Source organism: Trachypithecus francoisi, unplaced genomic scaffold, assembly GCF_009764315.1.
Source record: "Trachypithecus francoisi isolate TF-2019V2 unplaced genomic scaffold, Tfra_2.0 Lachesis_group1, whole genome shotgun sequence".
Lineage (NCBI taxonomy): Eukaryota > Metazoa > Chordata > Mammalia > Primates > Cercopithecidae > Trachypithecus > Trachypithecus francoisi.
The window spans coordinates 31059599-31131687 of NW_022681454.1; the positions used below are offsets into that span (position 1 = coordinate 31059599).

General features: G+C 35.0%; 2 long non-coding RNA genes across 2 annotated transcripts; one reads left to right on the forward strand and one right to left on the reverse strand.

The window, feature by feature from the left end:
• Positions 1–26310: 26310 nt before the first annotated feature.
• Positions 26311–31560, reverse strand: LOC117086317. The gene is made up of 4 exons (XR_004438279.1): positions 31368–31560; positions 29985–30182; positions 28197–28238; positions 26311–26588 (listed from the first exon to the last, which is right to left on the reverse strand). It is a non-coding gene; the product is annotated as an uncharacterized LOC117086317 (long non-coding RNA).
• A 10734-nt stretch (positions 31561–42294) lies between these two features.
• LOC117086318 lies at positions 42295–43604 on the forward strand. The gene is made up of 2 exons (XR_004438280.1): positions 42295–42390; positions 43438–43604. It is a non-coding gene; the product is annotated as an uncharacterized LOC117086318 (long non-coding RNA).
• Positions 43605–72089: the final 28485 nt, after the last annotated feature.

Consider the following 72089-nt stretch of genomic DNA (forward strand, 5'->3'; position numbering starts at 1 on the left):
CGCTCTGTCGCCCAGGCTGGAGTGCAGTGGCCGGATCTCAGCTCACTGCAAGCTCCTCCTCCCGGGTTTACACCATTCTCCTGCCTCAGCCTCCCGAGTAGCTGGGAGTACAGGCGCCCAATTATTTACTTTAAAAATAATATTTTAGCCTGTAACCCCAGGGTTTGGTAGGCCAATGCAGGCAGATCACCTGAGATCAGGAGTTCAAGACCAGCCTTGGCAACATGGTGAAACCCCGTCTCTACTAAAAATACAAAAAAATTAGCCAGGCGTGGTGGTGGGAACCTGTAATCCCAGCTCCTCAGGAGACTGAGGCAGGAGAATTGTTTGAATCCGGGAGGCGGAGGTTTCAGTGAGCCAAGATGGTGCCATTACACTCCAGTCTGGGCAATAGAGCAAGATTCCATCTCAAAAAAAAATAAAAAAAATAACAAATAATAATATTTAAATGTGAAAACAATTTTAAAGTTAGAGCTTATTTGATTACCTTAAAAGCTGCATCACCTTGACAATAGCCCATCCAAACTATTGTACAAAAATTGGCTAAACGTAGAGTTTATAATACTAAGGTGACTATCCTGTAGCCAATCTGGTAGCCATATAACTCTGGAAAATTATTGTGAAACAGCACAAAGGTTATATTATATAACCTATAAAGGAAATATATAACAATGGTAAGTGACACAGAGGTTATATTGGCAATATATATGCATTGGAAATATGAATGGATGATATATTATATATTGTTATGTATTTGTCTCAGGATGGTGCTGAGACAATTTAGTAATATAATAGGTAGAACAATTTTTTTTTCTACCAAAATTGACCTAAAGAACTTTATGGGGTTACTTTGCAAACATGACCATAAATTCTAGTAGACTGTCTTATTAACTTTATTTGAAACTAAGTCTGTTTTTTAAATTGTATAAATATGAATGCATTAAAAATATACGCCAAATCATTTGAATGACTATTCTGTCATCACTTTTTGTGACCTTAGGATAAGTTAGAATTTTTTCATGCTCCACATTTTCATTTGCATACAAACAGATTATTTTAATTTTTAATAGAATAAAATGCCTAAATGTTTTAATCAATAAAGACTGCCATAAGATATTATAACGTATTTATTCTATCTAACTGTATGCTTGTTCAAGAGTACAGCGACTATTGTTAACAATGTACTATATATTTCAAAATAGCTAGAAGTGAGGACTTAAAATATTCTCAACACCTAGAAATGATAAATGCTCACAGTCATGGATATCCTATTTATCCTGACTTGATCATTAGACATTCTATGCATGTAACAAAATATTACAGGTACCCTATAAATATGTATAAACATCATGTATCAACTAAAAATAAAAAAATACTGGCAATGTGGATGTGCAGAAGATGTGGAAACTATGAGTAAAAAAGAGTTTGGGAATGCAGAACTGCATAATTCATCAAACAGAAATTCAACAGTTATTTTGCCTAATTCTATGATGACTCTTTGGGGACGCCAAAGAGATTAACAACATGCCACTGAGATATACCAACTATATTTATACTGTGTTTATTTAAAAATAAGAAAAATTTAAAATAAGGAAAATGTCAGTTTTGTGAAATTTAAGCAGACAAAAGTGAAGCAGAGAAATGAAAAGGGAGGAAAGGATCAGGAATTGAGGAATGTGGTTTAAAAAATGTAGGCAGAGTTGGAAAAAAAAAAGGAGTATAGCACATTTTTAAAAAACAGAACAAAACCCAGAGTTTGTTGGAATGGCACTGATTGTTCTATCAGATGTCTCTCAGAGTACCCAGTTTCCTGGGTTTCCTAATACATTTCACATCAATGTTTTCAAACTCAACCGAACATTGAAATATTAAATTAATATGTTCAAGAGATAGAATAGTACGGTAATTAAGAGCCTAGCTCCTAGAGACAGACCAACTGGACTTGAGTTTTGGTTTTGCGATTTAATTGCTGTAACCTTGGTCAAGGTATTTAACTTATCTGAGCCCCAGTTTCCTTATCCATAAAATTGAATTATTAAGATCTCCTTCATGGGTTAGTTATGGTAATTATATGTATTATGGTATTGCTTATATGTGCTAGGCACATAATAAGTCTTATTGCTTATTATTATCATTACCAACATAGCACATAATTACTAGAATAACTTTTTAAAATTTAGTTTTATTTTATAACAGCTTAAGATTACAGAAAATTTGAAGATAGTACAGATAATTGTCATACATACACACCTAGCTTCCCCTATCATTAACATCTTACAAATGTATAGCATATTTTTTACAACTTATAAACCAATATTGATGTATTATTATTAAGCAATGTCAATACATTTTTCAGATTTTCTTAGTATTTACCTAATGTCTGTGTGTTCCAAATTCCCATCTGTGATATCGTATTGCATTTAGCTTTTGTGTTTCCTTAGGCTCCTCTTTACCATGGGATTGTTTCACATTTTTCTTGTTTTTGACAACCTACACAGTTTTAAAGACTATGAGTCAGATGATTTATAATGTGTTCCTCAATTAGGATTTGTCTGATGTTTTTCTCATGATTAGGCTTGGATTATGGGTTTTAAGAGGAAAATCACAGAGGTTAAGTACCATTTTCATCACATCATACAAAGAGTACATATTACCAACATGTCTTAACACTATTGATTATGGCCTTGAGCAACTGGCTGGAGACAGTGTTTTTCAGTTTTCTTCACTATAAAGTTACTTTCCTCCTGCCCTGCCCATCCTATAAATTTTGGAAGGATATCGCTATTCACCACTCACACTTAGAGTGTGGGAATTACCTTTGACCTTCTCAAGGGAGAAATATCCACATAAATTACTTAAATTTTGTACAAGAGATTTGTGTATTTTTATTCATTCATATTTTTATTGATACATAATAATTGTACATATTTATGGAACACATATGATATTTTGATACACATATACAATGAGTAATGACCAATCAGGATCATTGGAATATCCATCACCTCAAGCATTTATCATTTCTTTGTGTTGGAAACATTCCACATCTTCTTTTCAAACTCTTTTGTAATACTCAGTAAATTTTTGTTAGCTTTTGTCACTCTACTTTGCTACTGAACACTAGAATTTGTTTATTCTATATATTTTTGCACCCAGTAGCCAACCTCTCTGTATCACCCCTCTCTGGACTACCCCTCTTAGGCTCTTGTAATAATGATTCTACTCTCTGCCACTGAGATCAACTTTTTTACTTCTCATAAATGAGTGAGAGACTCTAATATTTATCTTTCTATGCCTGCCATTTCACTTAACATAATGTCCTGCAGTTCCATCCATGTTGCTACAAATGTCAGAATTTTATTCTTTTCCATGGGTGAATAATATTCCACTGGGTACATATGCCATATTTCTTTATCCATTGATCTGTTTATAGCCATTTATGTGGCCTCCAAACTTGGTTACTATGATGAGTGCTTCAGTAAACATGGGAGTGCACGTGTCTCTTCCATATACTGATTTCATTTAATTTGGATATATACCCAGCAATAGGATTGGTAGATCATGTGATAGATCTATTTTTATTTTTCTGACGAAACTTCACACTGTTTTTTTTTATAGTGGTTGTACTAATTTACCTTCCTACCAACAGTGTACTGGAGTTATCGTTTCTCCACATTCTTGCCAGCATTTGATAATTTTGGGGCTTTTTGATAATAGTCGTGTTAATCAGAGTGAAATTGTATCTCAGTGGGGTTTTGATTTGCATTTCCCTAATAATTAGTGATGTTGGGCATTTTTTCATATACCTGTCGGCCCTTTGCATATCTTTTTCTGGAAATGTCTATTCAGATCATTGATCCATTTAAAAAATCCAATTATTTGTTTTTTTGCTGCTGAGTTGTTTGAAAATTGCTTACATATGATGATTATTATTCCCTCATCAAACTGATAATTTGCATATTTTTTTTCCCATTCTTTAGGTGCCTTTCACTAGGCTGATGGTTTCTTTTGCTGTGAAGAAGCTATTTAACTTGATGTAATTCTATTAGTCTGTATTTGATTTTGTTGCAGTGCTTTGTAATTCTAATTGTCCAGATCTTTCACCTCCCTGGTTAGCTGTATTCCTAGGTGTTTTATTCCTTTTGTGACTATTGTGGATAGGATTACATTCTCAATTTGGCTGCCAGCTTTGACATTATTAATGTACATAAATATTACTGAATTTTGTATAATACATTGATTTTGTATCCTGAAACTTTGCTGAAGTTGTTTATCAGATCTAGTAGTTTTGGGGCAGAGACTACTATTGGCTTTTCTCAGTACAGAATCATATCATCTGTGAACAGAAATAGTTTGACTACCTCTCTTCCTATTGGGATGCCTTTTATTTCTTTCTCCTGTTTGATTGCTCTGGGTAGAACATCCAGTAGTATGCTGAATAGTAGTGGTGAGAAAGGGCATCCTTGTCTTGTTCCGGTTCTCAAGGAGAATGCTTCCAGCGCCATTTTCATGTTCAGTATGAGGTTGGCTGTGAGTTTGTCATAGATAGCTGTTATTATTTTGAGGTGTTTCTTCGATGCCTAGTTTGTCAAGAGTTTTTTAACATGAAGGGATGTTGAATTTTACTGAAAGCCTTTTCTGCATTTATTAAGAAGATCATGTGATTTTGTTTTTAGTTCTGTTTTTGTAATGATTCACATTATTGATTTATGTATGTCAAACCAGCCTTGTATCCCAGGAATAAGGCCTATGGGATCATGGTGGATTCGTTATTTGATGTACTGTTGGATTCTCTTGACTAATACTTTGCTAAGAATTTTTTTTTTTTTTTAATCTATGTTCATCAGGGATATTGGCCTAAAGTTCTGTTTTCTTATTGTGTCTCTGCCAGGTTTTATGTATCCCAATAATACGGGCCTCATAGAATGAGTTAGAGAGGAACTCTTCCTTGATTTTTTTGAATAGGTACAGTAGGACTGGTACCAGCTCTTCCTTATATGTCTGTCGAAATTTATCTCTGAATCCATCTGGTCCATGGCTTTTTCTTGTTAATAAGTTTTTTTAAAGTATCTATTCTTTTTTGGAACACATTATTGGCCTGTTCAGCACTTCATTTTCTTGATTCAATCTTGAGAGGATGTATGTTTTAAGGAATGTATCAATTTCTTCTAGGTTTTACGGTTTGTATGCAAATAGGTGGTTATAACAATCTCTGTGGGGTTTTTTTGTTTGTTTGTTTTCTTTGTATTTCTGTGGGATTGGTGGTAATGTCCCCCTTAGTATTATGTATATTTGGATCTTCTCTCTTTTTTCCCTTCATTATTCTAGCTAGTGCTGTATAAATCTTAAATGTTCTATCAGAGAACCAACTTCTGGTTTATTTGATTTTTTGCATGATTTTTTTCTCATCTCTATTTTGTTCAGGTCAGCTCAGATTTTGGTTATTTCATTTATTTCAGTAGCTTTGGAATTTGTTCTCTCTTGTTTTTCGAATTCCTCTAGGTGTGATTTTAGGTTGTTAATTTGAGATATAACTTTTTGGTGTGTGTGTTTAATGCCGTAAACATTCCTTGTAACACTGCTTTAGTTGTATCCTAGAGATTCTGGTATGTGGTATCTGTATTTTCATTTATTTCAAAGAATTTCTTGATTTCTGCCTTAATTTCATTGCTTACCCAAAAGTCATTCAGGAGCAGATTGTTAAATTTCCGTATAATTATGTTATTTTGAGATATCTTCTTGGTATTGATTTGCATTTTTATTGAAACTATGGTCTAAAACTGTGGTTGGCATGCTTTTTTGTTTGTTTGTTTCTTGAGAATTATTTTATGGTGCAGTGTGTGATTGATTTTAGAGCATATGCCATGTGCAGTTAAGAATGTATTGTGTAGATGTCTGTTAGGGCCCTTTGGTCAAGTATTAAGTTTAGGTCCTGAATATTTGTACTAGTTTTCTGCCTGAATAATCTGTCCAATATTGTTAGTGAGCTGTTGAAAATATCTGCTATTTGTGTGTGTTTATCCGAGTCTCTTTATAGGTCTCTAAGAATTTATTTTATAAATCTGAGTTCTCTAGTGTTGGGTGCATATATATTTAGGATAGTTAAGTCATCTGGTTAAACTGAATGTTTTATCATTATATAATGCCCTTCTTTTTCTTTTTTGATCATTATTGGTTTAAAGTTTGTTTTTTCTAAAGTAAGAATGGCACCCCTGCTCTGTTTTTGCTTTCCATTTTCTTGGTAGATCTTTATCCCTTTACTTTGAGCCTATGGGTGTCATTGCACGTTAATGGGTCTCCTGAAGACACCATACAGTTGGGTCTTACATCTTAATCCATCTTGCTACTCTGTGCCTTTTAATTGAGGCATTCACTCCATTTACATTCAAGGTTAATATTAATATGTGCAGATTTGATTCTGTCATCATGTTTTTAGGTGGTTATTATGCAGATGTCATTGTGTAGTTGCTTTATGCTAATTGTTCACGTACTTAAGTGTGTTTATGTGGTGGCCAGTAAAAGTCTTATTTCCATGTTTACACTCCCTCAAAGACCTTTTATAAGACAAGTCTGGTAGTGAAAATTTCCTTAGCATTTTCTTACCTGAAACGGATTTTATTTAGCCTTCGCTTATGAAGCTTAGTATGACTGGATATGAAATTTTTATGTAGAATTTCTTCTCTTTAAGAATTGCTGAATATAGGCTCCCAGTCTTATCTGGCTTATAGGATTTCTGCTGAAAGGTCTGATATTAGCCTGATGGAGTTTCCTTTGTCAGAGACCTGCCACTTCTCTCTAGCTGCCTTTAATATTTGTTCTTTCATATTGACCGTAGTCAATTTAATGAATATATGTCTTGGTTGTGGTTGTCTTGCATAGTACCTCACAGGGGTTTTCTGAATTTCCTGGATTTGAATGTTGACCTTTCTAGCAAGTTTGGGAAATTTTTCACGGATAATATACTCAAATATGTTTTGTATGTTTCTTGCTCTTTCTTCCTCTCTTTCAGGAACACCAATAAGTCAAAGGTTTGGTCTCCAAATAATCTCACATTTCTCAGAGGTTTTATTCAGTTTTAAAAATTTGTTTTTACTTTTTTCTGACTGAGTTAATTTGAACAATGGATCTTTCACCTCTGAGCTTCTTTCCTCAGCTTGGTCTATACTTCTATTAATACTTCTGATTGTATTATGAAGTCTTGTAGTGAATTTTTTACTTCTATAAGATCAATTTGGCTCTTTCTTAAAATGGATATTTTATTTTGCTGATAATGAATTAGTAAAAGGAAATCACTTTACTGTATCCCTTAAATTCCTTGTGTTGGGATTCAACTTTGTATTGAATCTTGATAATGTGTATTGACATCTAGAATCTGAATTCTATGTCTCTTATTTCAACCATTTCACTCTGGTTAAGAACCATTTCTGGGGAGCTAGCGCAGTCATTTGGAGGTAAGAAGACACTCTGGCTTTTAGGGTTGTTAGGGTTCTTGCACTGGTTCTTTCTCATCTGTGTGGGCAGATGTTCCTTTAAGCGTGGTATAATTTGGGTATACTCTGTTGGCTTCATTTCTGGATGTTTTCAGAAGACTGAGACTTTGTGCCGAGACTTTTTTATTTGTAGCTGAATTCTTACCCTTATTTTCATTAGCAAGGTATATTTGGTGTTGTAGTTTGGGCTGCAATCTAGTAGATGGTGCTTAAGCATAATGGCCAGTAAGTAGGGTCTTACTCAGATGCCTGGCTCCTTTGTATTTCTTCATGTTTGCAGCTGTGCTCTCTCAGTGCTCTGAGAATGTGAGCTCCTCTTTTAATCAAATGCTAGCCAAAGATCTTAGCTTGTCACTCCAGCCTGTGCACCACAGCTGTTGCGTAAGTTCAGGCATTTTGTTCTCTTCTCAGCTTGGGGGTAGCAGGGGTGGGGACACTGAGAGTAGCAATGGCTGAAGGCTTGTCATTTATCTCTGGGAGCTCCATCCCATAGTAATGCAGAGCCACTGCAGTCAGAATGATCAGTTTGGGCTGGGGCAGCTGCCTTAAGGGCCCAAGCCAGGGGTAACTGCCTGATGAATAGTGGGGAGAGGGGCTTGCAGGGAAGACAGTGTGGCCTCTTCTCCATAGGGCAGCTGTGGCATGCTGGAGGTACAAGTAAAGCACTCAGGGTCTTCATTCCTTCTCCAGTCTGGTGGCAAAAAGCCAGACACCACTGCAGTGGCAATGATAGAGGAGCTGTCAGTTGCCTATGGAAATTCCACCTAGGAGCAAAACAGAGCTGCTGCCAATGGAAATGTTCACCTAGGGGTGGGATGACTTTGCTGTAAGCCCAAGGTGGAGACCCTCCCTGGTCAAGAGCAGGGGTTGGGGGATCAAAGGGAGGAGACATTGGGCTTCTCTTTGTATGGCAGCTGTGGTATGCTGGAGGTGCAAGTAAAATGAGCAGGGTCTTTATTCTTTCCTCAGGCCAAGAGTAACAAGGACAGTACTGCTGGAGCAGAAATGACAGAGGGTCTGTTGACTGTCTCTGGGAACTCTGCCCCAGAGAAATGCAGAGCCACCATCAACCAAAGTGTTCAGGTGTTGGTAGGGTGGCTGTACCAGGGGCCCAGGTCAGGAGGCCCTTCCCAGTGAGAAGTAGCAGGGGCAGAGATTCATATGGGAAATTGTCTGGCTTTTTTTCTATAAGGCAACTGTGGAATGCTGGAGGTCTGCAACAGTCCTTGAGCTCTTTGCTCCCTCCCCAGCCTGAGCGCAGTACGGGCAAGGGTTATGGCAGCAGCAGAAGCTGTGGGCATGTCAGTTACCTCTGGGAGCTCCATCCTAGAGAAATGCAGCTTGAGTGCTAAAAAGGGACGGGGAAACTGTGCTGGAGTCCCAGACCAGTGTTTTTTTTCTAACAAGGTGCAATGGAGGCAAAGACTATAGTCCATTCACTCTTCAGCACTGTGGATGAGATCCTTATTCTGGGGGCACACAACATAGCCTGTCCTTCTTTTTGGCAGAGCTATAGCAGCTGGTGCTGAGGTGCTCAGGAATCCAAGGCCTTTGGGGCTCTGTGTGGCCCTGAGTGGTGACTCTGCCCATACTGCATGCAACTCTACCTGTCGGTGTGAAGGCGCCAGTGAAGGGGGTGGTTAGGGGAGATCTTCTGTCGCCAGGACTGCAAAGATCCATGGCAGAAGTTTGGGTCCTTGGGAACTCTCATTTACTCAAACTTTCCCAGCAGTGGGGAGCCTCCCTTGACTCTGTGCCAGTCCAAGGGGGTGACTGTCCTGCCTTGCTCCTCTCTGCTCTCTATGGGTTGTCATTACTTGCTTGATGAATCCCATCGTGGCCCCCTGAACAATCCATTTGAAGAGCTAGTGTTTATTCAATACTCTATCTCCTCTCCACAAGAACAGTGCAAACTAGCTGCTTCTAGTCATCCATCTGGTGGCAGTGTCTGGATATTTTAACAATATTAATAATTTCAATCCATGAGCATGGGATATCTTCCCATTTTTGTGTCTCCTTCAATGTCTCTGATCAACATTTTATAGTTTACATTGTAGAGATGTTTTACTTCTTCTGTCAAGTTTATTCCTAGGTATTTATTTTGTAGTTATTGTAAGTTGGATTGCTTCTTGATTTTTTTCGGATAGTTTGCTATTGGTGTATAGAAAAGATATTGACTTTTGTATATTGATTTTGTATCTCATAATGTCACTGAATTTATCAATTCTAATAGTTTTTTTAGTTGAGTCTTCAGGTATTTCTAAATATAGAATCATGTCATCTGTAACAATAATAATTTAACTTTTTCTTTCCAGATTGGATAACATTTATTCCTTTATCTTTTCAAATTGCTCTGGCTAGGACTTCCAGTACTATGTTAAATAACATAGGTAAAGTAAGCATCCTTGTCTTGTTCCAGATATTAGAGGAAAGGCCTTCTATTTTTCCTCATTCAGTATTATATTAATTGTGAGTTTGTCATATATGGTCTATATTGCTTTGAACTATATGCCTTCTATATCCAGAGTTTTGAGAACTTTTATCATGATGGATGCTAAATTTTATTAAATGCTTTAAAAAATATATTTAAATAAGCATAAGACTTATTTTCTTGATTTTGTTAATATCATATATCATGTTTATTTGTGTATGTTGAACCACCTTTCTTTGTATCCTTGAGATACATCCTACTTGATCATGATTGATCAACTTTTTAATGTAACATTGAATTCAATTTGCTAGTATTTTCTTGAGGATTTTTGCCGCTATGTTTTTAAGGGATATTGGCCTGATGTTTTCTCCTTTTGTTGTGTGCTTGCCTGATTTTGTTATAATGGTAATTCTGGGTTCATAAAATGAGTTTGGAAATAACCTTTTCTTTGCAATCTTTTGAAACCATTTGAGTAGAATCTAGTATTAGTTCTTCTTTAAATGTTTGGTAGAATTCAGTAGTAAGCCAGTCATGTTCTGAGCTTTTCTTTGATAGCATACGTTTTGTCACTGCTTTGATCTCATTACTTGTTGTTGCTCTATACAGGCTTATTTTTTATGTGAATTTTATATATAGAAAACTCAGCAGTGCACATTTAACCCAGTTTAATGGCAAATTATTTATCCTTTACCTTTTCCAGCTTGGCAATGTGAGCCACAGATTTTGGACCCAGAACATTCCCTCCCCAGTGACAGCAGATCTTATCATATCTGCCATTGTAATTGTTCATATTCTGTCTTCAAGCTCATTTATTTCCTCTGTCTAATCAATTCTGCTATTGAAATTTTCTAATGAGTTTTTCAATTTATCTATTGTATTATTTATTTCTTGGATTTTTAAAAATTGTTTCTACTTGGCAAATATATTATTTTATTCTTGAATTGTGTTTCAAATTTTCTTTTGTTTTCTGTTCTTACATTTTTATTTGCAATTTGCTAAAATTCATTAAGGGGATTATTCTGCCTTATCTCTCTGACATTTTACAGATTTTCAATTCTTTTGGGTCCACTGCTGGAGCTTCATTGGTTTATTTTGGTGGTGTCATATGGCCCTGGATTTTTTCCATGTGTGCATTTTTGCACTGATTCTTGTGCATTTGAGGAGACAGACATCTTCTCCAGATTTTTTAGGGGTTCTTTTGTGATGTTAGAACTTTAATAATTAATTTTGAGATTTAAATGCTGACTTGTTGTTCCTTTTAATTCTAGGAAGACTTACTCTGAACAGTGGAACTAAACTATTGCACTGGAACTTACTGCCCTGCCATTGTTTTCTGATCCTGGGTGACTTAAGTAGGCACTGTATTTTAATATTGACCTTTCAGCTTATTCTTAGTCAGTAGTAGGCTTACCACAAACATATGGGCTTTGTGGAAAATCTGTCCAAGGATTTGGGTCTTGCCATGGATTGTGCTTCCTGACACACTACAGAACTGGCCAGTCTCTTCAGTGTGGTATCCCCATTGATCAGAGGGCAGAGTAGCTGCCGAGATTCACATGCCTATTGCTATGATTAGTGTCTGCTCTTTGTCTTGCATTCACTCCAGTTGGTTCAGTCCTCCTGACACTCTCAGTGATTCCTGTAGGATAGGACCAGAGTGGGCTTCCCACAAAGATTCTAAGACCAATGGGAAGATTAAACATCCACTTCCAATTCCCTCCTGCCATCTCAAAAACATAGGTCTAGTTAAATTATGTGTAAATGGCATTAGGCTGGCCTGGGGAAAGGGTGGCACAGTTTGAAATGAACATTCGTGTGACAAGTCATGGCTCGTTTTAATTCTGTGGGCACAGATGTGTCTTTGCTTCTCCCTTGAGCTCTAGTGAATGCTAGGTGGTATTCTTGTCTTGATATAATTCCAGTTGTATCTTTTTTGGGGGTGATGCTTAGAGACCTTCTTTTGCACCATTTTGTTGACATCACTCCACAAACCTACATTTGTCTATTTGTTCTTTTATATCAGTATGAAATAATGAATATGTTCTATATTTTTGGTTATAATCTAATACTTAATTTTGTTGTTCTGTTTTCTAACTTTCTTCAATGGAAATTTTTGCAATTAGCCTCAGTGTCCCTTTGACAAAGTACTATGAGTATGTATGTGTGTAGCAAATCATTACTTTCTGGCACTACAGAATGCACCATGCTCTCTTGTATATTTCTCGACCCAGTCTTAGAATCAACCATTTATCCAGAAAGTCACAGTTCCTTTTAGTATACAATGATATTAAGAGACAAGATCTGACTGCCATCTGTGTTTACAGCTACTGGGATATCCTTGCTTCTAACCTTTGTCAGCTGACAGAAAAAGGAATATTATGTGTGACAGAGAAAGGAATACTAAACTCAGTATATACAAAAAATTATACATATTTTATATGTATCTGTATTTATATTACACATAAGTTTATATTGATGATCTAAATTCTAATGTATTACCACAAGGAACATTCTATCTTTCTCCTCCTGTTTATTTGCAATCTTAAACTTCAAAAGAGGAAAACCTGGCTCTCTCCATTTACCATCCATTTACTGAATTGTTCAATATATACAGTGGTGTTATGACTGTTCATGTACACTGTCATAGAAAAAATATCAACTAGAATACAGAGGTCATATCTAATTTATTTTTTGCTAAGTGTCGTAGTCTTCACTCATTTCCCAAGTTACTCAGGCCAACACCCTGCCCCATACCACTTCATTAAGGTTATTTCATGAAATTTTAATACAATTAGTTTTTTTCACATTCTTTATTTTATCCTGGATCCTCTTATTGCAAATGTTTTTCCTTTTTAAAATATTATACATATTAAAATTCAAACCTGAGTTTCACTCTTTATGATCCAATTCTATGAATTTTAATAAATGCATTGTGTCATATATCCACACTTACAGTATCATAGATAATAATTCACAACTCCCCACATTTTCCTTTCTTTCAACTGTTTTTCTTTTCTTCCAACTGAAAACCTGGTATACATTGAGCTGTCTGGTCATTTAACTATATTAAGTCTTCTGATCCATGAGCATGGGATGTTTTTCCATTTCTTTGAGTTAATCAAAATTTATTTTGTCAGTATTCTACAGATTTTTCTTATACATATCTTTCACTTCCTTGTTAGGCTTTTTTTTTTTTTTTGTAGCTATTGTAAATGGAATTGATTTCTTGATTTAATTCTCGCCTTGATCATTATTAATGTATGGAAATGCTACTGATTTGTGGACATTGTTTTTTGTATCCAGGAATTGAATGCCTTTCACAAATTTAAAAATTTTCTGGAGGAGTCTTTAGGGCTTTGTAAGTATAAGATTATTTTATTAGCAAACATCATTTGACTTCCTCTTTTCCAGTATGGATGTCTTTTATTGCCTTTTCTTGAGTGATTACTCTGGCTAGCACTTCCATTACTATTTTGAATAGGAATGGTGAAAGTGGACATCCTTGTCTTGTACCGATTCTTATAAGGAATGCTTTTATTTTTCCCCTTCCAGTATGTCAGCTGTGGGTTTGTTGTGTATAGCCTTCATTATTTTGAGGTATATTCTTTCTATACCTAGTTTTGGGGGTTTTCATTATGAAAGAATCTCAGTTTTATCAAATGCTATTTCTGTATCTATTGAAATAATCATATGTTTTTTAACCTTAATTATGTTAATATGATTAATCACATTTTTAATTTGTATATGTTAAACCATCCTTGCATTCCTGGGAAAAGAATTCCAATTTGATCATGGTGTATTATCTTTTTATTGTGCTGTTGGATTTAGTTTGTTAGCACTTGTACAAAAATTTTGCAACTATTTTCAATAGGGATATTGTTCTATAGTTTCCTTTTTTTGTTATTTCCTTGACTGACTTTGTTATCCAGACAATTTATTCTATGAGGTCTTCACAGAATGAATTATGGAGGTATCCTTCCTCCTCAACTTTTTGCAAAAGTTTCAGGAGGATTGCTACCCATTCCTTTTCATACATTTGATAGAATTTGGCTTTGGATCTCTGTGGTCCTGGTGTTTTATTTTTTAAGAAAATTTTGTAGTATTGATTTATTCTCACTATTCATTAATGCTTTACTCAGAATTTCTCTTTCTTCCTGGTTCAATTTTCAGAGGTTGTTTTCCAGCAACTTACTCATTTCCTCTTGATTTTATAGTTTGTGAGCATAGAGTTCACAGTATTTCATAGTGGCCTCTGATAATCTTTTGTATTTCTTTGGTATCAGTTGTACTGTCTTCTTTTTCATTTCTGGTTGTGTTTATTTGGATCTTTTTACTTCTTCATTAGTCCACCTGGAAATTAATCAATTTTCTTTATCTTTCTAAAAACCAACTTATTATTTTCTCTATCCATTGTATTGTGTGTGTGCGTGTGTGCTTGTGTGTGTTTCTCAATTTCATTCAGTTCTGCCCTGATCTTTGTTATATCTTTCTGTAGCCAGCTTTGGGTTTATTTTTTCCTTGTTCTTTGAGTCGTGATATGAAGTTGTTAATTTGTAATATTTCTTTTTTTATGTGGGCATTTAACAATGTAAACTTTTCCCCTAGCATTGTTTTTGCTGTATCAAAAAAGTTTCCGTATGTTGTGCTATGATTTTCATTCATTTCAAAATTTAAAATTTTCATCTTACTTTTGTTGCTCTAAAGATTGTTCCACATCATGTTGTTTAACTTTCAGGTTTTTGTACAGCTTCAGTAGTTCCTTTTGGTGTTAATATCTAGTTTTAATCTGTGGTCTGAGAAGATACTTGATATAATTTTATTTAAAAAAATTATTGAGACTTGTTTTATGACCTAACATAAGCTGTATCTTGGAGAATATTCCATGTACTGATGAGAAAATGTATATTCTGTGGTTGTTGGATAGAATGTTCTGTCTGTTGGGTCTATTTATTCTAAAGTCTGGTTTAAGTCCAGTTTTTCTTTGTTCATTTTCTGTCTCAATATTCTATCTAGTGCTATGAGATGGGTATCAAAGCCCCCATTATTATTTTATGATTATTCATATTTTCCTTTAGCTCTAGTAATATTTGCTTTATGAGTCTTGGTGCTCTGATGTTGGGCGCATATATTAGAATATTTAGAATTGTTATATTCTCTTGTGATATTGATCCATTTATCATTACAAAATGATCTTCTTTGTCTTTTTTACTGTCTTTGATTTGATATCTTTATCCAATATAAGTACATACTCCAGCTTGCTTCTGTTTTTCATTTATGTGAAATATCTTTTCTCACCTCTTTACCTGCAATAAGCATTGCAGGTAAAAATGCATTCAATAAGCATTTTTACCAGATAAGTGAGTTTCTTGTAAGCAGCATATAATGACTTCATGTTTTAAAAATTCATTCCGCCAAATTGTATATTTTATGTGAAACATCCAATACATTTATATCCAAGCTTAATATTAGCATATGAGGTTTTGTTTCTGTTATAATGTTGATTTTTGTCTGGTTATTTTGTGAAATTTTTTGTCTTTTTTCCTCTGTTTATCTTTGTTGTTTGGTGAAATTCTGTCATATTGCCATTGAGTTTTTTCTCTTCCTTCTTTGTGTAATTATTTCATGAGATCTGTGTGTTTCTTACCTTCATGTGTTATTATGATAGTGAATACCAATTTTCATTTCCGTGTTTAGAATTATTTTGCCCATTTTTTTTTCAATGTCATGATCTTGGTTCACTGCAACCTCCTCCTTCCAAGTTCAAGTGATTCTCCTGCCTCAGTCTCCGGAGTAGCTAGGAGTACAGTCATATGCCACTATGCCCAGCTAATTTTTTGTATTTTTAGTATGGATGGGGTTTCACCATGTTAGCCACGATAGTCTAGATCTCCTGACCTTGTGATCCATCTGCCTTAGCCTCCCAAAGAGCTGGGATTACAGGCATGAGCCAAAAATTTTATTTCTTTTATTATGAAGCTTATTTAGGCAGGATATAAAATTTATGAGTGGCAGTTTTTTTTTGTTTTGTTTTGTTGTTGTTTTTTTAATAGGACCCCAATTGCTTCTAGCTTGTAAGATTTCTGTTAAGAAGTGTACTCTTGGTCTGATGAGGTTTCTTCAGTAGGTGACTTGACACTTTTGCCAAGTTTGGATTTTTTTTTCCTTCATATTGACTTCAGACAGTGTTATGACAATATGCCATGGTGTAGTCTGTCCTGCAATGTATTGACTGGATGTCTAAAGGTTTTGCTAGACTAGGACATTTTTCTATTGTTTTCTTAGATAGATTTTCTGGAATTTTACTTTTCTCTTTCTTTAAAAAAACTTATGATTTGTGAGTTCAGACAATTTATTTGATACTTTATTTCTTGAAAGCTTTGTTCATTCTTTATTATTATCATTTTCTTTATTTTTATATGACTTGATTAAATCAAAAGACCTGTCTTAAGGTTCTGAGATTCATTCTTTTGTGTGGTGTAGTCTCTTTTTGAAGCTTACAAATTTTTGTTGTAATTCCCTCAATGCATTTATTTCCAGAAGTTCTGTTTTGTTTTTGTTTTTAAATATATTTATCTTCCTGGTGAATTTCTTATTCATATCTTTAATAATTTTCTGATTTATTTGTATAGGTTTTAGATTTGTCTCACATCTCACTGAGCTTCTTTAAAATCAATATTTCGAATACTTTATGTGAAATATTGGAAATTTTTTTCAGTTTATGTTTTGGTAAGGATTCATTGCTAGAGAATTACTTTGTTTTTCGAGGGGGAGGAGGTCATAACACCTTGCTTTTTCACACTTCCAGTATTTTTACACTGATTTATTCCCATATGAAGAAACTTGATTTTTTTTTACTTTTGAATTTACTTTCCTTGGGACAGGAATTTTTTTTTTTTTGGTGGGGGGGGCTTTAGAATGTCATTATGATGTATGTTGAGTAGGACCATTTGGCTTTGCTTCTGGGTGCATTCAGTGGCAAAGACTGTATGATTCCCTCAGTCATAAATAGCCTTAGTGTGGTGGCTTTCTCAGATGCCAATTGTAGTGGTATGCTGGGTCAGTAAGCATTCTCATGACCTCTTGAAAAACTGGGGTGTCCTGGGTGATGGTGGTAGCAGAGATTGTGAGAAGTTTCTCTTCAAGTTCTGAACATTTGTGTCAGCAGTTATTGTAATGAGCTATGCAAATCAACCTCCAGACCAGTAGGTGACACTTACAAGTGAGAGCCAGCTGCAGTGGTGGCAGTAGAGTTTATTCTTAGCCTTTGTTCACTAGGGGTTAACTAGGGGAGGTACTTGGGTGTTCCAGGTGATGAGTTAGACAATGAAATGCTCAGTGGTCCTGGTTCTGTGCTCTGCTTCTGAGGAAGGGGCAAAAGTGACCCAGGCAGGGTTGGGCCAGGCAATCCTGCACTTGGACCCCACAATGATGGGCACAAGGACTGGCCCTGACTGGAGTCAAGGAGCAGTTCTCAGGCCTTGGGAGAAATGCCCCTGCAATGAGTGAAGTAACTGCATCTGTGCTTAAGTCACAGTACCAGGAAAGAGGGGCAGTCCTATCTCCACAGCCAGGAGAGGCAGAAGTAGGCAGGAGTGAGACCTGCTCTGTTCTCATGCCAAACCTGGCAAGGCTTCCTCACGGGACAACTCTGCCAGCTTGTTGGGACTATTAGACAAGTCGCATGCAGAGTGCGCTTCAATCTGTTAAACTTCCCCAGGCTGTAAACCTTGCCAGCTGGGTCAAAACTATGCCTCTAAGACAAATCCCCTCATGCTTTGGTCCTATGAATGGGAGCTGCCAAACTTTTAACATCCATGGCTGGAGACAAAACCACACTCAAATCTCAATTCTGGCCATAGGTTCCCTCCTCTTCTTGAGACCAGAATGCCAATCCCTGGTTTGACACTTTCTAAACTGGTGACTGTTACCTCCACTGGCTGGCAGGTTTCGATACAGCCTGCTGTGAGCTAGCATCAGAAATGGCTTCTTTCTATTTGTCTGCAGGAATGAAAATATGCACGGAACACTTCCCAGTGCCATTCTTTCTCACAGTCTCCTGGCTCGTCCGCATGTTCGATCCAAGGCTTGAGATGGTCAAGAGGCTCCCCTGTGGCTTGGTTTGCATGACTCCCCAATGGGAATGTACGTGTATAACAGAGACACTACCCCATGCCACACATATACTTGGGATTCACTAACTTTCCCCTGGACAAAGTCAATGTCGGTTGCTGTCTGCATTCTTTTTCTCAATATCTGAAGTTTTCTTTTGCTTTTCTGTAGAACTCCTATGTTCTTTTTTTAAGTGGAAATTCATGACATTAATCTCGACACACTATTTTACTATTTCCAAGTGGTTAAGTTATGCTGGCAAAGCCTCTATTCAACAATCTTGGAAGGACAAAAAAGCACCAACTATACTTTTTTTATACTTGACTCATCTAGTGTTTCCTTTTTTTTTTTAATTTTTTTTTTTATTATTATACTTTAAGTTCTAGGGTACATGTGCATAACATGTAGGTTTGTTACATATGTATACTTGTGCCATGTTGGTGTGCTGCACCCGTCAACTCGTCAGCACCCATCAATTCATCATTTTATCAGGTATAACTCCCAATGCAATCCCTCTCCCCTCCCCCTCCCCATGATAGGCCCCGGTGTGTGATGTTCCCCTTCCCGAGTCCAAGTGATCTCATTGTTCAGTTCCCACCTATGAGTGAGAACATGTGGTGTTTGGTTTTCTGTTCTTGTGATAGTTTGCTAAGAATGATGGTTTCCAGCTGCATCTGTGTCCCTACAAAGGACGCAAACTCATCCTTTTTTATGGCTGCATAGTATTCCATGATGTATATGTGCCACATTTTCTTAATCCAGTCTGTAACAGATGGACATTTGGGTTGATTCCAAGTCTTTGCTATTGTGAATAGTGCTGCAATAAACATACGTGTGCATGTGTCTTTATAGCAGCATGATTTCTAATCCTTTGGGTATATACCCAGTAGTGGGATGGCTGGGTCATATAGTACATCTAGTTCTAGATCCTTGAGGAATTGCCATACTGTTTTCCATAATGGTTGAACTAGTTTACAATCCCACCAACAGTGTAAAAGTGTTCCTATTTCTCCACATCCTCTCCAGCACCTGTTGTTTCCTGACTTTTGAATGATTGCCATTCTAACTGGTGTGAGATGGTATCTCATTGTGGTTTTGATTTGCATTTCTCTGATGGCGAGTGATGATGAGCATTTTTTCATGTGTCTGTTGGCTATATGAATGTCTTCTTTTGAGAAATGTCTGTTCATATCGTTTGCCCAATTTTTGATGGGGTTGTTTGTTTTTTTCTTGTAAATTTGTTTGAGTTCTTTGTAGATTCTGGATATTAGCCCTTTGTCAGATGAGTAGATTGCAAAAATTTTCTCCCATTCTGTAGGTTGCCTGTTCACTCTGATGGTAGTTTCCTTTGCTGTGCAGAAGCTCTTTAGTTTAATTAGATCCCATTTGTCAATTTTGGCTTTTGCTGCCATTGCTTTTGGTGTTTTAGACATGAAGTCCTTGCCCATGCCTATGTCCTGAATGGTACTACCTAGGTTTTCTTCTAGGGTTTTTATGGTATTAGGTCTAACATTTAAGTCTCTAATCCATCTTGAATTAATTTTCATATAAGGAGTAAGGAAAGGATCCAGTTTCAGCTTTCCACATACGGCTAGCCAATTTTCCCAGCACCATTTATTAAATAGGGAATCCTTTCCCCATTTCTTGTTTCTCTCAGGTTTGTCAAAGATCAGATGGCTGCAGATGTGTGGTATTATTTCTGAGGACACTGTTCTGTTCCATCGGTCTATATCTCTGTTTTGGTACCACTACCATGCTGTTTTGGTTACTGTAGCCTTGTAGTATAGTTTGAAGTCAGGTAGCGTGACGCCTCCAGCTTTGTCCTTTTGACTTAGGATTGTCTTGGCAATGCGGGCTCTTTTTTGGTTCCATGTGAACTTTACAGCAGTTTTTTCCAATTCTGTGAAGAAACTCATTGGTAGTTTGATGGGGATGGCATTGAATCTATAATAACTTTGGGCAATATGGCCATTTTCACGATATTGATTCTTCCTATCCATGAGCATGGTATGTTCTTCCATTTGTTTGTGTCCTCTTTGATTTCACTGAGCAGTGGTTTGTAGTTCTTCTTGAAGAGGTCCTTTACATCCCTTGTCAGTTGGATTCCTAGGTATTTTATTCTCTTTGAAGCAACTGTGAATGGAATTTCATTCATGATTTGGCTGTTTGTCTGTTACTGGTGTATAAGAATGCTTGTGATTTTTGCACATTAATTTTGTATCCTGAGACTTTGCTGAAGTTTCTTATCAGCTTAAGGAGATTTTGGGCTGAGACAATGGGGTTTTCTAAATATACAATCATGTCATCTGCAAACAGGGACAATTTGACTTCTGCTTTTCCTAACTCTATACCCTTGATTTTTTTCTCTTGCCTGATTGCCCTAGCCAGAACTTCCAACACTATGTTGAATAGGAGTGGTGAGAGAGGGCATCCGTGTCTTGTGCCAGTTTTCAAAGGGAATGCTTCCAGTTTTTGCCCATTCAGTATGATATTAGCTGTGGGTTTGTCATAAATAGATCTCATTATTTTGAGGTATGTTCCATCAATACCGAATTTATTGAGCGTTTTTAGCATGAAGGGCTGTTGAATTTTGTCAGAAGACTTTTCTGCATCTATTGAGATAATCATGTGGTTCTTGTCTTTGGTTCTGTTTATATGCTGGATTACGTTTATTGATTTGCTAATGTTGAACCAGCCTTGCATCCCAGGGATGAAGCCCACTTGATCATGGTGGATAAGCTTTTTGATGTGCTGCTGAATCCGGTTTGCCAGTATTTTATTGAGGATTTTTGCATCGATGTTCATCAGGGATATTGGTCTAAAATTCTCTTTTTTTGTTTTATCTCTGCCAGGCTTTGGTATCAGGATGATGTTGGCCTCATAAAATGAGTTAGGGAGGATTCCCTCTTTTTCTATTGATTGGAATAGTTTCAGAAGGAATGGTAGCAGCTCCTCCTTGTACCTCTGGTAGAATTCAGCTGTGAATTCATCTGGTCCTGGACCTTTTTTGGTTGGTAGGCTATTAATTATTGCCTCAATTTCAGAGCCTGCTATTGGTCTATTCAGGGATTCAACTTCTTCCTGGTTTAGTCTTGGAAGAGTGTAAGTGTCCAGGAAATTATCCATTTCTTCTAGATTTTCTAGTTGATTTGTGTAGAGGTGTTTATAGTATTCTCTGATGGTAGTTTGTATTTCTGTGGGGTCGGTGGTGATATCCCCTTTATTATTTCTTATTGCATCTATTTGATTCCTCTCTCTTTTCTTCTTTATTAGTCTTGCTAGAGGTCTGTCAATTTTGTTGATCTTTTCAAAAAACCAACTCCTGGATTCATTGATTTTTTGGAGGGTTTTTTGTGTCTCTATCTCCTTCAGTTCTGCTCTGATCTTAGTTATTTCTTGCCTTCTGCTAGCTTTTGAATGTGTTTGCTCTTGCCTCTCTAGTTCTTTTAATTGTGACGTTAGAGTGTCAATTTTAGATCTTTCCAGCTTTCTCTTGTGGGCATTTAGTGCTATAAATTTCCCTCTATACACTGCTTTAAATGTGTCCCAGAGATTCTGGTATGTTGTATCTTTGTTCTCATTGGTTTCAAAGAACATCTTTATTTCTGCCTTCATTTCGTTATGTACCCAGTAGTCATTCAGGAGCAGGTTGTTCAGTTTCCATGTAGTTGAGGGGTTTTGATTGAGTTTCTTAGTCCTGAGTTCTAGTTTGATTGCACTGTGGTCTGAGAGACAGTTTGTTATAATTTCTGTTCTTTTACATTTGCTGAGGAGTGCTTTACTTCCAATTATGTGGTCAATTTTGGAATAAGTGTGATGTGGTGCTGAGAAGAATGTATATTCTCTTGATTTCGGGTGGAGAGTTCTATAGATGTCTATTAGGTCTGCTTGGTGCAGAGATGAGTTCAATTCCTAGACATCCTTGCTAACTTTCTGTCTCGTTGATCTGTCTAATGTTGACAGTGGCGTGCTGAAGTCTCCCATTATTATTGTATGGGAGTCTAAGTATCTTTGTAAGTCTCTAAGGACTTGCTTTATGAATCTGGGTGCTCCTGTATTGGATGCATATATATTTAGGATAGTTAGCTCTTCCTGTTGTATTGATCCCTTTACCATTATGTAATGACCTTCTTTGTCTCTTTTGATCTTTGATGGTTTAAAGTCTATTTTATCAGAGACTAGGATTGCAACCCCTGCTTTTTTTTTGTTCTCCATTTGCTTGGTAGATCTTCCTCCATCCCTTTATTTTGAGCCTATGTATGTCTCTGCATGTGAGATGGGTCTCCTGAATACAGCAGACTGATGGGTCTTCACTCTTTATCCAGTTTGCCAGTCTGTGTCTTTTAATTGGAGCATTTAGTCCATTTACATTTAAGGTTAATATTGTTATGTGTGGACTTGATCCTGCCATTATGATATTAACTGGTTATTTTGCTCGTTAGTTGATGCAGTTTCTTCCTAGCCTCGATGGTCTTTACATTTTGGCATGTTTTTGCAATGGCTGGTACCAGTTGTTCCTTTCCATGTTTAGGGCTTCCTTCAGGGTCTCTTGTAAGGCAGGCTTGGTAGTGACAAAATCTCTAAGCATTTGCTTATCTGTAAAGGATTTTATTTCTCCTTCACTTATGAAACTTAGTTTGGGTGGATATGAAATTCGGGGTTTAAAATTCTTTAAGAATGTTGAATATTGGCCCCCACTCTCTTCTGGCTTGTAGAGTTTCTGCTGAGAGATCTGCTATTAGTCTGGTGGGCTTCCCTTTGTGGGTAACCTGACCTTTCTCTCTGGCTGCCCTTAAGATTCTTTCCTTCATTTCAACTTTGGTGAATCTGGCAATTATGTATCTTGGAGTTGCTCTTCTCGAGGAGTATCTTTGTGGTGTTCTCTGTATTACCTGAATTTGAATCTTGGCCTGCCCTACTAGGTTGGGGAAGTTCTCCTGGATGATATCCTGAAGAGTGTTTTCCAACTTGGTTCCATTTTCCCCCTCACTTTCAGGCACCCCAATCAGATGTAGATTTGGTCTTTTTACATAATCCCATACTTCTTGCAGGCTTTGTTCATTTCTTTTTCTTCTTTTTTCTTTAGGTTTCTCTTCTGGCTTCATTTCATTCGTTTGATCCTCAATCGCTGATACTCTTTCTTCCAGTTGATCAAGTCGGTTACTGAAGCTTCTGGATTTGTCACGTATTTCTCGTGTCATGGTTTTCATCTCTGTCATTTCGTTTATGACCTTCTCTGCATTAATTAGTCTAGCTGTCAATTCTTCCACTCTTTTTTCAAGATTTTTAGTTTCTTTGCACTGGGTACCTAATTCCTCCTTTAGCTCTGAGAAGTCTGATGGACTGAAGCCTTCTTCTCTCATCTCGTCAAAGTCATTCTCTGACCAGCTTTGATCCGTTGCTGGCGATGGCCTGCGCTCCTTTGCAGGGGGAGATGCCCTCGTATTTTTTGAATTTCCAGCTTTTCTGCCCTGCTTTTTCCCCATCTTTGTGGTTTTATCTGCCTCTGGTCTTTGATGATGGTGACGTACTGATGGGGTTTTGGTATAGGTGTCCTTCCTGTTTGATAGTTTTCCTTCTGACAGTCAGCACCCTCAGCTGTAGGTCTGTTGGAGATTGCTTGAGGTCCACTCCAGACCCTGCTTGCCTGGGTATCAGCAGCAGAGGTTGCAGAAGATAGAATATTGCTGAACAGGGAATGTACTTGTCTGATTCTTACGTTGGAATCTTCCTCTCAGGGGTGTACTCCACCCTGTGAGGTGTGGGGTGTCATACTGCCCCTAGTGGGGGATGTCTCCCAGTTAGGCTACTCAGGGGTCAGGGAACCACTTGAGCAGGCAGTCTGTCCCTTCTCAGATCTCATCCTCCGTGTTGGGAGATTCACTGCTCTCTTCAAAGCTGTCAGACAGAGTCATTTGCGTCTGCAGAGGTTCCTGCTGCTTTTGTTGTTGTTGTTGTTAACTGTGCCCTGTCCCCAGAGGTGGAGTCTACAGAGACAGGCAGGTTTCCATGAGCTGCTGTGAGCTCCACCCAGTTGGAGCTTCCCAGTGGCTTTGTTTACCTACTTAAGCCTCAGCAATGGCAGGCGCCCCTCCCCCAGCCTCACTGCTGCCTTGCGGTTAGATTGCAGACTGCTGTGTTAACAATGAGGGAGGCTCCGTGGGCGTGGGACCCTCCCGGCCAGGTGTGGGATATATTCTCCTGGTGTGCCCGTTTGCTTAAAGCGCAGTATTGGGGTGAGAGTCACCCGATTTTCCAGGTGTTGTGTGTCTCAGTTCCCCTGGCTAGGAAAAGGGATTCCCTTCCCCCTTGCGCTTCCCAGGTGAGGTGATGCCTCGCTCTGTTTCAGCTCTCACTGGTCAGGCTGCAGCAGCTGACCAGCACCGATTGTCCGGCACTCCCTAGTGAGATGACCCCAGTACCTCAGTTGAAAAGGCAGAAATCACCGGTCTTCTGTGTTGCTCGCGCTGGGAGTTGGAGACTGGAGCTGTTCCTATTTGGCCATCTTGCTCCGCCCCCTTCTCATCTAGTGTTTCATAGGTTCATACCAAATTTATTTTAATCACAAAATAATATTAAACTGGACGTACCACAGGATTATCCATTCACCTACTGTAGGACATTTTGTTTGCTTTTAGTTTTGTGTGATTATGTATAAAGCTACTATAAACATATATGTGCAAGTTTTTATGTAGACAAAAGTATTCATATCACTTAGTTACATATCTAGAAGTCTAATTTTTAGATTGTTAGCGTTATAAGATCTGCTAAACTGTTATTGAAGGGGCTGTACCATTTTGCATTCTCAACAGCAATGAACGAGATTTCCTGTTGTTTTTCATCCTGTTTGGTATTGTCAGTTTTCTGGGGGTGTGTTTGTGTTTCTTTTTCTTTTATTGCCATTCTAATGTGCTATTGTGCTGTTTGAATTTGCAATTCTCGAATGACAAATGATGTTGAACATCTTTTCACATGTTTATTTGCCATCTTTACATCCAAGGTATTTGTTCAGATTTTTTTCTTTTTAAAATGAGTTTTTTTTGTTTTGTTTTGTTTCGTTTTTTTAATTGTTGAGCTTTGAGTGTTCTTTGTATATTGGAATACGAGTTTTTTATTATAGGTGTTTTCCAACTATTTTCTAGCCGTTGGTGGTCTGCATTTTCATTTTCTTAATAGTATCTTTTGCAGAATAGAAATTTTTAATTTTAACCAAGTTCAGCTTATCAGCTTTTCCTTCACAGATCATGAGTTTATTGTTTTATTTTTAAAATTGCCAAACTGAAAGTCTCCTAGTTTTTCTTCTAGACGTTTTATAATTTTGCTTCTATATTTAAGATCTATGATACATTTTGAGTTAATTTTTATGAAAGAACTGGTGTCTGCTTGTAGGTTCATTTCTGTGCATACGAATTTCTAATCTTTGCAATATTATTAGGTAAAAAGTATTTCTTCTACATTGAATTAATTTGCTCCTTTGTCAGTGATCAGTTGGTTATATTTGTGTGGGTCTATTTCTGGACTATGTTCTATTCTGTTAATCTATGTATCTTTTCTTTTGGCAATACTACAAGGTCTCCATTAGCTCTATTAAAATAGATCTTGATAATGATACTGTATGCTCTTAAAGTTTGTCTTCCTCTGTACTATTTTGTTGGTAATTTTAAGTCTTTTGCTTATCACTATAAAGTTTAGAATCAGGTGGGTAATATCTAAAACAGCTTTCTGTGATTTTGAATGGGATCTATAAAGTTGTGAAGAACTGACAGCTTAACAATATTGAATTCTTCAATTCACATATGTATTTATTTATTTATCTCTTCTGTAATATTTTCTTCAGAGTTCTGTAGTTTTCTACATATAAGCTGCATATGTATTTTGTTAAATTTATACCTATGTATTTCATTTTTTGGTACTATTATAATGGTATCTTCTTTATAATTTCATATTCCAATTTTTCATTGTTAGTATATCAGAAAGCAATTGAGTTTGGATATTGTCTTTGTATCTTGTGATGTTTTTATATTCACTTTAATTCCAGGAAATTTTTCTTTTTGTAGGGTCCTTAAGATTTTCTACAAAGATAATCATGACATCATGTCAATAAAAAAAGCATTATTATTACCTTCTTAACTGCAGAGCTTTTATTTTCCTTATCTAATTGCAGTAGCTAGGGCTTCCAATCTAGTGTTGAATAGGTGTGCTGAGAGAAGATATTCTTACTTTGTTTCTTATCTTATGGGGAAAGCATCTAATTCTGTGTGTTATTGATTGTTAGTTTTTTGGCAGATGTTCTTTATCGAGCTGGTAATGTTAATCTATATTCCCAATTTGCTGTGTATTTTTTATTGCAAATTAATATTGGGTTCTTTACGAAGTTGGTAATATTCATCTATATTCTCAATTTGCTGTGAATTTTTTAATTGCAAATTAATATTGGTTTTTTTGAAGAAGTTCTTTCTTCATCAAATAACATGATCACATGATTTTTCTTCTTCAGCTTGTTGACATGTTGAGGCACGCGGTTTGATAATTTTCAACGATGAATCAATCTTAAATAGCTGAAACAAATCACACCTGTGTGTCAGAAATAATTCTTTTCATATATTGTGGTTTCAATTTGGTACTGTTTTCTGGGACATTTGTATCTACATTCATGGAAGATATTAGTATGTAGTTTCCTTCTTTTTAATAAATTCATTACACTTTAGCAATATATAATATTGGCCCTATATAATGAGTTAGGAAACATGTTTCCTGTGTCTGTTGCCTGGAAGAGGTTGTGAAGAATTGATTTTCTTTTCTTAAATAACTGGTAAATTTTTCCAGTAAAATAATATGGGCTGCTTTATATTTTTGTAAGGTTGTTAATTAGTGATACAGTAGAGCTATTTTCTACTTCCCCTTGGGGGAGTTTTAATAGTTTACATCTTTCAATAAATTGACAAATATCATCTAACACCAAATTTGTGAGAATAGCCCTGTTCAATGAACACCTGGGCTATCCTTTAATGACGTCTACATCAGTAGTAATGATTACTGTTTTATTTCTGATATTGATAATGTATGATCACTTTCTCTCTGTTAGCTTTATGAATGGTTTATCAATTTGATTGATATTTTAAAGTTTTCAGCTTTTTATTTTATTGATAATCTCCATTTTTTCCTATTTTCAGTATTATTGACTTTTGCTGTAATATGTTTTATTAATTTAGTTGTGTTAGGACTAAATCACTCTTTCCTACTTTCCTAAGGCAGAAGCTTAGGCTATTGATTTTTGATCTCTCTTTTTTTCCTGATATGTCTTTAATGTTATGAATCTCTCTTGAATTATTGCTTTTGGTATATCTCATACATTTTTATAAGTTGTAATTTCATTTATATTTAGTTCTAAATATTTTTAAATTTCTCTTGAGATTTCTTTATTGTCATATATGCTATTTGAAAATATGTTGTACGTGCAGTAAATAGTTGGGGATTTCTTAGCTATCATTTAGATATAGACTTATAGTTTAATTCCATTATGGTCTGAGAACATGCATTGTATGATTTCTAAACGTTTAAATTATAAAGGTATGTTTCATTTCTCAGAAGGAGGACTCTCTATGCAAATGAAACACAGGAGTTTAAGAAGAATAGTCTGTTTTTGAATGAGATGTGCTGTGAATATCAGTTAGATCAAGTTTATTGATATTTTTCTTGATGTCAAATGTCTTTACTAATTTTCTGTCTGCTTGTTTTATCAATTAATGATAAAAGTATACCTGAGTCTCTGTCTTAGTCTTTTCATACTGCTGTGATAAAATACTATATACTGGGTAGTTTATAATCAAAGAAGTCTGTTTTTCACAGTTCTGAATACTGAGAAGCTCAAGATCAAGATGCTGGGGGTTTTGGTGACTGATGAGGTTCTACTTTCTGATCCTTAGATAGCATCTCCTCACCGTTTGTCTGCATGATGGAAGGAATGAGGAGGTTTTGTTTGGGCTTCTTTTATAAGAGGCTAATCTCATTTATGAGAGTTTTACCCTCATGACTTGTTATGGTTAATACTGAGTGTCAACTTGATTAGATTGAACGATGCAAAGTATTGATCTTTGGTGTGTCTCTGAGGGTGTTGCCAAAGGAGATTAACATTTAAGTCAGTAGGTTGGGAAAGGTAGACTTACCCTTAATCTGCAGGGGCACCATCTAATCAGTTGCCAGTGAGGCTAGAATATAAAGCAGACAGAAAAAAAAAAATGTGAAAAGACTAGACTGGCCTAGTTTCCCAGCCTACATCTTTCTCCCATGCTGGATGCTTCCTGTCCTCAAACATCAAACTCCAAGTTCTTCAGTTTTGGGACTCCTTGCTCCTCAGCTTTCAGATGGCCTATTGTGGGACCTTGTGATTGTGATCATGCCACTGTACCCCAGCCTGGGCAACAAAGTAAGAACAAGTCTCAAAAGGAACTGAAAAGTACTGTGGCTATATTTTTCTTCTTCTTTATGCATTACTGTGCTGCCAGCTAATTCATTTATCAGCAACATCATTAAGTGAGTTAAAACATATATGTATGCATGTGTGTGTGTGTATATATGTGTGTGTATATAATATGTGTATGTGTGCATATGTATATATATAGACTCCCCTTTTTAATGTATATGTGTGTATATATGTGTGTATATATACACCACAAGTGTATATGTGTATATATGTGTGTGTATATATGTGTATATGTGTGTGTTCATGCATATATATATGCATATATACGTATATACATATATATATATAGCCTATTAGTTCTCTCCCTCTAGACAACCCTGACTAATACATGACCTTATCACTGTCCCAAAGGCCCCACCTCCTAATACTATCATCTTTCATATACCTTTAGAATTATTATATTTTCTTGGAGAATTGGTCCCTTTAGCACTACACAATGCCACTCAAACACTTGGAATTTTATTGCACTATGGTTTTCTTTGTTGGAAATTAAATAGTTATGCTACCTTTCTTTTATTAGTATTAGCATGATGTAACTCTCCATTTATATACTTTCAATCTATGTATGTATCTATATTTAAGTGAATTTTTAATAGACATTGCATATTATTTTTTCACTATCCTACCATTTTTTGTTTTAATTGCAATACCCAGACCACTCACATTTAAAATGATTATCGATATAGTTGTATTAATATCTACCATATTTATAAGTGTTTTCTATTTATTTTATATGTTTATTATATATGCATAGTTATTTAAAATTCTTTGTTTCACAATTCCAACATCTATATCATATTTGGTTCTTGTTATTATGATGCTTTGTCTCTTCAAAATATGTTTTTTCTTGCCTTTGGCAGGCCTTACAACCTTTTGTTAAAGTCGGACATGATGTATCAGTTAATAAGGACTACATTATATGTGGCCTTTAGTGTGAAGATTTATGTTACTCCTGCTTGAAATAGGATTGTGTTTACTGTTTTCTGTAGTTGTATATGCTAAAGATTAAAATTCTTTTTCTTTTCTTACTCTGTCTTCTACATTGTTTTTGGGCTTTTCTAATAATTGCTCTCAGGGAGAGTCTGAAACTAGCGACTTTTTTGTTGCTGTTGCTGCTATCCCACTGAAATCTATTGGTGTAGCAGTAAATTATAGGAGAAACAAAGTATTGTGCGATCTTATGACTAAATTCTGTCGGTTAGTGAGCTGATGTTTCTGGGCTGTGATTTTCAAGTATTTCTTAACTTTTTATCCCCACTTAGGTGAGACACGAAGGCAAGCAGTGTGATGTTTGAGAAGTCATCTTCTCTTAGATGGGATAACACTGTATTAGCCTTTTCCCCTACAGATGAAATCTTTTATTGGGTAAAACTTGAATTTATTTCATAATGATTATTCTTCCCTTCCCACCGCTAGAACCAAGAAGGACAGTGAGAGACTGATGGGGGTCCTGGAGAAAGTATCCACTTACACTGTAGCCTCAGAAGTTACTCATTCTCCCTGTAGTTCACACTCAGTCTTCAGCATTCATGAAGATTACTTGTTCTGACTTGCTGACCCCAGTAGCCTCTGCTCCAGATGAATAGACCTTGGCAATGACTTTTAGATTCATCCTATCTCTCCATATTTCAAGATATCAGTTTGCTCTGTGACCTCAGGTCTCTGATAACTTCAAGAAAAGTCATAAGGTTTCAGTTTGTTAAGATTGCTCAACTTGTCAGAACTGAAGTGATGACTTTCAGACTTTTTAACTGTTGGAGCTAAAACTAGTACAAGAACATTTCTTAAATGAAAAAGAACAGATTAAAATAGAAGTGGATCACATTTAGTAAAAGTAAGAAATATTTTAAATTATATACAGAAATGTGCATGTGTGCAAGTATTTAATGGGCAAAAATAGAATTGATCAAACTTTTTAAAAAGTTAAAAAAATACTGGCCTAGAGTACTGGTTTAGTTTTGTTTTTCTCAACTAATGGGTATGCAAATGCTTGGTGTATGCCTGATCTGAACCAGGTTAATATAAAATATAGGAAAAAATATATTTCCTTTTCCAAATAAATCCCAGTCTACTGACTGTAATACAACAATTTTTTTCTCATAACTAGAAATTTGCAACACTCCAAGGAAATGTTTCTATAGATATTAATTTAGTTTTGACAGTGTTGATCACTAAAGAGATAATTAACTAATTTTTTAAAAACTGGAGGAAAGGTTAAAGAAAAGCATTTGAAAAAATAATAAACAAGGACAGTAGGAAGAATCCCAGTACTTCAACTTATACTGATACAGTCAAGCTTCTCACATGAATTTTTCTTTTAAATCATTATGTCATTCTGTTCTCACTGGGGAATAGCTTATTCACATTAGTTAATTTTTCACATACTTAAAACTTCACTTTTTCTATTAAAATATATTTTTTACTCTAAAATATGTCTGATTAAAACAAATGAGGATTTGGATTAGAAGAGTATGTGTAGATCATTTGTTAGTACCAATCACCTTATCTTGATATATCCAACACTGAGGCTCTTTCCTGTTTTAGGTACCAGCCTCTTCCAAGGCACTTGTTTCAAAAAAATGTTTCTTAGGTATATAGACAAAGTTTTTTCCCATTTACTAAAAACAGGACTCCTGTCTTTGATGTCCAAACTAAAAACAACAATGAAGCAGACTTTTCCAAAAATACAAATCCAAGGAAAAAAAGTCCTGTAATTCCCATTTTTACAATGCACATAATCATTGTTAAGGTTCAAATGTGTCCCCCAAAATTTATGCGTTTGAAACTTAATTCTCAATGCAATCATGTTGAGAGGCGAGACCTTTAAAATTGGTTAAGTCATGAGAGTCCTTACCTCATGAATGAATTAATTCTGTTATTTCAACAGTGGGTTCATTATCGTTGAAGTAGATTCCTAATAAAAAGATGAGTTCACCCCTCTTTTCTCTCTGTCTTCCTTGTGTGATGTCTTCTGACATGTTACAGAGCAGCAAAAAGGACCATGCAATATGCTGGTGCCTTGATCATAGACTTTCCAGATTCAAGGTCCTTGAGAAAACAAATTATTATCCTATATAAATTATCCAGTCTTAGGTATTTTCTTTCTTATAGCAGCACAAGACAGACTAAGACAATCATTTCCATTTTCCCAAACAGTCTTATTAAGCCATTTCAATGATGACGTCATTGAGTCTCACGGAAGTTAAGCAACTTGGATATAGATAAAATCAGTGCCTCAGTAGTAGAAAGCTAATAGCATGTATAGCAAATTCAAACTTATACCAAAGTTCATATGAAAATATAGAATGTTAACCACTGTCTTCATATCTACATTTTGCTTTGCAAATAAATTATCGTTTTTTTAACTTAACTAACATTTTAATACAAATAAAATAGCAAAAGCTTATAATATGGAAAACAGTTGATTATTTAAATCTGTACATTCAGAACTGTTATATACAAAAGTATATTAAAAAGTCATGTTTACTTCAGAATTTGTAGAATAAATAAAAAAATACAATGTATTTCAAGGAAGATAAAAGTCTATAAAGATTTTCCTAAGGAAATGCATGATAAATACATTATTTAAGATTACAATAGATTTGTATCTTTATCACTAAGTAAAGCTGCATCCCAATTTTATGGTAAAATATAAAATTAATTGTCAAAAATATATATGAAGAACTAGTAAACTGGATTTTGTAAACTTAGATCCTAAGCCAATGTGTAATACTAGTTTTTGTCACTGGCAAAAAAACTTACTGTGAATCTCTATTTCTTCTTTTTAAACTAAAGAATGTTAAGTTTTATGACTTCATAAGCCCCTTTGAGTTCTAAAGTTGTCCATCTGGTTTCACTCACACATGAATTCGTCAGAGATAGTAAATCTTCTGTTTTATTTTTATTCACTCTATGTTTCTTATACTTGTATGAAGGCTGACCATAATTGCTGCTGGATATCAAACACCTCATTATTAACAATGTGGTTGTCTACAGATTTTATGTTTTTAATTTCAAATGCCTGAAAAAAATGAGAGTTATTTTTACTGAGAAAAGTTATTTAACCTAATAATTTTTTTTCTTATTGAGTTGATACATTTTCATTTTTCTTTTTGTAGAAGTCTTATTTCTACTTTTCAATAAATAAATTTATGACTGCCAACAACTTTCTCAAAGTCACAGTTGATTTCACAGATGATCATAAAAAGACTAGAAACAGCTAAAATAATGGAAAAAGTGACTGCCTGATAGAACACTTTTGTTGCATGTATTCATGTATAACAATTCATGATGAAAATATGAGACTATCACTACATTCAACAAGTAGAAGTTCAAAAATAGCTAAGATTAAAAATTTTCTCAGCTATATTTCTGCATTTTTCTGGACTTTTGATGCTTTCATTTTTAACTATGTGATTATTGATATACATGACTTTTTGGTCACTGTACAATGACATTATTTAAATTTCTGCTTTGACCACTCAACCCAAAACTTGTAGCTTAAAATATTATTTATTTATGTCACTACTCTGTGAGTCTACAGTTTTGGCCACATTGATCTGTGTTAAGTTTTCCACTGGTTTTGGCAAGACTCATGTGAAATGTGGTCAGTTGCCAGGTTGTCTCATGGTTCACTGGTTTCAAGGAGTCTCTTCTTTGATAGTTTACATCTGCCTCCTCTAGGTCAATCCAGACTTCCTCAAATGGTGACAAGGTCCACCATGACAGCAAAAGTGGAATATGTAAGTCTTCCTAAGGTCAAGGCTTCAAATTCTTCCATCATTTCTAAATTTTATCATTCAAAGGAAATAACCAGGGCAGCTCAGATAAAAAGGGCATAAATACAAACTACACATTGATTAGAATAGCTGCAAGATTCAGGCATGTTGGCTTATGTGTGTAATCCCAGCACTTTGGGAGGCCAAAGCAAGAGGGCTGATTGAGCATAGGAGTTTGAGGCTGCAGTAAGCCATGATCATGCCACTGTACCCCACCCTGCCTGGGCAACAAAGTAAGAACACGTCTCAAAAGGAACTGAAAAGTAGTGTGGCTATATTTTTCTTTTTTCTTTTTGCATTTACTGTGCTGCCAGGAAATTCACTTATTGGCAAAGTCATCAGAAAAGTCATATGTGTTGAACAAATGTTTGGTTGAATATGCATGAAATAAAGAGATGAAGATAATATAGTTCTGTATGAGACTAATTACTAGATTCCCAAATTGTGACCTTAAATAATGACTATTAAGTATCGTGTTAGACATTCTTCAGATAAAATTTAGGACCCTCTGTGATGGCTACAACAAATGCTTGGAATAGTCTTTCAAAAAACTAAGAGTAGACATATTCTGCCCTTAAGTATGGAATAAATCATGGGAATAATCAACCTGTCTCATGCAACAAAAAGTGTGAGAAAAATATTGTTTACCCAAAGAAAAAAAATTTTTTTTTGAGATAAAGTTTCACTCTTGTTGCCCAGGCTAGAGTGCAATGGTGCAGTCTCAACTCACTGCAACCTCCACCTCCTGGGTTTAAGCAATTCGCCTGCCTCAGCCTGCCAAGTATCTGGGTAAAGGCGCTCGCCATCACCCCCACCTAATTTTTTTTTTTTTTTTCTTCCCGAGATGGAGTCTTGCTCTGTCACCCATGCAGGAGTTCAGTGGCATGATCGTGGCTCACTGCAACCCCTGCCTCCTGAGTTCAAGCAATTCTCCTGCCTCAGCCTCCCAAGTAGCTGGGACTACAGGCACATGTCATCACACCCAGCTAGTTTTTTGTATTTTAGTAGAGATGGGGTTTCACCATGTTGCCCAGGCTGGTCTTGAACTCCTGACATAGGGTGATCCACCTGCCTTGGCCTCCCAAAGTGCTGGGACTACAGGTGTGAGTCACCGTGCCCATCCCCAAAGAAATTTTTAAGTGAGGATTATTCCCTGGTATTGGAGGTAGAAAATATATTCATTTATTAATTCTATAGATAACTGACCACCTAATTTAGAGATATAACATAAACCACACATTTAAAAATCCCTGCTTTAATAAACTTATATAATAGAAGGATAATTTGTAAATAGAATAAAGAACAGTATTTCAAAATTCCCAGTTTGATTCTAATTGATATTTCCCCTGGGTTTAACATTTCTGTAAGTCTCACGGGAAAGTCCTGTTTAAGGATTTCCCTTCATCTTTTTACATTAAAAGTCAAGGAGCTAAAGGGTCAAAATATGGGAACAACCCAAAAATCTATCAATTGATAAATGGACGACCATTATTGGATGAAGTATTTTTCAGCCAGAAAAATGAATGAAGCACTAATAAATGACACAATGTGGATCAATTTCTGAAACATTAAGTATAGTGTTTCATTAGTAAAGTGAAAGAAGCTAGTAATGAAAGACAATATTAGTGTGATTCCATGTATATGCAATGTCCCTAATAAGCAAATCTAGAGAGACAGAAAGTACATTAGTGGTTGCCTAGGGCTAGAGACAATGGGAAAGTTGTAAGGTGAAGAGTACAAGGTTTATTTTGGGAATGACGAAAATGTTCTAAAATGGACTATGCTGATTATAGCACAACTCTGTGAACACACTATAAAACATTGAATTATAAACTTTAAATGCATGAATTCTATGGTATATGAATTTAATCTCTATAATTTTTTCCTTTAAAAAATCACATGGAAAGGAATTTTCTTTCCTGTAATGGGAGAGCAGCTTATATTCACATGTTTCTATCGGAGTTCCAGAAAAAGAAGAGAGAAAAAATTATACACAAAATTATTTGAAGAATTATTTCCTGAAAATTTTTCAAATTTGGTAATTGACAGTAACCCAAAGATTTTAAGAGTGAAGCAAATTTCAATAATGTTAATTAAAAAGAAAATACCACCTAATCACATTATAATTAAATTTGAGACTTAAAGATTAAGAAATAATCTCAAAAGCAGTAAGGAAAAAATACATATTAAATATAGGGGAACAGTGGCAAAAATAAAAGGTCTCTTTCTCTACATAAATGTTTGTATATATGAATATATATGAGTATGTATATGGCCATATATAAACATATCTATAAATACATGTAGATACACATAAATGCACATGAATATATAGATGATTATAAATATATGTGCATCTATCTACACACTCAGACACAACACACACACGCACACACACACTCACAGAGGTTTATTTATAAAAATTGGTTCATGCTATTGAGAAAGCTAGCAATTCCAGTGTCTTCAGGGTAAATGGACAGGTTGAAGACACAAGGAAGAGATGAAGTTAAATCTGAAGGCTGTCTGCTGGCAAAATTTCTTCTTCTCTGGGGGAGATCATTCTTAATTGTCTCAAGACTTTCAACTAATTGTGGGATAATGTTCACCCACATTATGGAGAGTATTTACTTTACTCAAAGTCTACTTATTTAAATATTAATATCATTTAAGAAATACTTTCACAGCAATATTCAGACATGTATGAACAGATATCTGGGTACCATGGACAAGCCAAGTTGGCATATAAAATTAACCATCACAACCTCCAAATGAAATTGCCAATTAAATAACAAGACAATGCAATTAGACTGGCATCAGATTTATCAAAACAATATAAAAAGCAAGCCTTTAATGGAGTATCATTTTTTAAAGAAATTTAATTTAAAAATGAGTGAAAAAAGAATGTTTACTATTAAGTTGTTCACCAAGTATCAAAGCTATTTAAATATTCTTTTAAATAGTGAATAGTCCAGGGTATACTATACTCATTAGTTATTCTCAAGTAATTGACTAGAGTGGTCAGAAAAGTTTTTGTTAAGGAGTCACATAATGAATATTTTAAGCCTTGTTGGTTTTATGTATTCCTGTCATATTTTCTTCTTTTTTGTTTTTCTACAACTGTTTAAAATGGTGAAATACATCTTTCATGGACTATAATTTAACAGGATGTATGCCAGATTTGGCCCCTGGGAGCATATTAATTCCTGTGTTAACAAATGTGTTTCATCTAACCGAGAGATGACTGAATGAACACTGGCAAAAGCACTATTGATGAACATTTAATTGTAAAGGCAAGGGCCAAAAAGTTATTGTGTATACACACATATACACACATACATATGTGTACTTCAATATGTATACATATGTAAATCAAAATGTATTCTAATAGAGTCAAAATAATGAATGTAAAGGATGGTAGAAAAAGGGAGATGGGAATAAGAAATATATATTCATTGAATAATGAAAAATCAATAGGTGGCAATCAAAAGATGCCATAAAAAGTAGCAGAGTAAAATGTAAAACAAAATAAATAAAAAGAGATTAAAGGCTTTTAAAAAAGTAAAGGTATAAAGATAACCACAGGATCAAAACTACTGATATTTCTAAATATCAAGTACATTTAAAAAAAGAAAAAATATTCATAGTCAATAAAATACATGAAATAAAATACAAATAGCAATTATAAATCTGACAGCTGAGATCAATAATAACAGTCACAGAAATAAATATGAATAGACTTAATTGTTAGAAGATTTTCATTTTGGCTGACAAAAAAACTACCCAACTACATGCTGAACACCAGAGATACTGACAACAGAAATTCACAGGATCTAAAATAAGAGTTTCTTGGTTTCTACAACTTTTTGAGTCTGAGATTTTACGTATTGACTTGTAGCGCATACTATTTGTCAAATCAAGTCACACGGCCATTGAAATTCAGATAAAAAGCAAACTAGTCCTTCATTGGAGTTGCTGCAAAGCCATTGTAAAAAGCCATGGATGTTAGAAAATAATATTTGTGGATACTATGATATTATTTCAAACAACTTACCACATCTGGTATTGCATTACACTTAATCTTCACAGAAATGCACATGAAAAGTATTACTATTATTTTTCTTAATTTACGGCTATGAGAATTTTGTCTCATGGATGTTAAACCACTTGTCCAAGATCATATCACTTTTAAAATGACATTATTAAGACATAAATCAATTTTTGTGCAACTCTAAAACACATGCTACTGAAGATTACACCACGCTAATTGGTTCTTTCCCTGTTCTGGAGTTCAATGAATTGCAAGGAAAATCTTATTTCACAGCCATATCACGGCATTTGGCTTCTATTCTCTATCACTGTGCTGAAAGTGTCTTCAAAAAAAACTAAATGCTAAGAGAAAGTAATTTACTTATTTGCAGATATTATGATTGTCTACATAGAAAACCCATGAGAATGATAGAAATGATGACAACTAAGAGAGTTTGGAATGCAGCAAGTCACAGAATTAATAAATATATAAACATGAATGGTTTTCCTTGATATCAGTCATGACTGGTTAAAATGTAAATGATTAAATAAAGCACATGGATAATAGCAAAAGTGATGACAGAAATACAAGTTTTCATGTTTTATCCTGGTCTTCTATCTCAAAAATACAAACTCTTCTATATGGAGATTTCATGCACACTGCATACTTAATATTGCAAATTGAACTCATCATTATCATGTCCCTCTATCCTATTTCACCTTATGGATTCCCTTGCTCAACTCGTGACATTCCCATGTCCCTATACCCATGTTGAAAGTCTGAAGTTATTGGCTTCATTACTTGAATATCTCCTCTCCTTACCCCTCAAATCTGTATTTTTGCTAACTTTGCCTCTAAATGTCTTCATAGACTTCAGTTATAATTTTCATAAAATAAAATGCATGTATTTTAATGTATGTTTGTTGAGTTTTGATAAATGTATCCACCTATAGAAACACCACTTTAATCAAGCTATAAAATATTTTCAAAATCTCAAAAGATGTACACATAACTTCTTAGAGTCAGAGTCATCCTCCCAAGGCAACTATTGAACTGAGTTTTATCACCACAATTTAGATTTACCTTTTCTAGAACATTAATAAACAGAACCATACTGTGCATATTCCTTTGTATGTGACTTATTTTGTTCAACACAATAGTTTTCAGATTCATTCAGGTTGTGTGTAACATTAATTCATTAATTTTTTTATTGCTGGATACACTAAGCCAAATATTTCTTAGGTAATTTTGTCTTCACCAATGCTTAGGTTACAAATCTCTTTCTAATTTGTATCTTTTCTATTAATGGCTTGATTTACTTTCATTACAACGTTTTCGAATGTCTCTTTCATACTGTTTAAGAGCACTATTATAAAAAGCCCCCAATCTAACTATGCAACTCCTCTACAAAATATCCACCAATGGATTCTCTCAAATGATGGATTAAAAGAATAAGCCCCTTACAACAGCATCCAGGATCATTCAAGATCTGTTCTTTTCCTCCTTTGCCTGCCTTATCTCATTATGATTCAGAACTTCCTAAGTACATTTAGATTTCATCGTATTTTATTTTAGCTCTCCTTTGTTTTGCTCTACATTATTTGCTTTTCAAGCCTAAAAGAGTTTTCTTTGCTTCTTTGTTTAGGTGAAAGTTTCTTCACAATTTGTATAGGAAAGTATAAGGCACAGAAGACATGGTAATTTAAGACAAAGAGAATAGCGTTCAAAATGCTGATGCTTTATTTTTTTATTTTTTTATTTTTTTGAGATGGAGCCTATATCTGTCGCCCAGGCTGGAGTGCAGTGGTGCGACCTCAACTCACTGCAGCCTCCGTCTCCTGGGTTCACTCCATTCTCCTGCCGAGTAGCTGGGACTACAGGTGCCTGCCACAACGCCCGGCTAATTTTTTGTGTTTTTGGTAGAGACGGGGTTTCACGGGGTTAGCCAGGATGGTCTTGATCTCCTGATCTCGTGATCCGCCCGCCTCGGCCTCCCAAAGTGCTGGGATTACAGGCGTGAGCCACTGCTCCCGGCCTGTTGATGCATATTTTAAAAAGCATGATGAGATGGTGTGTATGGGTGGGTAGAAATCATGAAAGTATTTCTGATATTGTTTCAGCTAGATCTCTCAGGGGGTTTTGCAGGAGCTGACATTGAAAGTCTAGGCTGGGTTGACATCAAATGTTCTGCAAATTAATTCATTGGCCATTATCCAGCAAAAGTGATGGAAAATGATTGAAATGTTCTGAATGTTATATTAGTTGTCTATTGCTGTTGAAACTAAGTACCACAAATTTAGTGGTTTAAAACAATACAAATTTATTATTTCACAGTTTTACAGGTCAAAAAGTCCAATTCGACTCAATTAATTCATATGACCCAAGAGTTACAAGGCTGTAGTCAAAGTATTTATTGGCTGGGCTCTTCTCTGGAGGCTTTGGGCTTCTATTCTCTATCATTGTGCTGAAAGTGTCTTCAATATGAGAAAGAATGGGGATACCAATAAGAAACTAAATGCTAAGAGAAAGTAATTTACTTATTTGCAGATATTATGATTACACAGAAAACCCATGAGAATGATAGAAATGATGGCAACCTAACAGAGTTTGCTAATGTAGCAAATCACAGAATTCATAAATATATAAACATGAATGGTTTTCCTGAATATCAATTATGACTAGTTAAAATGTAAATAATTAAATAAAGCACATCGATAACAGCAAAAATGTGCAAACTCTGTTAGGTTGTCATCATTTCTATCATTCTCATGGGTTTTCTATGTAGACAATCATAGTATCTGCAAATTCTATGTAGACAATCATAGTATCTGCAGTTTCTTATACCTGTAGAACTGAGGTCCCTATTCTTTAATGGCTGTCAGCTAGGGCTGGCCTCTAGCTTCTAGAGGTTTCTTTCTGTTCCTTATATGGCCCTCTCACTTTAGAACAAGCAATGGCTCATCAAATCCTTCTCACACTTGGCATCTCTCTGACTTCACTTTTTGCTGCTTATCTTCTACCACGTGTCTTCTGCTCACATCTAGACAAATTTTTTTTGTTTGCTTTTAATGACCTGTCTAATTACACTGAGCTCATCCAGAAAATTGAGGATAATCCCCCCTTTTACAGTCCATAACCTTAATTATATCCGCACAGTCTCTTTTGACATGTAACATAACATATTCACTAGTTCCTGGAGATTAGTATGTGGATGTCTTTGGGGGATGAAATTTGATAAGGTCAGATTTAGGTTGTAAAAGATGCTTATAGATGACTTACATCTCCACGAAAATTCATGCATTGAAACTTATTTATAAGTGGGGTAATTGAGAGGTTATTAGTCCTTTATAATAAGCACCCTCCACCTTCCTCAGTGAGCTCCCTTGTTACTTCTACCACGTGGAAACACAGCAAAAAGACAACCCTCTAAAAACCAAGAAGTGGGTCCTCACCACACAGCAAATCTGCTGGAGCCTTTATCTAGAACATGCCAGCCTCCAGAAGTGGGAGAAATAAATTTCTATTGTTTATAAATTACCTCGTCTATGGTATTTTGTTATAGCAGCCTAAATGGACTAAGAGAGAAGGTTTATTCTGGTAACTGGGTGGAAGTTATATGTGGACATAGCAGATGCCTCTGTTGACTGCATTATATTCCTTCAATCCACTTGTGATTTCAGTCACATCTTGTGAGATCACATTCACCAAATTTTCCCACTGTCTTACCTCAATTGCAAGCTGTAAAATTTATAATTTGCTCAAGGAACTTTTTATTGCTGTAGTTTATCCATAAGCATAGCCCAGAAGTCCTAGTGGGGAGGTAGAATAGGGGTATTTTAAGACTCCCAGGTTTAGATCCTCATCTGTGAAGGATGAAAGTTGATTAATAAATGCACCCCTCCCATTTTGCATGTGTTGAGTCTTCACATTTGTCAACACTCCCAGTGGATTTGAGCCTGGTTCCCACACCAGCAACTCTTTCCCTAAACACTGCTGCCCGTGATCACTTCCCAAATAGATTGCCTGTCAGTACCCATCTCCTTGTCTCGAGTTTTGTATTTGAGATAATTTTAACCAAGACAAAAAGCAAGCTGTCATATTTATAGGGAGGCCACTATAATATTTTATTATGAGGGTCTGAAAGTCTTAACCAAGGCAGTGGCAAAGGGCTAAATGAAAGAAGATAGTTTTAAGACATGTAACTGATTATATTTAGAAACATATTGACTATGGAATAGAGAGAGACAGAGGATATTTGAGAGGGTTAACTTGCAAGGAAGGCAGGGGAAGAAAAGTGAGGTAGTATTACATCTGTTCCCAATATGGACTTTAAACTAATCTGAAACAATGATAAACCTGGACACTATCTAGATTTAAGCATCAAATATGCAGTAAGTTCTTAATTGCTCCAAAGTACTTCATTAGTATATTAATTAACTAATTCTGAGGTTACAGAGTATGGAAATCTCAAACCCTTATATAGTGCTTACTATAAGCCAGGTACTGTTCTAATCACTTTATGATGTAAAACAATTTTATCCTCTTAATATCCTATGGGTAGATACTATTAAAAGACCCCTATTTTAAATATAAGAAAACTGAGATACAGAAAGATTTAATAACTTTCCCAAGTTTACACTGTTCTAAGTAGTAGTGCTGGGGTTTGAACCCAGGGCCATCATGCTCTTGAGTTGGAGATTTTAGTTCTACACTATTCTGTATCTCTTAATATTAATAATACCAGTATGTTTTCTAGTAATACTAACATAAGTATGTGTGATCATGGGAGATTGAAAACATGGACACAGTATTTTACAGTCCTTCTATCAAAAGGTGAAGGCTATTTCCCCAAATCTTGAATTCAAGCTGGCCCTGTGATTTGTTTGACCAATAGGTGTAGGCAAATTAAACATTATGTGAGTTCTAGAGAATAGTGCCAAGAGTCCTTGTTGATTATGCTTTTTCTCTCTTTTAAGGAAGCTAAGTCACACTAATAACTAATGAGAGACCAACTTGAAAGAGGGAGGATCTGCCAATAGCCAACACCACAACTCCAGATATATGGGAGTCAGGTCATCATAAACCATCCATTTTTCTGCCGAGTCACAGTAGACTGCAACTCTATGAATGAGACAAGGAGGTATCGGTAAAAATAAAACAAAACAAAACAATAACTGCCTGGTGTAACCACAGAATCTTAAAAAATAATAAATCATTTTAATCCAGTGTTTTGAGTCGGTTTGTTATAGAATGGTAGATAACTGACTATGATGAACAGAGAGGCTACTCACAATAAGAAACAAAGCTAGCTGTTGTGAGAAATAACAAGGTAGTAAAAATATGTTGCTAAAATTGAGAGGTAGCAGTGAGACTTCACCTTGAGGAAGACAATGATGGAATCATTAAAAACTATAAAAACAAATCTAGAATACTTTAAAAGATTCCTTCAGATAAGATCTTAGAATGGAGAAGTAGTAACCAATGAAGAAACCTTTGCTCCCAAACTACATGTTTTCCTTGTCTGTGAAACTACTGCAAATTCACATTATAAATAGTGTGTTTTTATGAACACAGTTATTTTAAAGATATAAAAAGAACTGAAAGGAAGATGAGCTTTGACGTCAGATAAGACAATATTGTAATACTTACGTTACAACTATCTGGTTGGTTTTGAAACAGTTACTGGAGGTCTTTTTACCTCAGTTTCTGGTCTGTTAAATGGGAATATTGGCGTCTGATGTATAGACTTGTTTGTTAGCTAAGTACAGTGACATAAGTAGACAGCTATTTTAGTGTCTAGTTTAAAAATTGGTGTGCAAAAATTGTACTTTACGTCATCCTCAACTTGTTGTAGGAGAACTTAAAGAAATATCCATAGTTCATTATATCACAACAAATATAGTGCCACTTTCTGAATTATATTTCTAATGAATTACAATTTTCCATTACAACTTTTACACCGAGGTATGCCTAAAACAGTGTGGCTTTCATTTTAGCTAACCCAACTGATAATAAATTAAAATATTTATTATTATAAAATAATAAACAAAATAATATATAACATTTAGTAAAAATATGTATTATTACTTTTTTAAAAAAACATTTCTTATGTCTTCCAGGCTATAGGGCAAAAATTGGGGTCCACAGAATGCTTGCTCAATCAACTTTTCTCATCCAAAATCACAAAAATCGCCTCAAAAAATGTTGATAATTTAATTTCCTTCACTCTCCATGAAGATGTTAGATAATGCTCACTCCGGGCAAGGATGAAAGAAAGACTCATCAACTGTGTTACCAATTATATTCTTGCAAAAGAATTTTCTTTTAATTGAAAAAGCTGAATATGAGCCAGGCATGGTGGTTCACGCCTGTAATCCCAACAGTTTAGGAGGCTGAGGTGGGTAGATCACTTGAGGTTGGGAGCTCGAGAGCAGCCCAGACAACAGAGTGAACGCTGTCTCTACTTTAAATTACAAAAAATTACTGGGAGTGTTGCCGGGTGCCTATAATCCTACCTACTTAGGAGGCTGAGACATGAGAATCGCTTAAACCCTGGAAGCGGAGGCTGCTTGGGCGATAGAACCAGGTTGTTTCTTTAAAAGAAAAAGGAAAAGCTGAATATGGCACTGTAGGTGCTACTATTCAATTCTGACTGTCTTCATTCCTATACAGCTAGAATGACTATAACTGACAAAATAGTATTAAGATGGTATTTATCCATTCAGTATGACCCTATTGTTTGTAATTACAGAGATCATTGAAGCCACGTACATGAACATCAATAGCAGCACTCCTTCCCAAGACTTACTCCACCTCCCACATTTTCTTTAATTATCAATAATGCTCTGCTTCTACCATAGGTATATGCACACAGATAAACCTATAAACTCTAAGAGTCATTTGAAAAAAGTCTATCATCAGAAGAAACAATGTTGAAAATAATTTCTATTATATGTATGATCTTATTCATATTCCAAACAGTTAGTTGAAAAAAACCACAAGTAACTAAATTGGATAATTTAGTATGCAGAAAAGTTCTATCATGTGAAAATGGTATGTTTCTGCTATTGGCAAATGGTATTACATAACTCCATGCTTTATTTTAGCTTTGAAAAACATAAAAGTAAATGCAAAATATATTTACTCATCTTGATGGCTCCTGGAATATTTATTTTTGTGCCTCCTCCAAAAGATTTTTGTAAATTAAGTTACTTGTTTAGTTGTGTGTAAATCTTTTATAAAATTCCTTAGAAGTAAGAAAATAACATCACTGATAACCAGAAAAAAAAGCACAAATGAATCCCCCCATGCAGCTCCACACCTTCTATGCCCCTGAAAAACAAGAAAACTAAAGTACACAAAATCCACAGGAGCCTCTTGCAGTAGTAAAAGTAATAGATCCGGAGTCAGGGAATCAACTTTGCTAAGCTGGTGTAAGACAGATTACTTGTATGACTTGGGGCAGCATATCTCTAAGACAAGATAATTGGGCACAGTATTTCTTAAGATTCTTTGTGCCTCTTTTGGTTTAAAAAATTATAAAAATATTTCTAATAAAAATACAAAGAATCTTTACTGTTACCTTTATTATCATTTCAAATTAACTTATATGCTACATTGAAATTTTAAAGATATTTAATCTGGAAAGGAATAGACAAAGCTATTTAAAAGCCTTCTAAATAAATAGAGGTAATTTTACTTTAGGAAGTAAAAATAATGTCTTTTATGTTTTTGTTTCTTTTTAATCAAAATTATTTTTAGACTGCTATATGTAAGCATAGTTTATTCCTTGTTTTGACCAAGTGACATTTTAGGTATATTTAAGAAATTATGAGCAATTAGAACAATTAAAATGCTGTGAATTGAAGGGTTTAAAAAGGTGTTGTGACTTCTGGTTTTTGATTCTGCATATAAGGAGTTTGGAAGTTGCCACAAAAACAAGTAAAAAACTTTAACAAGTATAAAGGTAATCTGAAAAATCAATTATTAGATCTGTAAGAGAAGTAAGGCCACAGAGCAAACCACTGCCCTCAAAATTGGAGAGATAGAACAGCAGAAACAGAGAAATCACAACTTACTGGAGCAGAAACCCATGAGCAGAGACCTACTGGGGAACCAATACCAGGGGAAAAAAACTTAAACTTTGACAAATTTCTGGAAGGCCAGCCCTACACTTATTTGAGTTTTACCTTTAGGGGATCTACCAGATCCTCACATTGAATATTGGAGAAAAATCTCCTTGTGTTTCTAGCAGAGAGAGGAGGAAAAGGAACCATTTTTGAAACATGCCAGAGCATTCTGTTCTTCTTCACAAGGCCTGCTATTAGGAAAATCTATTTTGCCAAAGCCTAATCAGCTGAGGTTACCAGAACCTATATTACCTGGGGGAAGGGAAATACCCAGCTCCAGCTTCTGTAGCCTTCACTGTGGGGGAAGAGAAATACATAATTCCAGTTCACTTCAGCCATTTTGTCTCACCTAAGGCAGGAGAAATTGAGAAGCAACAATAGAGTTCACAGTCCAGGGACACAGGTTCACAGAAAGACTGAGACCTAATCATAGGGCTATGCAATATTTCTTCCATCACACCTTACCACTACATTATAAAAGACCTACTTACCATAGTTCCTTTTAGCTGGTGCTTAATGTCTGTCTTTAAACAAAAATTCCAAGGCACACAAAAAAGGAAAAGACAAACAGTTGAATACATGAACAGGTATCATAACCAGACTCACGTATGTCAGGAATGTTGGAATTATCAGAGCAGGATTTTTTAAAAATTAGGATTAATATGTTAAGTGTATTAATGAAAAAAAGTAATCATCATACAAGAACAGATAGATAATTCAAGCAGAGCGATGGAAATTCTGAGAAAGGATAAAAAAGAAATGCTAGAGATAAAATCACTGTAACAGAAATAAAGAATGCTTTGATGTGCTCATTAGCAGAATGAACATGGCTGAAGAAAGAATCTCTGAACTGGATGATATGACCACAGAAACTTCCAAATTAAAAAGCAAGCAGAAAAAGACTGATAAAAGAAAAAACAGAATATTCGAGAACTGTGGAGCCACTATAAAAGATGGGAGAGGACAAAACCTTGAAAATCACAAGGAAAACAGTTTTATAAAGGCTTTCTCCATTCAACAATATAAATTGGGCTTTAAATATAAAGCTACTAAATAAGTCATTGTATATAAATTCCTTATCTTAGTCTTTTTAGAAATATGATTTTTAACAAAAACAAAAATTTTTTTTAAAAATATTTTTAACAAGTAGTAGAAAAAGAAAAATGGTTTAGGTAAAAAAACCTGTTATCTATATAAAGAGAGGAAGAATATCAGAGCATAAGTGAAGGTCAAATATTAGGTAAAAAAACCTGTTATTTACATAAAGAGAGAAAGAATATCAGAGCATAAGTGAAGGTCAAATATAAACTTTCATTTTTCTTATTTATAATTTATCTAGCATAGTTTATTATAAGCTATAGCAACAATGTATTCATGTATGCATACTTCTGCATGTGTGTATATGTACATACATTATATATATGCTTATGCATAAGTGAAACGAATGACAATAATGACAAACGGGATGGGTGAAGAATTAGAAATATTTTGTTATTATAAGGTATTTGTACTCCACATGAAATGGTATAGCGTGTTTTTGGGTTTTTTTTTGTTTTTTTTTTTTTGCGGGGGGATGGAGTCTCCCTCTGTCGCCCAGGTTGGAGTGCAGTGGTGCAACCTCGGCTCACTGCAAGCTCCACCTCCTGGGTTCCTGCCATTCTCCCACCTCAGCCTCTCTAGTAGCTGGGACTACTGGCACCTTCCACACGCTCAGCTAACTTTTTGTATTTTTAGTAGAGATGGGTTTCACCATTGACAGGATGGTCTCGATCTCCTGACCTTGTGATCCACCCGCCTTGGCCTCCCACAGTGCTGGGATTACAGGCGTGAGCCACTGCGCTTGGCCGGTATAGTGTTTTTTGACAGTGGACTTCATTTTGTTGTAAATTATATAGTAAATTTGAGGGCAACTAATAAAAACGAAAAAAGAAATTTAAAAAGAAGTATAATGTTATGCTAAAAAATGAGAGAAAATGGAATCATAAATGATAAATTAAATCAGAAGAGACAAAAAATTGTCAAAGACAAAAATGAAAACCAACAAGGGCAATAAATAGAACACTGTAAAAAATATTGTAGAAATTATTCAATAATCACATTAAACATCATTGTTCTAAATACAATTAGGAGATAGAGATTGTCAGAGTGGATCAAAAACAAGACTCAACTGCATGTTGTCTATAAGAAATCCATCTTAAACATGAAAACACTTATAGGTTAAAAAGTGAAGGAATGGAGAAAGATATAGCACACTAACACTTATCCAAAATCAGTGAGAGTAACTATACTAATTCCAGGGAGAGAAGGCTTCAGAGCAAGGATAGTTATCAGGGGTAATAAGGGGCGTATATAATAATAAAGTGGCTAATACTTCATTAAGACATAGCAATCCTTAACATGTATGTCCTTAGAGAACACCAATGCATGTTAAGCAAAATACAAGAGTGCTGCAAATTCTGCACATGTATCCCTGAACTTGAAGTATACACACACACACACACACACACACACAGACACACATCAAAAAATAAAAAATAAATAAATAAATTATATGATCACATTAACAGTTGAAGAAAAAGCATTTGACAAAATCCAACACCTTTTCATGATAGTTTTGTTTTGTTTTCAGAACAAATAGAGGAGGACCTACCCAATTTGATTTTAGAAGAAGAAAATCTACAGCTAACATCATACAGTCATGTGTCACATTATGACAGATACACATTCTGCGAAATGTGTCATTAGGCAATTTTGTTGTTGTATGAATATCATAGAGTGTACTTATGCAAACTTAGATGGTCTAGCCTGCTATACACCTAGACTATCAGTTATAGCCTATTGCTTCTAGGTGACAAGCTTGTTTTGAATATTACTATACTGAATACTGTAGGCAATTGTAACATAATGGTAAGTGTTAGTGTATCTAAACATGCCTAAATACAGAAAAGGTACAGTAAGAATGTGGCATTCTAATCTTATGGAACCATTATTATTAATGCAGCCTGTCATTGACCAAAATGTGGTTAAGCAATCCATGGCTTTACTTAATAGTGAAAAATTAGAAGCTTTGGCACTCACATCAGGAATAAGATAAGGATTTCCTCTCTCATCACTGCTTTTCAATGTACTGGAAGTCCTTGTTAATACAAGAAGTGTGTTTATAGATAACATGATTGTGTAGATAGAAAATCCAAACTAATCGCTCCTCCTGGAATTAATAAGCAAGAATAGAAAAGTTGCAGGATGCAAGTTTAATATACAAAAGTCGGTTGCTTTCCTGTATATCATCAATGAACAAGTGGAATTTGAAATAAAACACATCATTATTTACGTGATCACCTCACAAAATGAACTGTTTAAAATCTAAAAATATATTCAAGATTTATATGAGAAAATCTACAACATTTAGATGAAAGACACCAAGAAAACTCAATAGGTGGAGAGATATTCCATGTTCATGGATTATAATACTAAATATTATCAAGATGTCAGTTCTTAACTTGATCTATAGAGTCAAAAAATTCCAATGAAAATCCCAACAAGTTATTGTATGAATATTGGCAAACTGGTTCCAAAGTTTATATGGTAGAGCAAAAGCCGTAGAATAGCCAACTCAATACTGAAAGAGAAGATGAAAGTCAGAGATACACAAATTTAAAACTTACTCTTAAGCTATAGTAATCAAGATAATATAATACTAGCAAAATAATTGACCCCCCCCAAAAAAAACAACAGAAAAGGAACAGAAAACAAAAGAACAGAAAAGAGAGCCCCAGAATAGATCCACACGAATATAATTGATTGATCTTTGATAATGTCACAAAAGTAATACAAAAGAGCAAAAATTATCTTTTCAACCAACGGTGCTGAAGAACTGGCAATCTAAATGAAACCAATGTGCATATAGACACAGACCTTATATCATTCTTGAAAATTAACTCAAAATGAATTATATACCTAAATGTAAAATGTAAACCTACAAAATTCCTAAGATAACACCAGAAAGCCTTGATGACCTTGGTTATCACATGACTTTTTAGAAACAACACCAAAGACATGATCCGTGAAATAAATAATTAATAAGCTGGACTTCATTAAAATTTAAAACTACTGCTGGGCAAAAGCCACTGTCAAGAGATTAAGAAGACATGCTACATATTTGGAAAAAATATTTGCAAAAGAGACATCTGATAAGAACGATTGTGCAATATATAAAAAGAACTCTTAAGGGACAACAATACGAAAATGAATAACCTAGTTAAAAAATGGGCAAAAGACCTAAACAGACACTATGTTCAACAAAGAAGATACACAGGAGACAAGTATGCACGTTACAAGATGTTCGACATTATTTTATCAAGCTATTACAAATTAAAACACAAATGATATAACACCGCACATCTATTATAATAGCCAAGATAAAAAACATTGGCAACATCAGATGCTGGTGAGGATGTGGAACAATAAGAACTCTTACTCTTGCTGGTGGGACTGCAAAATGGTACAGCCACTTTGGAAAACATTTTGTCAATTTCTTAAAAACTGAACATACTCTTACCTTATGATCCAATTTGGTATTCATTTAAAGGAGTTGAAAATAAGAAACCTGCACACAGATGTTCATAAAAGTTAAATTCATAATTGCCAAAACTTGGAAGCAACCAAGATGTCCGTCAACAGGCAAGTGGATAAACTATGGTACACACAGACAATAAAATATTATTTAGCGATAAAAATAAATGAGCAATCAAGTTATAAAAAGACTTGGAGGTAATTTAAATGCATATAACAAAGTGAAAAAAGCCAATCTATAAAAGCTATGTACTGTATGATTTCAATTACATGACATTCTGGAGAAAGGCAAAATCATAGAGACAGTGAAAAAAAAATGTTGTTCGCCAGGGATTGGGGAACAAAGGGACAAATACAGGAAGAACACAGGTTCATATTTCTATCCAAATGATGGAGCTTGATCTACAATTATAGTTGAGGGAGAAGTAGGATTTATTTGATGCTATTATCTGTGAATAAACGATTGTGAAAACCAAATGCTATGCTATTATTACATAAATGTAGACGTTGAGTAGAATCTTATTCGACCACATGTATGTATGTTTTCTCCTCTTATTCTTATAATCCTCTATGTTTAAGTATTATATCTGTATATATTGTATACATATATAATTTAAAACTATAATATATATAAGTATAAACTAGTAAAATAGATACAGTATGCACACAAGTGTGTGTGTTTTCTTCTCTTTATTACTCCTGGTAGTTAAATCAAGAAGACCTTTTTTCAACCCTGAAAATTTGTTTGCCTCACTTTGCACATAGCTGAAATTAGTTTCAGAAAGTCCTTTCCAGGAAAATTAAAATCACAATGAGATATCATCTCACCCGAGTCAGAATTGTTGTGCCATTTCTCGCTCCCATAATTCAGTGAGTGGGAGAGAGTGGTGCCCAGCAGTTTCTTCTCTTCTGCAGATCAGTGAGCAGGATTACGTGGCACCCCGTGGCTTTTCCACTTCTACAGTTCAGTGAACGGGAGGGAGTGGCGCCCAGTGGCTTCTTCTCTCCTGTTGTTCGGTGAGTGGGAGAGAAGGTTACAGCTCTTTTATTCTGACCTCTCACAGCTTGACAGACAGTGGTGTTAGAGCCCTTTCACTCCTGCCATTCGGTGAGTTCCGGGTTCTTGTCTCATGACCAAGGGGAATGAGGAACACGGACACCAGAGAGTAAGGCAGAATAGAATTTCACTGGGTGAAATAAAAGCTCTCAGTAATGAGATGGGACCTGAAGTGCGTAGCTGTCTTTGAGGTCTGGGCTTTTTATGGGCTTAGAATGTGGGAGTGCATGTTGATTGGTTCATGGGTGGTCTTGGAAAGAACACAATTTGATTGGTTAGAAGGCCTCATTTGGAAGGAAACAATCGAGAGGGTATGGGTAAGATGGAGATGGAAATTGTTGCTCCAGTCGTGGACCCTATCTGGAACTGGCAGCTCAGTTTTCAAGCTTTAGACTGTCCTTGGCTTGAAGGTCGGGTTTCACCAGGGACCTGTCTCCATCTGCTTAGGAATGTGTCTGTCTCCTGTCACTATCAGAATGAATATTATTTTAAAAAACAAACATATAGCAAATGCCGGCAAGGAAAGAACACTCACAGACCATTGGTGGGAAAGTAAAATAGTACAGCCATTATGGAAAACAGTGGGATGTTTCCTCAAAAAACTGGAAAATACAACTACATACAATTCAGCAATCCCACTGCTGAGTATATATACTTTTGAAAAAGGAAATGAGTATATCAAAGAGATATCCACACTCCCATGTTCATTGTAGCACAATTCACAATCTCTAAGACATGGAATCCACCTAAATGCTCATCAGTGAGTGAGTAGATTTTTAAAACCTGGTTTATATACACAGTGGGATATTATTTAGCCATTGAAAAATAAAATAAAATGCTGTCATTTGCAGCAACACAGATGGAACTGGAGGTCGTTATGTTAAGTGAAATAAGCCAGGCATGGAAAGATACACATGTGGGAACTAAAAAAGTGGATCTCATGAAGGTAAAGAATAGAATGGTGGTTACCAGAGGCTAGGAATGGAACAAGGAAGGGGAGATGAAGAGAAGCTGGTTACTGTGTACAAAATACAGTTAGCTAGAAGGAATACATTCTAGTATTTGATAGTAACGTAGGAAAATTTTAGTTAATAATACTTTATTGCATATTTCAAAATAACAAGAAGAGAAGAATTTTGATGTTCCCAATACAAAGAAAAGACAAATGTCTGAGGTTATGGACACTTGACTTACCCTCATTTGATTATTATACATTATATACATGTAGCATAATGTTATGTATACCCTAAAATATGTATAATTATGATATATAATTCAAAAATTATATAGTCGTTTCCAGAAGCTGAGAGGAGGGGGAAATAGGAGGTACCATGGATTGGGGATTGAGTTTCACTTTTGCAAGAGGAAATGGTTCTAGAGATCTGTTGTACAAAATAAGAATATGACACAATTAAATTGAGCATTTGTTATTTGTGGTAAATTTTATGTTGTAATTCTTACTACAGTTGAAAATAAAAATGTTTTTAAATATGAGAAATAATTGCAAAACGGGACCTTACTTCTTCCTAATGAATAGGAAAAAGTGATTCTGTAAAAGTCAGAAAGGTAATTCTCTTGTGGGTTTTATTTATTTATTTTGTTGCTTTAGGCTTTGAAGGACATGTAATAATTCAAAAAGATTCAATGGTTTCAATAGTAGAGGCAAGCCAATTCAGCTTATGTTATCTCTGCTTTTTCATGTATGCATTTTTATTCTACCTTCTAAAAACAATATATCTTTAAATATGTTCCATAAAGTAAAAAGATTAAAACAATGTTCAAGGCACATAAAGGCCATAATATATAAACTTCCTTTTTAATAGCTGAAATAATTTTATTAAAATATTAATATTACTTTAACTTGAGAATCTTTCCATTTTCCTCTATGCCAAAAACTAGTCAACTTTTCCATAAAGGGCCAGACGGTAAACATTTCAGACTTTCCAGAACATGTAGTCTCTGTCACAACAATTCAGCTCTCCCATTGTAGCATGAAAATAACCATAGACAATACTTAAACAAATGGAATGGCTCTATTCCAGTAAAACTTTATTTTCAAAACAGGCAGTCAGCCGGATTTGGCCCAAAAGAGATTGCTAACACCTGCTTTATGCCATTTTAAACATATGTCAGAGCTATTTCTTCAAAAGTATCTACTTGAGGATGAAAAGAACCTGAAATTCTGCCATGCTCTGGGAAGTTTTTTCAAATACAGAAAACCATGAAATATTCCAGCATTAAATAACACTGTATTGACAGTTGATCTGAGACAAAAAGCTTTGGATTGACAAAAATTCTGTACTTTGTCTATGTTATATTCCCAAAGGTTAAGGAAAGAATTTCTTTCTAAATAAACCATAAGGTAATTTGGCACATGACAGTAAAGTTGAGTTTCAGAAGACTTTAGAAGTAAATTTTGAATGCCTAAATGGCAACATGTATTAGTTTACATTCAACTTATGTATAAATTTATTTGAGAGGGTATGAAATTCTTTTCACCCTGTTTATCTCTGTGCAGTTAAATTAAAATGAAAGTTACATCTTCCAAATATTAGATCTTTAAACTGGATTGAAAATCGCCGTCATTAACAAATGGAGGCTTTCCAATATGCACTGTAAATAGTTAAGATTTGGACATAATTATGGCTTTGGTAAAACTTTGGTTGCTCACTCCCACTAAGTCTGTACATTACTTGAGACAATAAGAACCAATCGTTCTCATCAAATGAATTCTTTTATAGAAATAAAATCTTCAATGAAAATATCTTATTATTACTAAATGAGCAGAACTGTACACTGCTATGACATTTATTTCTTTAAATATGCCAAATTAGAAAAAAGTGGTCAGCACAAAGTTTTATATATACATGAATTTGCATTTTGGCACCAAATTGTGCATATATGAACTTTTAAAAACTCAAATGTTATCAATATTCTAATTGACAGATTGATCATTGATAGCTTCTGTGACGAAAATTGATTAAACTACTCTGCCATAATTAATGGTACACATGAAAGGCTTTGTTATCTAAAGATCCTTCTACCATCTGATTTGACCTCATTTTGTCAACCTTCAAGAAATAATTACCTACAATTACTAGTTCAAAAACACATGGAAAAGTCACCTGTAGTTATCACTTGAGAATGAATGGAAATGTTTTCTAGGGGAAATAAAATGATTTACAAAGCTTAACGTCTGGGGTACAATTTTAAGTGGGAATAGATTTCCATTATAGTCTTATGTTTTTATGAAAAAGACAGCATTCAGCTGATGCAATTGTCCCCAGTGTGGAATCCTAACTCTGCTTTTCCTTTTAACAGATCCAGATAGTAATGAATTTCAGTTCATATTACAACCACAGTTTTTGGAAAATGATTGTCAGTGGGGCAGCTATTTAGACTCAATGAAGTTGTAAATTTCTCTGGGAATCAAAAGATCTCTAATTTGGTCCAAAGTGAAAATTATAATCAGAAAATTATCCCAAAATATTGCTAATAAAATAAATACTGAATATTCTCTCCTTTTTACATTACTATGCTCACAGAATTTTAGAAAAAAAAAATGCCATCATTTGTGAGAAATTGAAAAATAATGGTGTTTATCACATCCTGATACACACTGAATAGTGTGGAGTTTCAAATGATTTTGAATACACTTAAGGCAAAGTAGTCTCATAAATTACCTTTTAACCATTACAATAATTTTTATTTTAAAAATAAAATATTGGGTAGGTGTGGTGGTTCAAGCCTGTGATCCCAGCACTTTCGGAAGCCAAGGCGGGTGGATCACTTGAGTTCAGGAGTTCAAGACCAGCCTGATCAACATGATGAAAATCCGTCTCTACTAAAAATACAAAAAAAGAAAAAAGAAAAAAGTAGCCAGACAAGATCAGGCCTGCCTGTAATTTCAGCTACTGGGCAGACTGAGGCTGAAGAATCTCTTGAACTTGTTTTTGAACAACAAAAACGTCAACATAAGATTTCATGATATATATGCGCGACAGAATCTTCCTCTGTCAGTCAGGATGGAGTGCAGTGGCATAACTGTGGCTCACTGCAGCCTTGAACTCCTGGACTCAAGTGTTCCTCCCACTTTGGCCTCCCAAAGTGCTGGGAGCCACCACACCAAGCCTATTGAATTTTTAATTTAACCAAGTACAAAGGGAAAAGAGACACTGAATACAGTAGTCAGCTGAACTGGTACATAATATGTCAAATATCAGATAAAACAATAATTACTTGTCCTGGTGTTCATGAACCTCATTCTATAAAATAATTGTCCTTGGCCAGGTGAAATCCAGTATATTAATTTTCTCCAGAAAACTTAGTGAAAGTTGCCACTATATGACTTTTCTTTTGAAATTAAAGTTTGTGGGAGTTTTTTGTAGCTACAGGAATATCACAACACTTGCTACTGTAAGTCTTACTAACACAACAAATGCAGATTTCCTGTTAATCAAGGAAATTATTGAAGCTTGATGAGTGATAACATAATGCAAATGTTGTTGAGGTCAAACATGTTGGCAAGGAAAATACGTTGTATCAATTCACTGAATAGTCAAAATAATCGTAATTTTAGTAGTTACTCTTTAGAGAGTTCTTATCATCAACTAGGCAAAGTCTTGTACATGATAATAGCCAACGTACATTGAATATTTATACTACTTGCCAGATTTAGTACTGAGCACTTTTCTTCATCAAAATGGTAGGTAAAATCCTACCTGATATCCATCACTGGCGCCCATACCTCAGATAATTCTCTCCATTTGCCTGTGGATGGAGTACATAAATATGATGCTATGCCACCACAATAATTAGGTTGCACTATAAGACAAAGGTAAGGGAATTTAGCAGATGTAATAAAGAATCCAAATTCATTGTTTAGGAATTGATCAAAAGGGAGAATTTTCTAGGTTAGCCTAACTTAATCAGGTAGGGTAAAATCTCATAAAAGAATGACTAGATCATTTTTGAAAAGAGGAAATTGTTGGCCTTGAAGAATTAAACCACTATTCTGTGAAAGGGCTGGTGAGAGCATCTCCCTGCTGAGAGCCAGAAAGAAAACAGGGATGGCAATCCGACAACCTGGAGGAAATGAATTTTGCCAATAACTAGATGACCTTGGAAGAGCACTGAAGCTCCAGGAAGATATATAACCCAGCCAATACTTACAATTCTGTGAGACCCTAAACAGAGGACCCAGTTAGGCATATTCAGACCCCCAACCTACAGAATTTGTGAGATAATGAATGGGTATTGCTTTAACCCACGAAATATGCAGAGATAATAAGAAACAATAGAAAACTAGCATAACCACGTTGTTTAATCCTTGTGAATGTTGTGAAAATGAAATGTAGGAGGAAATATTGTATCCCTATCACATATATGAGCTCAAAGAGGTTAAGTAACTTGCCCCCAAAATATACTTCATTACTGATAGGTTCAGAATCAGTAGAGTTCAAAGTAAGACCCTCTGACTCTGGCATAACCAGGATTCTTAACAACTACACTGTAAGTTCTCCCTCTTCAACTCTCTCAATGATCACATGCAATGGTATCAATATCCTTATTTTACAAAAGAAGATATTGCCTCTCAGAGACATTAAATAACTTGCAAAAAAGCTGCATAAGTACATGGTAAAAAAAGAACTTAAACATGGGACTAACTTGCTTCAAACTTTATTCTCATAAAGAACACAGCCTATATGTTCTTGAGATATTCACTTGATTCAAGAGTAGAGTGAAGGCAGTCTATGAAACCATATGCTTCTATCCAGTTTACGGTTACATTTTCCACTCTGTGATGAGCCACAAATTGCTCTTTGGACTCTCTGCTGTGTCGACAAGTTGATATTTCTACAAACTTCACTCTTTTTTAAACACTCCAATTTCTTTAACAAAGGATGGATGCCAGTGGTAATCTTATAAATACACATATCAAGGTGAAAGATCAGAAAACAAATCTTACAAGAAAGCTATTGCTCTTGGAGCTGTATCCCAGAGAATAAATAAAGCACAATCATAATCATGTGTTTGACTTCATGAATTGAGGTCATTTTTTCATTTTATTCCAAAACTTGGAATGCACACAAAAAACTGGAGAGCTACACTGACATATCAACAAGAAAATTCCTTTGATTTAAGGATCAATAAAAATCTTTAGGAAAAAATAAAACCAAACAATAAAGCTTTCCATTTGGGATTGTATAAGCCTATTTTTCTTTAATTAACTATTGCGTATTGTCAGTGTTAGATGAGTCACGTGATTGCATTGAAAACTACAGTTCACAGGACCACTGATGGTGATACACTACATCCTACTTTTTGTTAAGGCATTTTGTTTTATATTTACTTCTTTGGTGTCATAATTAACACTTAATAAAAATAACTATGAAGAATATAGAGGTTACATTACTATTAAGTCTAAACAATGAAAATATGGGAAAGAAAATTCAAAGGAGAAATACAAATATAAAAAAGATGAGAAAAAACATAAAATTTGCTACTTTTGTTGTTAAATTTATCATTAAGAATTTTAAAGTGTGAATGCCATATATCATTACTAAACTTTCCCAGATTCAGGGATAGGGTATTAGATTTCCAGAAATCTAAATTGTGGCTAACTGTAGAACTACTTTGGAAAAGAATTGTAGGCTTACCTGTATGATAAAGGGAGTATGTTCAACACTTAGTGATTAAAATGATGTGTAAGTGGGAGAGGGAAGTAAAGCAAAAAATGTTTTAGATATATAGTGTGAAGAAAATAATTCTCTTAAACTCTAAGTCCTTTTAAATTAATGGACAGAGAATTTGCAAAGAAAAAAAAAAAACCCAAAAAACAAAAAAAACCCTACAGTTTAAACATGTTATTATCTTGCATTTCTGGTATCTGTATTTCATTAGAAGACCTATTTTGTTTCTAATACTTCTCGACAATCTCTGAAACGATTGCTCTCACATAAAAAGTCTAGGTTTGACACAGTTTCTAAAGTGTATTTGATGTAATCAGCCTTTACAAATTTGTCTACAGTACAGTAAAACTCATTTGGAAAAATAACTGCTCAATTTTCACCTTTGTAGGAAATTAAAGAAAACTACTTTGCCAAATAACTAATTATATACATTTAAAACAGCCTAGAAAAGTGACAACTTTTCCTACCTAAATCTACCCGGAAGAAGTGCCATAACATATTACACCTAAACAGAAACATCTAAAGAGTTTTAATTCTTTAGATGTTAATTCTTGGAGGGTGACTATGTATACCCTCCAAGTGATCATTGTAATAAATATTATCTGACAGTTTATATTGAATCAACATGTCACTGTTTTGTCTTAATAGAACAAAATCTTCCTAGGTTGAGTACTTAATTTACTCTCAGCAGCACAGGTGGATGAGAAGCAGTAGTCACCCACTAGTTGGATATAGAAGGCAGCACAATCAGGGCTGCTTATGACCGTTCAAATTATATCTGAATCATGGAAGGAACTGCTAATATAGACAAGTAGAAACTTGGAAGGCTTCATAGCTTCAGCATGTCAGGCAGGCATGGCAGACATTTCTTAATTCCCTGACATTTCAAGGCAATAGGTTTAAGGCATTGGTAATATTCGCTTGCAGAGCACAAGAGCTTGTAATAAAAAAAAAAAAAAAAAAGAAAAAGTTCATTGCATGTGTGTACAAATAGGATTTGCTTCTATTTTCCCAATAACTACTTTTTAAACACTGGAAAGCCAAAGGGGATGCAACCAATTAGTAGGGAGAAAATCAGAAGTAAAATTATCCATTTTGTTTAGACACCATGGGAATAGAATTAGACTAGAAGATTAGGCAAACAACCTGAGATCATTTCGATTGTATTATGGGTTTTAGTAAAAAAAGAAATGTTCACAAGAAAGTCACTTTATTATATGACTCATTTGCCCTTTGTAGAATCATTAGAATATTTACTTCCTACTACATCATGAGGTGAAATTTGCTCATGCAAGCACTTAGTGGTAAACCTGGATTGAAAATACTTGTTAGGACAATAAAATGTTAGCAAAAGCAAGGTGTCTCATTTCACTTGGCTTTCTCTAGCAGTGTTCTACAACTCACAAGTGAATAAGGTCATAGTAAAATCATTAGCGCATCGGTGCTGTAAAAATTTCTAAGACATGCTCCAATTTCCAGAGGTTTCTAATTACTGAGAATCAGGGGAGGAAATTTAAATGTTGGAGAAGGTTGGTAATCATTTATTATAATAAATCAAGAGAGGTCAGTTGCCCAAGTTCTTGAGAAAATTTAAAATACATAAAATGGAAAGTGTGTAATTTTCTATGTCAATTCCCAGTTATTCGCACGCACGTGGAATCATGGGTTTTTCATAGCAAGGTAAAGATATTTTCTCTACCACCACAGCTCTTAGGAGAATAAATGATTCTTGGCACCCAAGTACAATGGCAGAAAAATTAGGTAAACTGTATTGATTTGCCGGGCGCGGTGGCTCAAGCCTGTAATCCCAGCACTTTGGGAGGCCGAGACGGGTGGATCACGAGGTCAGGAGATAGAGACCATCCTGGCTAACACGGTGAAACCCCGTCTCTACTAAAAAAAAAAAAAAAAACAAAAAAAAACTGTATTGATTTGTAAAAATGAAACTCTAGACAAGGTACACACCGAACATAGCATGTTGTATTGAAGGGACATTAAAAAAGAGAGGGGCAAGTGTCAATCCTGAAGGTGTTTCCAACCTAAATATAGAGATACCTTATTTCATCTAAGAGGCACAAAACTATATTGAACAAATTTTCACATTTAGTTTTATGTACATTAAAATGTACTACATATAATTTTAAAGTCTCTTTTCCATTTCAGTGGTGCCTAGAGATTTCTTTCCTTTTATGTCAACACTAATGTTGGCAGTTGAACATTGACTGCTATTTTGCATAATAACAACTTAAGTAATCATAATATCCATCCTTTTCTATTGTTTACTAAATGACAGTGCTATGCAAAGTGCTCAATATGAAAATCATTCTACAAATATTTATTAAACATTTTTTGTTTAATAATAAAGTGAGCAGGTACATTCAACAAATACTTATTAAAATTCAGTTGTGCACTTCCCATACATTTGGGACACAGGGATTAAAAAAAAAAAAAAGACATAAGTCTCTGCTCTTTGAATCTGACATTCTATCAAGGTCACAATCAATAGCTAATGAAAATAACAGGTAAATATGCATTATGCTATATTGAGTTCAATGATATGGAAAAAAGCACAGAGAAGAGTGTCAGGAGTATATACGTATATATGTCTGTGGGAATGAGTGGATGCAATTTTAAATAGGGTAGTTTAAAATTTTAAATAGGCTTCATGGGAAAGACCACATTTAAACACTGACTTGAAGAAAAGGGGTTAGTCTTGCAGATATCTCAGGGCAATATTGCTTCTAGGGGAGGGAGCAGCTTATGTGAGCATCCTAAGGCAAGAGTAGGCCTGGAATCCCAGGCCTAATGAGAATAGACCAAAATGAATGAGGAGAAAAGCAGAAGATGATAATAGAAGAGAAGCTATGCGCTGAGGTGAGGGTGGGGCGGGTAGTGCAGGCAGAATGTACCGGGCCTTGTGGAGAGATGAAAGGCTTGCCTTTAACCTTATAAAGCCCTCCATAAAGAAGCTATTTTAGTGGCCATTGTTATATAAATCAGGATTTCTCAACACTGGTCCTGTTGACATTGTGGGCTGCATAATTCTATGTTTTGCAGGACCATCCTTTTCATTGTATGATCTTCAAAAAGCAGAGTTGACCTGTCCCTATTAAGATACCAGTAGTCGTAAATAACAATGACTCCAGACAAGACTAAATGTAACCCGGATGGCAAAGTTACCCCTGGTCGAGAACCACTGATACAAATAAAGCTACTCAGTCACAAAAATTTTAACTAATCCAGGGTCACACAGCTAGTAAATAAACCGAACTCCAGATGCCAGATGTTTAACGATAAAGTACATTTTCTCCATTGCTTGCTTGTACCATTTATTTGATTTTCTAGCTCACTTGAATCAAAGACACTTTGACTAGAGTTATAATGTTGTAAACTCTTGGAGCAGTTTTTAACAGCATCAAATAAAGTAAACATTAGCTTTAAGTGGCAAGACAGGTTTACTTTTAATGAAGGTCTGGAATTTAGCCAGAACATCAACTCTAAAGAGGGTTCATAGCTCTGAGAGGAGCATAGATCACAATGGGATATGCTAACAGCTGTTACATGGTAAACTGGAATGGAGTATGAATGATAGAAAAGTAGAACAATTAATTTTCCTTTGGGTATATACCCAGTAATGGTATTGCTAGGTCCAATGGTAGTTCTAAGTTTTTTGAGAAATCTCCAAACTGCTTTTCACAGTGGTTGAATTAATTTGCATTCCCACCAACAGTGTATACACACTCCCTTTTCTCTGCAGCCTCACCAGAATCTGTTATGTTTTGACTTTTCAATATTAGCTATTCTGACTGGTATAAGATGGTATCTCACTGTGGTTTTGATTTGCATTTCTCTGATGATTAGTGATGACGACCATTTTTTCATACATTTGTTGGCTGCAATTCATCAATGGTGAATTAAATAAAGAAAATGTGGTATTCATGCACCATGGAATACTGTGTATCCATAAAATGAATGTAATCATATACTGTGGAGCAACATGAATGCAGATGAAGGCTATTATTGTACATGAATTAACTTGAGAATAGAAAAGTAAATGCCGCATGTTCTCACTTAAAATTGGAGCTAAACACCAAGTACACATGGAAATACTGAGTACACATGGACATAAAGAAGGGAACAATAGACACTGAGGATACTTGAGGAAGGGTACTGAAAAACTACCTGTTAGGTACTATGCTCACTACCTAGGTCATTGAATCATTGATACCCCAAGTCCCAGAATCATGCAATATACCCAAGTAACACGCTTGCACGTGTACCCTCTGAATCTTAAATGAAAGTTGAAATTACTTAAAAAATTAGGATCTATAAAAAAAGAGAGAGAAAGTACAATTAGATATTTAAAAGCACAATTTCCGGTGAAGCAGCCAAGTTGTGGCTAGCTGAGAATCCATAACATGTGACAAACTAAGCTGGCATCCTGCAATAGTAAAGGTATTTGTCCTTGGCTTGAGCAAAAATATACGAAAAAACTGTTATAAGATGCTTCAAAATAGCAGAATAGGTATGGTCATAAGGAGAACAAAATTTTTGTTCATATGCTATGGAAATTATGAGAGTAAGCAGATATCTCTAAGAAAAAATGTGCACGCAATAAATATACTATATGTTAACACCTAATATGCTTTTATGTATATTAGGGATATGTGTGTAGGAAGAGACTATTTGACTAACAAGTGCCTATTTTTCCCACTCAGCACCTTGACTAATGATCATTGTCTAAACATGTTTATGCCTTCTCTTGTCCTCACAATTTGTACCACATAAAATCATAATTTGGAAGTATCTTAGTTTCATATTTTCTCTATTAATTTAACTTCTTGAGGAGAGAGGCAACAGAGGGCCTAGTGTATACAACACTGCAGACTCTATAATAACAACTTATGTGCTAAATTACTTAAGTAAACACTGGTTTTGAACACATAAATTATTACCAAATATGTCTTTTTATTAATTTAGATAACAGATGATATCTTTTCAAAACAATAGATATATTGATTACCTCTCAATGACTATTAAGAGTGTAGCAAATTTAAGTTTGATTACTTAGTAAGTTTATGTTAAAAAATTTATATCATTAAATCACACACAAACACACACATAGCTTTGAGAATCTTGCGTCTTGACAAAAGAACAAAAGAAAGGATTCAGTCTAGTTTTCTCTGGAAAGCTTGCTTTTTTATTATAATTCAACTTGTAAAAGCAATGGACTTTTTTGAGTGGTTCCAAGTGATTTTCTCTTTTTCCCCAAAGTCTGTCTTCATCACTGAAGATGGAATGAGTCATCCGTAAGTGGAAATTTTTTCCCTGTAGGATTGTAATATATGAAATGATGTATGTTATTTTAGTAATAGATACATAACTCAAGAGAACATCTTAACGTTTCATCATTCTCATTTACAACCTGAAATTTACTAAATTATCTACTAGATACCATATTAATTTGACAAAAAAGAACGTGTCCTTTGTCTATTCTTCATCACCTTCATATTCCAAAAGAGTACTGCAATTTGATTTTTTTTTTAAATTTCATATCTAACCAATCATTATTATTATTATTTGAGATGCACTTTCACTCTTGTCTCCCAGGCTATAGTGCAATTGCATGATCTCGGTTCGCTGCAACCTCCACCTCCTGGGTTCAAGCAATTCTCCTGCCTCAGCCTCTAGAGTAGCTGGGATTAAGGCACCACCACCAGGCCCGAATAACTTTTTGTATTTTTAGCAGAGATAGGGTTTCACCATGTTGATCAGGCTGATCTCGAACTCCTGACCTCAGATGATCCCCTCACCTCAGCCTCCCAAAGTGCTGGGATTACAGATGTGAGCCACTGTGCCTGGTCCTAACCAATTATTTTTAAAGGCCTGTGAGGTATTTCGTGGTATGAATGCACCATAATTCAATTATTCCCGTAGATGAACTCTGGGGTTGTATCCTTCTGTATATTTGAGGTGACTTCATTGGGTGTGGCTTTAGAAACATAAGGCTTCTTTTCATCTACATATGTGTAATTTTGATTTTTGGAATGAATATCTTGTGTTAGAAAGAAAACTCAATAATGTTTTTACAGCTCTTATTGTTTAAGCTGTGTTATCAGGGAGAATACAAATGCCTCTTAATTTGCCTTCATTTAAAAAAATTGTAACTCCTATACTTTAGGCTAAATACCTTATTTGAGACAGGCATATTTAAGATACTAGTGAATCTTATTAGAGATCTCATAAACACAATAATAGCACATTTATAAGATAGGCTTACATATTTAAGTAAGGTGAGGACCCAAATCATATCTGATTGTCAAACTTTAGTTAAGTATTTATTGCCTCCAAATGAAATTGAAAGTACCAAGTCTAAATTCCAGAGGGTAATGTGATTAAATAACTAATTTCAATTAATGAGTTCAGAAGAGGTATAATTCCTCTTGCTTCCATCCTTCTCAAGGTGGCCTGATCATTTTCTACTTTACATTACAACAAGTTGAAGAAGTTAATCTTAGGGACTGCCATTTGTTTGCATGTCTCGTGAAAGGAAGGAGGACACGGTCCTATGGTCATTATCAATGCTTCCTGGTCTTTTGACATATCAAAGGTGTTGGTTTGGGATGCTCCAATTCTGATTCTGATATGCCTACCTGAGTGACAAGCAAGGACAAGAGCTCAGAGAAAATATATTGAGGGAGAAAAGGGAATATAAGGTATTCAGACAGGAAAATAGAAAAAGGAGTTAAGAGAGGCAAAAAAATAACTGAATGCCATGTGGACACTATATATCACCCTCTTTTTCGTTTTGTGAAATTGGCAGGTACAATATATGCCTGCAGCAGCTGTGTCTTTTTTTTTTCCCAGACTCTTTCTGACAGCAGGATCAGCTCGACTCCCTGCTCAGAGTAAGTAGCTGATAGGACTGGGAAGTTGTGAAGCTAAGATGGGGAAAGACACCTGGCATTGAATCTAAGGTACTGTTTTGATCCCCAAAGATTGCTCTGTTTATTACGAACTTTCGAGATTCTCTTCTTTTCTTTTTGGCTAAAGTGTGAAAATATCCATCACTGACCTTCCTTACTTATATAGAAATCCTCAATCAGGCAGAGTTTTCAGAAGACTGAACATGATTCATGGTTACAAAATAAAGAATTAGGGTGAGAACAGCAGGAAAAAAAAATCAAGGGGAACTGGCTTTTAAATGAATAAAAATTGTTTATCAGATTATTTTCTCAGTCTCTGCTATAGACTTAATGTTCATGCCTCCCCTCCCCACAGATTCAGGTGTTGAAGTCTAATCCCCAGCATGAAAGTTTTAGGAAATGGGGCCTTTGAGGTGTGATAAGATTATGAAAGTGAAGCTTTTCTCAATGAAATTAGTGCCCTTATGAAAGAGGCCCCAGAGGGACTCTGCACCTTACTTCATGTGAGGTTGTAGGGAGAAGACAACTGTCTATGAACCGGGAAGGGGGATTTCACAGACACCAATTCTGCCAGAGTTTTGATTTAGGACTTTCCAGGCTCCAGAAATGTGAGAAATAAATTACTAATTTTTATACACCACCCATTCTATGGTAGTTTGTCATAGTAGCCCAAACAGTCTGAGACAGTCCTCTTTAGTTTATCATTTTCTTGTCACAGTTACCATGGAATTACTATTTGCAAGTCTAGAAATGCATTTATATAGAATACAATATATTATTTTGACTGAAAATTATAGTCACAACCAGAAATTATAGGACTTTACTTTTGATGGCTACCACAAATGTGATTTCTATTAAAAGTATTTAAAAAATGGAAAATTGTGGTCTCTTCGGGGATGACTTGAATTTCAAATCAGGTCCAGGTTGTGATAAAGGAGACAAAATTAATATCCAATTTGGTGCTTCAGTTATCTCATTTTTATAATTAAAGATGCACTAATGACTAGCTCTTCTTTAAGAGTTGTCATAGATGAAATTGTGTCACCTCCACATGTATATATTAAAGCCCTAGCTCTCAATGTGATAACCTTCAGAGACATGGCCTATAAGAGGTAACTTAAGGTGAAATGAGGTCATAAGGTTGGAGCCCTCATCCAACCCAACTTGCATTCTTACAAAAGAATAAAGAGAGACCAGAGCTCGCTCTTTTTCTGCCCAAGCAAAGAGAAAGGTGTATAAATGCACTGTGAGAAAGTGGCTGTTTACAAGCCAGGAGGAAAGCCCTCAGCAGAAATCAAATCTGCTGGCGCCTCAATCTTGCACCTTCAGCCTCCAAAACTGTGAGAAAATGTCTATTGTTTAAATCATCTAGTCTGTGCTATTTTAGTGGCATCCCTAGCAGATTAATACTGAGGGAAAAACAGTAACCTGGAGCATAAGCTGTGATTAATATGGACATTTGTTTACATTGCAAATGGTTGTATAAAGGAAGGCTGGTGTTTAGTGCAGGTTTTGTGTGCTATAGTAAGTCCTTGTGCTTCTCTCAACTTGATTTCCTCTACAATATAAAGAGACTGAGTTCCATAATTTTTTAAGTTCTTTTTACATGTAAAGCTTATGAAATAATCGCTTATTTTAACATTTTTTCCTGTCTTTTGAACAGGATTTTGCACAAAACAATAAACTTGAATTACAGAGTCAGTGAGATTTGCAATGTATAGAACAAACTATTAAATTTGGGAACTTACCAAGTATAGTTATTTCCTAGGGCAGCTGTAAGATATTACTGCAAATTTGATGTCTTAAAACCACAACAATATATTCTCTCATAGACCTGGAAACCAGAAGTCTACAATCCAAGTTTAGGCACGATGGTCTAAAGGCTCTAAAAGTATCTAAGGGAGAACCTTTTGCCTCTTCCAGCTTCTGGTGGCTCTTGGCTTTCCTTGGTTGTGGCTGCATCATTCTAATCTCTGCTTTCATTTTTAAATCGTCTTCTCTTGTATATGTGTCTCTGTCTTTTGAATCCCATAAAAATATTTATCATTAGATTTAGGGCATACCTGTATAATCCAGATTGATATCATTTTAAGATTCTTAATTATATCTGCAAATAACTCTTCCAATTAAGGTCATATTTGCAAGTTATGGGATATGGACATATCTTTTGGGGGACTGACATTCAATGTAATACACCAAGGGAAAAAATTGTTAGGAAAAACTTCCTTATGTAAGAAGTTAGGTTAATAAAAACACTTATTTTCAATTCTCTAAACCAACATTTTAAATTATATTTCATTTTATTTAAACTTTTATTACTAGGTAGTAAGCTATTAAAGATTTTCCAAAAACATAAAAACAAATTAAAAAAATAAAGTTTTAGGTAAATGAATTTCCAGTAGGATCGGTTTCCTAAAAGTTTTGATGGATGTATATGATATTAAAGGCAATTGAAATTTCTAAAAGTCAACACAGAGATTTTTGATATGACATTTTTGTTCTAGTCTTACAGTTTGTCTATTTTCTAATTTGTATACAAAATGTTTGAAGCTACAAATACACATCATCTTGTGTTGGTAGTTTTCAGATTCAATCTTTCCCTTCATTCCTAAATAGTGAAAGACTGAGAGTTTGAAAAATTTCTCAAATAAGACCAGAGGGGCTCATTAGCTAGCTAGATTGAGCTGTTCTTTGTGCAATATTTGTTTGGGGAAAGACTGCTGTACACAAAAACACACAAACTGAGGGCTCAGGAAAATGTTACTAAAACACTAAATATTATGTTATCAAATCTCAGCTTCCTTTGTGTATATACAAATATTCATTTTATTCTTAAATTCATATTACTTGAAAAATAAAATACAGTCATGAACCATATAATGATGCTTTGGTCAATGATGAACCATATATACTGTGATAGTCCTATAAGATAATGGAGATGAAAAATTTCTGTCATCTTGTGATGCCATATCCATTGTAACATCATAATGCAATGCATTCACATGTTTGTGGCTATTTTGATGGAAACAAACTTACTTTATTGCCAGTCCTATAAAAGTATAGAACATACAATTACATACAGTGCATAATACTTGATAATTATAAGCAAAAATGTTACTGTTTTATATATTTACTATACTATACCTTTTAAAATTATTTTAGAGTGTTCTCTCCGCTTATGAAAGAAACAGTTAACCACAAAACAACCTGAGGTAGGTCCTCCAGGAAATATTCCAGAATAAGGCATTGTTATCACAAGAGATGACAGTTCCATGTGTGTTACTGCCCCTGAAGACTTCCCAGTGGGACAAGATGTGGAGATAGAAGACAGTGATATATACATATATACATATATATACACACACACACACACATATATACACACACACACACACACACACATATATATATATATATAATCCTGACCCTATGTAGGCCTAGGCTAATATATGTGCTTATTAGTTTTTTAACACAAAGGTAAAAAGAAAAAAATTACAAAGCAATTTATAGAATAAGGCTATAAAGCGCGAAAATATTTTTCTACTGCTGTGAATGTGTTTGTGCTTTAAGCTAAGTAAATTATTACAAGACAGCAAAAAAGTTTAAAAAATTAGAAAGCATATAAAGGAAGTTACAATAAGCTAATTTACTATTGAAGAATATATTTGTTTTACACATTTGGTAGCCTAAGTGTACAATATTTATAAAAGTCTGTAGTAGTGCACAGTAATATCCTTCACATTCACTCACTAGTCACTCACTCATCCAGAGCAACTTCCAGTCCTGCAAGATCCATCTGTGGTAATCATTTTTTAATCAACAATATCATATTATTAATGTAGCTTTTCTATGATTAGACAAAGTTAGATACACTAATACCATTGTGTTTCAATTGCCTCAAGCCCTCAGTACAGTAACATGCTGTATAGGCCTATACACTAGAAGGACTAGGCTATATAAGATAGTCTACATATGTAGTACGCTACTGTACCCAGTTTGTGTGAGGACACTCCATGGTGTTCACATCACGACAAAATTGCCTAATGAGACATTTCTGGTAACTTATCCCTATTGTTAAGCAACACATGACTGTATTATTAATCTTCTTAAATACACAATTAATCATAATAAACATATTTTTATAGATCATTTAGGAAAGTTGATGTGAGGATGAATATACTAAAAGGTTTGGAGGAGAGATACTGTAGATTCTGTAATTTAACTAATGATTAAGGTAATAATGTTACAGTCTGTTCTCACTAGGATTAGATTGAAGAATAAAAGACATTTTCTCTGTGTTCCTTCCACCTCACTCCTGTTGCTATGTTTTTTGTTATCTGTTATCCATCTTGGAACCCTACCACATACAAATTATTTATTTATGATTTGTTTTCTTATTTATTAATTTTACTTTCTCAGTATATATAGCTAATGATGTGTTATCTGCAGTTTTATTCTTAGAATCCTCACTAGAACTTAGTATGTTACCAAAAAAACTATAAAAATACAAAATTATTTTCTTTCTTACCAATTTTATAAGTTCAAACTATATATAACACATTTTCAATTAAAATTTCCCAATATGCTCTATTTAAAATTGATGCTTGTCTAAGTAATCTTCATATTTATGATAAATTCCATTGATCCAGTGGGCAAAGTAAATCTTTTTTGAAAATATTACTTCAGAATAGCTGAAATCATACTGATAACTTTAATTTATTAAGGTAAAATTAAAGTTGTCAAATTTAACTTTGGAATACACTTTATAAACATACTACAGAATCCTTTGTTGACTTTACAATGTTTCCCTCTGTCTCCCATATTGACAACATGAATTCCCTAAATTAGAACAGGAAGCATTTTATTGAGCCTCTCAGTCAGCTCAAGCTGCCATAACAAAGTATCATAGAGTCGGGGACGGAAACAACAGAAATCAATTTTCTCAAAGTTCTAGAGGTTGGAAGTCCAAAATAAAATCTGGTAAATATGGTTCCTCACGGGGGCTCCCTTCCTGGATTGCAAACAGCCACCTTCCTGTTGTGTCCTCAAATGGCAGACAGAGTTCTGGTGTCTCATCTTCTTGAAAGGGTACCAGCTTATCAGATTAGGGTCTCACTCTATGACCTCATTTAAGCTTTAGCCCCTCCTCCCAGGCCCTATCAGCAAATATAGTCTTTTTGAGGAGAAGGTTTCAATATATGTATTTGGGCAGGGTGGAGGGGGTAGCAGGACAGAAACATTCACTCCATAACATTGAGTTAAGTAAAAAGTAGTTTAGACTGAATCAGAATAATATTTTCAAAAATATTGTCCCTGCCTTTAAGATATATATAAATTTATGGCAAAGAGGTGAAGGAAACAAAAATGATTATAGCTATTAAACTTAGGTATTGTTATAAGGAATCAAACATTAAAGAGAAAATCAATTGTTAAAAGCAAAATATGACCAGGCGCCTGTAATCCCAACACTTTGGGAGGCTGAGGTGGGTGGATCACTTTACGTCAGGAGTTCAAGACCAGCCTGGCCAACATGGTGAAACCCATCTCTACTAAAAATACAAAAATTAGGTAGGAGTGGTGGTCGGACCTGTAATCCCAGCAATTTAGACAGCTGAGATGGGAAAATTGCTTGAACCTGGGAGGCAGAGGTTGCAGTGACCTGAGATCCTGCTATTGCACTCTAGCCTGGAGGACAGAGCGAGACTCCATCTCAAAAGAAAGCAAACAAACAAAAAAAACAAAACACGATTCTTATACCAGTCATGATCATATTTACATTTATTCTGATGACTCAGCACTTTTAACTTGGTAACTCAAAAATACAGCAGTGTTAATATGATTTAAAAAAAACAATACAATGATTATTGCTTAATTTAGAGTCTATTTCAGGGTAAGAAAGGTAGGATGAAATAGAGAAAAACTCTTTATCATTCAATTCAAAACACTGGGCAAGTGTCCTAAATATTTTAATAGCCTCTTCATTCATAAAATGGAAATCAAAATATTTTCTCTACCCACTGAATGTTGTGACAATAAACAAAAATGCAGCAAGTAGAAATACTTTCTTAAAAAATTTGCCTGTCTATATAAATGCCAAGTACTGTATTAAAGTGACTAAATGGTGAGCCTGTGCACTATTAATTCTTATGGAAACCATTATAAAGCACCTTTAAATTTTGCTTCTGCATGTAGAATTTCTGAATATTTGTTAAAAGAAAAAACTGAAGGTAAATTCTGTGACTACTCAATAGTACTGTGCAGCAGAGAAATGGGATTAGAACTGATGATACAGGCTTGCCACACCTGAGGATTCATATACTTGGAAGCAATAGCTGAAGTAATGAGGCAGTAGAGATTTCTTAGAAGATAGTCCGGATTAGAAAGCCCAGGATGGGGCTGGGCGGTGGCTCACACCTGTAATCCCAGCACTTTGGAAGACCGAGGTGGGCGGATCATGAGGTCAGGAGATCGAGACCATCCTGGCCAACATGATGAAACCCCGTCTCCACCAAAAATACAAAAATTAGCTGGGAGTGGTGGCACACACCTGTAGTCCCAGCTACTTGGGAGGCTGAGGCAGGAGAATCGCTTGAACCCAGGAGGCAGAGTTGCAGTGAGCCAAGATCACGCCACTGCACTCCAGCCTGGTGACAGAGCGAGATTCCATTTCAAAAAAACAAAAGCCCAGGATGGAAACTTGGTATATGTCCACATTTGAGGAGCACAGAGAAGACAGAATAAGTTGATGAAAATCACCATTCTAGCACAAAGAAAGAGTGTGCCATGAGGCAATGCAGACAAAAGCTTTAGGAAGGATGGGTAACTAGTATTGAGTGCATAGACTGCTAAAAGAAAACCAGTTAATAAAGAACTGAGTAAAGGGTAAAGAGTAGATTGTTCCTTCCTTCATCTGATCAGGCTAAATCAATTTAACATTATTTGAATTAATATAAAAGGCAACTAATCAGATTCTAAACTCTTTTGCTATTTTAAACTATTACTTCTAATTAGATGTTCAACTTTTAGAACATGTTACATATATATATTCTCCATTTAAATAATGGTATGTAGTGTTGTTTTATTAATTGAGGCTGATCATAGATATAAAGAGACCGGGTGAGGGTGTGGACTGAAATGGCAGTGGAAACGACATGCTGGTAAAATTTTTAAAGAAAAAGAAATGTGACAACATTGGAGATAATATACGAAGAAGGAAAAATAAAAATATCTTGTGATCTTTTTACCTGAGAACGTAAAAGAAGAAAAAAGGCATTGGCACACAGGGAAGATCTGGAAGGAGGGAAAAATGGACAGGTCACGTGATATGCCAATTTCAGACATGTAACATTTGAAAATAAGGAAAAAGGATGAAGATCCACATGTGACTTCTCTGCA